Source organism: Saccostrea cucullata, unplaced genomic scaffold (assembly GCF_032062105.1).
Source record: "Saccostrea cucullata isolate Sc308-1 unplaced genomic scaffold, CSIRO_AGI_Scuc_v1 ctg200, whole genome shotgun sequence".
In the NCBI taxonomy this organism is placed as follows: domain Eukaryota; kingdom Metazoa; phylum Mollusca; class Bivalvia; order Ostreida; family Ostreidae; genus Saccostrea; species Saccostrea cuccullata.
Genome location: NW_026928357.1, coordinates 286,666 through 338,087, shown reverse-complemented (window position 1 = coordinate 338,087; position 51,422 = coordinate 286,666). Strand labels below are relative to the sequence as shown.

The window sequence follows — 51,422 nt, the reverse complement described above, 5'->3', positions numbered from 1 at the left end:
GGACACGAATCATGACCGATTTTTTGAGACATTTTGCATCATATCTTTTAAAGTATCATTATTTTGTTAAAACTTAATGAACAGAATTTGTTCTTTAATATGATATCAAGAAAAAAGTGCTGACTCATCACATTAGGAGCCAAAAGGGGCTTAAAATCTTTTTTCGATAACTCTTTAACAGTCTATATTTTGTTATACATTACTGAGGCAAAAATGTTTATCTCAACAATCTACAACTGTATATTATGATTTTAATGTCGTACATTACATAATTAGGGGCCACCAGGGGCCAGAATGCTAATACTTTGACGCTTTATATCTCGAAAGTGAGAAATATTCTGATAAGTAATATTGAACAAAAGATGTTCAAAATCATGTTCTGAACAATATGCAACCTTTCATTTTTCGCTAAACGTCCCCATTAGGGAGTTGAAGGTATGGTCCCTAAAAATTTCTTTTGCGAATAACTCGAAAACGAAAAAGAATCTCTGAATATTTGTTGAACAAAAAGTGTTCAAAATCCTAAGAGCTTCAAGATGAAATCAAGAAAAAAGGGCTGGGAACTCAAATTAGGGGCCGAAAGGGGCTAAAAGTCTTTTTTCGATAACTCTTTAACAGTCAATATTTTGTTATACATTACTGAAGCAAAATTGTTTATCTCAAGAATCTACAACTGTATATTATGATTTTAATGTCGTACATTACATAATTAGGGGCCACAAGGGGCCAGAATGCTAAATCTTTGATGCTTTATATCTCGAAAATGAGAAATATTCTGATAAGTAATATTGAACAAAAGATGTTCAAAATCATGTTCTGAACAATATGCAGCCTTTCATTTTTCGATAAACGTCCTCATTAAGGAGCTGAATGGTTGGCCCCTAAATATTTCTTATGCAAATAACTCGAAAACGAATAGGAATATTTGAATAGTTGTACAAAAAGTGTTAATTATCCTGAGAGCTTTAAAATGATATGAAGAAAAAAAGGCTGATCGCCAATACTTGGGGCCGTGTGAGGCCAAAAGTCGATTTTTGAAGTCTTTATTGTTCAATGTCTTTTTACAGATTATGGAAAATCATAAAGTTCGAATGAAAATATCAATCAAAATCTTACTTCATCTCATCAAGAATCGAACGGAAGACCCACTCGTTGCTCGCAACGAGATCGTATCTAGTTATTATTCTTTTTTTTTCTTTACATTTTTTTTTTGCAGAAGATTTCTCGAAGACGGCTCGATCGATCTTGTTCAAATTTTCAGAGATTATGTGTTTCTATCTGAAGTTTGTACCCCCGACTCAATTTTGAAAAAATCACTTCCGGTCGTGCGTTATCGCCCTTTCAGTGATTTTTAGAGGGTTATCATTGTCTTTAAGTTAACTCAAAAACGACATTAGCTAGAGAGCTGAAATTTTCAGCTATGATAGACGACACATTGCTGAATTGCACATTGGATATAACATTTTTCAGAAAAGTCCAATATGGAAGCTCGGTAGGGGTCAAAACCTAGTACACGAATCATGAGTGAATTTTCAAGACATTTTGTATCATATCTTTTAAAGTATAATTATTTTGTTAAGGCATACTGAACACAATTTGTGCAGATTGAGAAGATCTTTAATATGATATCAAGAAAAAAGTGCTGACTCATCACATTAAGGGCCAAAAAGGGCTAAAATCTTTTTTCGATAACTCTTTAACAGTCAATATTTTGTTATACATTACTGAAGCAAAGATGTTCATCTCAACAATCTACAACTGTATATTATAATTTTAATGTCGTATATTACATAATTAGGGGCCACAATGGGCCAAAATGCTAAATCTTTGACGCTTTATATATCAAAAGTGAGAAATATTTTGATAAGTAATATTGAAAAAAAGATGTTCAAAATAATGTTCTGAACAATATGCAGTCTTTCATTTTTCGCTAAACGTCCCCATTAAGGAGTTGAAGGGCTGGCCCCTAAATAATTCTTTTGCAAATAACTCGAAAACAAAACAGAATCTCTGAATAGTTGTAGATAAAATCCAGAAAAAGGGGCTGGACGCTCAAATTAAGGGCCGAGAGGGGCCAAAAGTCTTTAATAAATACCTGTTTAGCAAGCAATATTTTGATATATACATGTATTACTGAAGCAAAAAAGTTAATCTCAACAATCTACAACTATGTATGATGGTTTTAATGTCGTATGGTACATAATTAGGGGCCATAAGGGGCCAAAATGTTAAATCTTTGACGCTTTATATCTCAAAATTTTAAAAGATGTTCAAAATCATGTTCTGAACAATATGCATTCTTTCATTTTTCGTTAAACGTCCCCATTAAGGATTTAAAGGGTTGGCCCCTAAATATACTTTTGCAAATAACTCGAAAACGAAAAAGAATCTCTGAATGGTTGTTGAACAAAATATGTTCAAAATCCTTAGAGCTTTAAGATGATATGAATAACAAGAGGCCCAGGGGCCACAGCGCTCACCTGAGCACATCAGCTTGGAAAAACCACATATCGTGATTTGGACGAACTAGAATCTACACTACCTGACGATAATTCTGCATAAATATTACTAATCATGGCTTTGAAGTACTTGAAAAGAAGATTTTAAAAGGTTTCCCTTTATATTCCTATGAAAATTAATTTTTGGTTGGCCATTTTGGCCCCATCCTACCCCCTGGGGTCATGATTTAAACAAACTTCAGTCTACACTACCTGAGGATAATTTCACATGAGTTTCATCTTTCCTGTCTCAATGGTCCTTGAGAAGAATTTTAAAAAAGATTTTTCCTGTATACTCTTAGGTAAAGCTTTGATCAGCCATTTTGGCCCCACCCTCGCCCTGGGGGTCATAATTTGAACAAACTTGAATCTACACTATCTGAGGATGAATCCATATGAGTTTCATCTTTCCTGGCCCAGTGGTTCTTGAGAAGAAGATTTTTAAATATTTTTCCTATATATTCCTATGTAAAAATTGGATCGGCCATTTTGGCCCCACCCTACCCCCGGGGGTCATGATTTGTACAAATTTGAATCTACACTATCTGAGGATGAATCCATATGAGTTTCATCCTTCCTGGCCCAGTGGTTCTTAAGAAGAAGATTTTTAAAGATTTTTCCTATATATTCCTATGTAAAACTTTGATCCGCCATTTTGGCCCCACCCTACCCCCGGGGGTCATGATTTGTACAAACTTGAATCTACACTATCTGAGGATGATTCCACATGAGTTTCATCTTTCCTGGCCAGTGGTTCTTGAGAAGAAGATTTTTAAAGATTTTTCCTATATATTCCTATGTAAATCTTTGATTGGCCAATTTGGCCCCACCCTACCCCCGGGAGTCATGATATGAACAAGCTTTAATCTACACTACCTGAGGATGATTCCACAAAAGTTTCATCTTTCCTGGTACAGTCATTCTTGAGAAGAAGATTTTTTTAAAATGGCATTAATTTTTTCTCAAATTCATAATTATCTCCCCTTGGAAAATGGCGTGGCCCTTCATTTGAACAAACTTGAATCCCCTTTACCCAAGGATACTTTGTAGCAAGTTTGGTTGAAATTGGCCCAGTGGTTCTTGAGAAGAAGATGAAAATGTGAAAAGTTTACGACGACGACGACAACGACAACAACGACTACAACAACGACAACGACAGACAACGGACAAATTTTGATCAAAAAAGCTCACTTGAGCCTTCGGCTCAGGTGAGCTAAAAAGGGCTGATTCCTAGAATTAGGGGCCGTGAGGGGCCAAAAGCCGACTTTTAAGTCTTTAATGTTCAATGTCTTTTTACAGATTAATGAGATTATGGAAAATTATTATTTTAGAATGAAAATCTCAATCAAAATCTTATCGCATCTCATCAAGAATCGGACGGAAGACCCACTCGTTGCTCGCAACGAGATCGTATCTATTTATTATTATTTTTTTTCGTGTTACCGATTTTGTGCAGGCGATTTCTCGAGAACGCCTCAACAGATCTTTATGAAACTTTCAGCAATGATGGCAAATCGTATGAACTTAGGGCTGTTTTTTTTTTAATTTGCCGTCGTCACTTCCGGTCGCGAGATACGGCCAATTTTCTTTTTTTAAAGTGTCATTTTGTCCGGAAGTGTTCTCAAAAACGGTTAGAAATTGAGTCTTGAAGCTTTCAGGGATGATAGATTGTGACAGGCTCTACTGAATTTTGTATAAAGTTTTTGTTGCCGTCGCGTCCGTTGTCCACCGGAAGTAGTTTAAAAATATGCAAAATTTTATTTTTTCTTTTTAAAATGTTTCTTATGGAGACAAATAGAGTGTCTCGAGTTATATTATGTCCACTGGAAATTATTTTTTCCAAACCGGAAGTAGTCCAAAAAATAAGCATTTTTCATCGAAATTATCAGGGATAATTTCTTCACACTCAGAGAGGAGTTATAGGTCATTTTAAGTACTTCCGGTCACACCGGAAGTGAATTATAAAGACGGGAAGTTGTCCGAAATTTACAGATTTCACTCTTAAATGCGTTCTCACGTATTTTGAGGAATTGATACGAACATTTTTTTTTTCATTTAAAGCTGTTTTATGATCGTATCAAAAATCGAACGGAAGACCTACTCGTTGCTCGCAACGAGATCTCCTCTAGTTATTATTATTATTATTATTATAACGTAAGGATAATTTTCCAGTGATAAGGTCCTTTGTATATTGTTCTAGGAATGGAGAATAAATTTAAATACAAAAATTCAAACAGAAAATCCATTTAATACAAACTGTATGGTTGCAAATCAGCAAAATTTTAAATTTACCTATGTCTCTCTCTACCATTAAATCCTCTGTTTCTTGAATACGCTCTACTGCCCTCTTCTCTAAATTGTTCAGGGAAAAGATTTCCTTTAGAACATCGTAATTCCCGGGAGACAATAAACAAACAGACTCGAGGTCATTGAAATCTTCCAAAACTGATCGATTTTTAATTTTTTCCATTGTCATTCCGTTTTTTATGCGTTTGCTGACATGAAATTTCCATTTTGTAAAGGTTTGGGTCCCCTCTATTAAATAGTCACTCAAATCAGCCAACAGTGCCTCGTGCAGTCTCTCCATTTCCTTCTTCAATTTTCTCCTATCGATAAATATTTTAATGCATATCATAGAAAGGGAATTTCTCAATTTATTTCATGACAAGAACTGAATAAACAGATAAAGTTTACTCATGACATTGTCCTTATTTTAAATTTCTTGAAAGTATAACAAAGATTGACATTGTCCACCAAATTTTCGAACAACCGTTGTATTTCCTCATCTTCTAATTCATTCACTTGGATCAAATGAAATTGAAGATAACATACCTTTAGTTTATGACTGGTTGGCTCCCCCACCCCACTCTCTCCTCCACCCTTTCTTTTAAGGCATACTTGAAATTTATCAAAACATTAAAAAAAACTCACATCGGCCTTCTTCATGGTGTATACAGTACAGTAGCGACAACGGACTGAATTTTCGTATCTTGTCATGAAAACAGACAAAAATTAGAATAAAGCAAAAATTTCAGGTTTAATCAGTTCGATTTTTTTCTTTAAAGGCTGATAACATGCTTTGATACTTTTTGCACCCACTGGTATAAACAACGAGATTTTCTGATGTATTTACTTGTAAATTCGGACATTATTATTTAACCTGTGCTTTTTCTAGTATTGTTATAAATAGGATGACCCTCAATGAGAGTACATTTAATTGGTTGATTGTGAAAGGTAAGTTAAGAACCCTCTCTACACTGCACACTAAAGAGTTCTGATTCTAAGGCATTTTTCTGCAATAAGAGTGATCTGCCCTTAGATCTAAATTCTAAAAAATAGACTTTACACAATATTACTCAATTTGTAATCAATTCAAGTATTCTTAACATTTTGAAAGGCCAAGATAATTTAACTGAAAGTGTTATTTACATGTATTTTCTCTGTTAAAGTAATTAACAGCGATTTCTATTCACTGACACTGTGTTATCGTTGAACATTTTTCCCGGGGTAAATGCCACGCACCATACATTAAAAATTAAATAAATCAGCTCAATATTAACTCCTTTATACAATAAATTTTTCTCAATTTTTCACTTGTGTAGAGAGGGTCCCTAAGACTTGTATTAAGGTCAGACGAGACGTTCCTCAAAATCTGTTTTGTATATCTTCGTAATGCATGAAAAATATTCAAAATTTTAATAACATTCTGATTTCTAAACCAGTTTTCAAACGTTTTAAAAAAATCCAAACACTTAAAACATTTGAAATTCGAAAATTATTTTTCCTCCCCAAAGGATTACATAAGAAAAACTACTCCTGGTATCTTGCAGAAATGCCTGGTAAGGTACCTCAATTTTTTTGTGAGTAAACATGATTAAGTAGTAACACTTCAATGACAAACTCTTAGAAAAATTTATCTATTATTAAGGAACGTCTCGTCTGTCCTTAAGAAATAGAGCATATTGCCCTATTCTTAATACAGTTTTACAAATTAAGATTCGAAAAATTGTATGACACACTTTATTTAAGAGTGTATAAACAGTAAGACTTTGTATTTTAATACAAATCTCATAATACAAATCTTACCGTGTATACCGGCCTTAAGAACTTAACGTGTTCCTGGCCGTGTAAAAGGATTTAAGTATTTTATATTTAAAATACAGTAAAACTTCTCTAAACCGTCCAGCTGCCGGACTGAATAAAATGGCCGGACTAGAGGGGTGGCCGGTTTCCCGAGAACCTAACATACTGAAGAAATGCAGAACTATGTGACAGATGCTAGGAAAAATATATGATTAATGTCTACATGTTATTAATTATCGGCAGACACGTAATGTATTCTTAAGGTCTGAAAAAATGAACATAATTATTAGTGAGAATAAAGTCTAAATACATGTTGATTTTTATGATAAGAACTTAAAAAATAAGATCAGAAAAAACATGGAAATTTACTTTATTAACCATATGCAAAGAAATAAACCAGACCCTTTACCTTAACTGAACCCTATACGGTATACTGCATGTGTATCTGTGTATCGCTTACGTCATTTAAAAAATTGCTTGTACTTCAGTTAAAAGTAAATTATTAAAACATTTCTGAGCAAAACTTCTGTATTACCTCAAATTCCAACTTAATTAAGTTTCTTTTAATACCAAATCTGTTCTCTAAACAACAAGAAAGCGTATTTCTTAGGTGGTGGTGAGGAGGTGTATGGGCAGCGGAAAGGGCAAATATTACCATAATGAGAAAACAAACAATTATTTCAATTTCAATGACCATAAAAACTTAACAAGTGATATACAATTCGTAATCAACAGACCTTTTCGCAGAACAAATATACATTAAAGCAAACCCAACGATCACGTACGTAACAAACATATATGAATGCAAAACCAACGATCATCTTTGCAGAACAAGCGTACATAAAAACACGCCAAACGAAATAAACTTAACAAACGTGCACGCGGTAAATCTAGTCTTCCCGGCTCTCGACGGTCTCGGATTTTTTTTTGCGATTTCTTTTTTGTCGGTGCACAGAATTTTTTTTTACTCTTCACACTTCTTAGTCACATTTCTGGGTTCAAAAAAAATTATCAGTATATAAAAACGTTAACAAATTTGCGTATTTATTACTGAATCAGCAGTATCATCTGCCAAAGAGCGGCATATCTAGTACTCAGCTATAAATGCGAAAACCACTGAAAAAGGATACCAATGTTTTTGTAGAATCGCGATTAAAAAAAAACTGAGGTAAATGAAAACCCTCATTTACATGCCAGACAATTTGTATGCACAAAAATTCCCAACACATTTTTTTTCGTATAGATCTCTTTGCCAAATCATGTTTATATTCCCAGGCTCTACAACATGGACGTGGTTCTACCTCGGATCCCCGTTTATTTATTAAGGTCTTCCATTTCCAACGGAAGACCTTCTACTGATTCTGATGATTAAGATTATTAAGGTCTTCCGGAAGACCTTCTTGTTAAGGTCTTCCGTCTTCAGCGGAAGACCTTCTTGTTATTCTTAGGTTTCTTTTCCACTATTTTTATTAGGGTCTTCCGTCTTCAGCGGAAGACCCTTCTATAATTCTATTGTTTCCCTTTCACTTTTCTTATTATTATTAGGGTCTTCCGTCTCCAACGGAAGACCCTTCTATTATCCTATTGTTTCTTTTTCACTTTTATTATTATTTTTTTTTTCTTTACAATTTTTGTGCAGAAGATTTCTCGGAGATGGCTCGACCGATTTACTTGAAATTTTCGGAGAAGGTGTATCTTTATCTAAACCTTATAATTTTTTTTCATTTTTTTGAAATTCACTTCCGGTCGGAAGTTATCGCCCTTTGGTCGAAATTTTGAGGACCTTCTTGTCTGTGATGGAACTCAAAAACGGCTTGAGCTAGAACGCTGAAATTTTCAGTGATGATAGAGGACATATTGCCATGTTGCAACATGGTCAGGACATTTCCTGGAAGTGCCTAGTATGGAAGCTCGGTAGGGGTCAACATTTATGACACGAATCTTGACTGATTTTTTGAGACATTTTGCATCATATCTTTTAAAGTATAATTATTTTGTTAAAACATACTGAGCAATATTTGTGCAAAATGACAAGATCTTTAATATGATATCAAGAAAAAAGTGCTGACTCATCATATTAGGGGCTGAGAGGGGCCAAAAATATTTATTCGATAACTCTTTAACAGTCAATATTTTGTTATTAAAAACTGAAGCAAAAATGTTTATCTCAACAATCTACAACTATATATTACAATTTAAATGTCGTATGGTACATAATTAGGGGCCAAAAGGGGCCAGAATGCTAAATATTTGACGCTTTATATCCCGAAAGTGAGAAATATTTTGATAAGTAATATTGAACAAAAAATGTTCAAAATAATGTTCTAAACAATATGCAACCTTTCATTTTTCGCTAAACGCATTAAGGAGTTGAAGGGTTGGCCCCTAAATATTTCTTTTACAAATAACTCGAAAACGAAAGAGAATCTCTGAATAGTTGTTGAACAAAAAGTGTTCAAAATCCTAAGAGCTTTAAGATGAGATCAAGAAAAAGGGGCTGGGCACTCAAATTAAGGGCTGAGAGGGGCCAAAAGTCTTTAATCGATAACTCTTTAGCAGTCAATATTTTGTAAGCAAAAATGTTTATCTCAACAATCTACAACTATATATTATGATTTGAATGTCCTATGGTGCATAACAAGGGGCCATAAGGGGCCAGAATGCTAAATCTTTGACGCTTTATATCTCAAAAGTGGGAAATAATTTGATAAGTAATATTGAACTTAAGATGTTCAAAATAATGTTCTGAACAATATGCAACCTTTCATTTTTTCGCTATACGTCCCCTTTAAGTAGTTGAAGGGTTGGCCCCTTAATATTTCTTTTGCAAATAACTCGAAAACGAAAGAGAATCTCTGAATAGTTGTTGAACAAAAAGTGTTCAAAAACATGAGAGCATTAAGATAAAATCCAGAAAAAGGGGCTGGGTACTCAAATTAGGGGCCAAGAGGGGCCAAGTCTTTAATCGATAACTCTTTATCAGTAAATATTTTGTTATACAATACTGGAGCAAAAATGTTTGATGGAATTCTAGAATATTCTTTTCGCATTTGATGGAATTGAGTTATGTTAAGTAATATTAGTGTGTTATATGAAATGTTTTGTTTAGTATTAGAAGTTCCGTAGAATGTCTCCTTAATATGTATATATATGAAAATGGGACTTAAGTGTGTGTTGAGATGTGCCATGAAAGTGGTATGTTGGAAATAGTGCTGCTTAGAAATACACTGTTCTGATTTGTGAGTTGTTGTCATGGTAATAATGACGTCACTTCCGGTGCGGGAGAATTTGAATCTAGTAAATGTGTAATATTCGGTGTGTTTAGTGTGTTGTAGATTGATTTTTTTGTATGTTTGAGTTGAATTTGTTGTTATTGATTGTTATATGATTTTAGAAAGTGTTTTGGTGTTTCAGAAATGTCGTGAGAGCATTAAGATGATATGAAGAAAAAAAGGGCTGATCCCTAATATTAAGGTCCAGAAGGGGTCAAAAGTCGAATTTTTAAGTCTTAATGTTCAATGTCTGTTTACAGATTATGTAGGCAAAATCGTTCTTCTTCACAATCTTTATCATTATTTTAGAATGAAATTCTAAATCAAAATCTTATCTTATCTTATCAAGAATCGGACGGAAGACCCACTCGTTGCTCGCAACGAGATCGTATCTAGTTCTTCCTTTTTCTTTTCTTTACAAAATTTGTGCAGAAGATTTTTCAGAGAAGTCTCGTCCGATTTGCTTCAAATTTTCATGGTAGATGTGTTGGTATCTGAAGTTAATTCCGGCAAATTATTTTAGGGATATTCTCTTCCGGTCGGAAGTTATCGCCCTTTGATCGAAATTTAGAGGACCTCCTTGTCTGTGATGGAACTCAAAAACGAATCAAGCTAGAAAGCTGAAATTTTCAGTGATAATAGAGGACATGTTGCCATGTTGCACCTGGGTCAGGATATTTTCCGGAAGTGCCTAGTATGGAAGCTAGGTAGGGGTCGAAATTTAGGACACGAATCATGACCGATTTTTTGAGACATTTTGCATCATATCTTTTAAAGTATCATTATTTTGTTAAAACATAATAAACAGAATTTGTGCAGAATGACAAGATCTTTAATATGTTATCAAGAAAAAAGTACTGACTCATCACATTAGGGGCCAAAAGGGGCTTAAAATCTTTTTTCGATAACTCTTTAACAGTCAATATTTTGTTATACATTACTGAAGCAAAAATGTTTATCTCAACAATCTACAACTGTATATTATGATTTTAATGTCGTACATTACATAATTAGGGGCCACAAGGGGCCAGAATGCTAAAACTTTGACGCTTTATATCTCGAAACTGAGAATTATTTTGATAAGTAATATTGAACAAAAGATGTTCAAAATCATGTTCTGAACAATATGCAACCTTTCATTTTTCGCTAAACGTCCCCATTAGGGAGTTGAAGGGATGGCCCCTAAATATTTCTTTTGCGAATAACTGGAAAACGAAAAAGAATCTCTGAATATTTGTTGAACAAAAAGTGTTCAAAATCCTAAGAGCTTCAAGATGAAATCAAGAAAAAAGGGCTGGGAACTCAAATTAGGAGCCAAGATCAGCTAGAGGGGCTAAAAGTCTTTTTTGATAATTCTTTAACAGTCAATATTTTGTTATACATTACTGAAGCAAAAATGTTTATCTCAACAATCTACAACTGTATATAATGATTTTAATGTCGTACATTACATAATTAGGGGCCACAAGGGGCCAGAATGCTAAATCTTTGACGCTTTATATCTCGAAAGTGAGAAATATTTTGATAAGTAATATTGAACAAAAGATGTTCAAAATAACGTTCTGAACAATATGCAACCTTTCATTTTTCGCTAAACGTCCCCATTAGGGAGTTGAAGGGATGGTCCCTAAATATTTTTTTGCGAATAACTCGAAAACGAAAAAGAATCTCTGAATATTTGTTGAACAAAATGTGTTCAAAATCCTAAGAGCTTCAAGATGAAATCAAGAAAAAAGGGAACTCAAATAAGGGGTCGAAAGGGGCTAAAAGTCTTTTTTGATAACTCTTTAACAGTCATTATTTTGTTATACATTACTGAAGCAAAAATGTTTATCTCAACAATCTACAACTGTATATTATGATTTTAATGTCGTACATTACATAAATTAGGGGCCACAAGGGGCCAGAATGCTAAAACTTTGACGCTTTATATCTTGAAAGTGAGAATTATTTTGATAAGTAATATTGAACAAAAGATGTTCAAAATCATGTTCTGAACAATATGCAACCTTTCATTTTTCGCTAAACGTCCCCATTAGGGAGTTGAAGGGTTGGCCCCTAAATATTTCTTTTGCGAATTACTTGAAAACAAAAAAGAATCTCTGAATATTTGTTGAACAAAAAGTGTTCAAAATCCTAAGAGCTTCAAGATGAAATCAAGAAAAAAGGGCTGGGAACTCAAATTAGGGGCCAAAAGGGGCTAAAAGTCTTTTTTCGATAACTCTTTAACAGTCAATATTTTGTTATACATTACTGAAGCAAAAATGTTTATCTCAACAATCTACAACTGTATATTATGATTTTAATGTCGTACATTACATAATTAGGGGGCCACAAGGGGCCAGCATGCTAAATCTTTGATGCTTTATATCTCGAAAATGAGAAACATTCTGATAAGTAATATTGAACAAAAGATGTTCAAAATCATGTTCTGAAGAATATGCAACCGTTCATTTTTCGATAAACGTCCTCATTAAGGAGCTGAATGGTTGGCCCCTAAATATTTCTTATGCAAATAACTCAAAAACGAATAGGAATATTTGAATAGATGTTGAACAAAAAGTGTTCATTATCCTGAGAGCTTTAAAATGATATGAAGAAAAAAAGGCTGATCCCCAATATTTGGGGCTGTGAGAGGCCAAAAGTCGATTTTTGAAGTCTTTATTGTTCAATGTCTTTTTACAGATTATGGAAAATCATGAAGTTCGAATGAAAATATCAATCAAAATCTTATTTCATCTCATCAAGAATCGAACGGAAGACACACTCGTTGCTCGCAACGAGATCGTATCTAGTTAAGGTCTTCCGTCTTCAGCGGAAGACCTTCTTGTTATTCTTTGGTTTCTTTTCCACTATTTTTATTATTATTGTTTTTTTTTCTTACCGATTTTGTGCACGCGATTTCTCGGAAACCGCTCGATCGATTTTCTTAAAACCTTCAGGACTGATAGAACATCAATCTAACCTGATATATAATTTTTTGTTTTGATGACGTCACTTCCGGTTTTGAGATTTTCGCGAATTAGTGATTTTCAGAGGGTCACTTTGTCCAGCAGTTTTCTCAAAAAGTACTCAACATAGAAGCATGACATTTTCAACGATGATATAGCAACATGTGCTGATGTGACATACACCTATCATTTTTTCCGGAAGTGCAGCACGTCGGCGCTCGCTATGGCTCGAAAAAAGTCCTATCGAGGATTTAGAAATTTTTGACACCTATTCTGCAATATCGTTTTACATGTTAACATTTTGTAAAGACATTTAGAACAAAAGTTGTAGAGAATGTCACGATCTTTCATATGATATCAACAATGAAGGGCTGGCCCTTATAATTAAGGGCCAAACGGGGCCGAAAGTTTTTCCTTTATATCTCAAAAAGTATTGAGAATTTGTAATACGTCAAAGAAGCAAAGTTGTTCAAAATGTAAAGCTATTTCTAGTGAACATCAACATACGTCTGGTGACGTCACTTCCGGTCAAACCGGATGTAGTCAAAAATTGCAAATTTTTGCTGTTCTTGGCAGGGTTTTGGGTAACATATGTCACTGGAAGCTTAAATCTGAATTTTCCGTCCATCGACGTCACTTCCGGTCAAACCGGAAGTAGCCAAAAATGGCTTGATATTGCAATAATGAATATAGATTTGGAGGATTAAAACATTTTTGAACTTCATTACTCATTTTTTTAAAAAATGAAAGTTACAGATGCACTTCCGGTCAAACAGGACGGAAGACGTACTCGTTGCTTTGCAACGAGCTCGGCTCTAGTTATTTTTATTATTGTTTTTTTTCTTACCGATTTTGTGCACGCAATTTCTCGGAAACGGCTTGATCGATTTTTATGAAACTTTCAGGACTGATTGAACATCAATCTAACCTGATATATAATTTTTTGTTTTGATGACGTCACTTCCGGTTTTGAGATTTCCGCGATTTAGTGATTTTCAGAGGGTCACATTGTCCAACATTTTTCTAAAAAGTGCTTTAAGATAGAAACGTAAGATTTTCAGCGATGATAGAGCAACATGTGCTGATGTGACACACACCTTTCTTATTCTCCGGAAGTGCAGCACGTCAGCGCTCGCTATGGCTCGAAAAAAGTCCTATCGCGAATTTTGAAATTTTTCACAAATATTTTGAAATATCTTTTTACACGTTAATATTTTGTTAAGATATATAGAACAAAAGTTGTGAATAATGCCACGATCTTTCAAAATATATCTACAATAAGGTGCTGGCCCCTATATTTAAGGGCTAAAAGTTTTTCATTGATATCTCCAAACGTATTGAGAATTTGTTATACGTCAAAGAAGCAAAGTTGTTCAAAATTTCAAGCATTATCTAATGGTGTCGTTGAAATTCGTCCGGCGACGTCACTTCCGGTCAAACCGGAAGTAATCGGAAACTGCGTATTTTTGCAGTTCTTGACAAGTTTTTGGGTAACATATGTCACTGGAAGCATAAAATTTAATTTTCCGTCCATCTACATCACTTCCGGTCAAACCGGAAGTAGCCAAAAATGGCTTATTTTTCAGGTTTTGACGAAAAATTGAATATAAAGTCACTTGAGACGACTAAGCTCATTGTTTTCTTTTGTTGACGTCACTTCCGGTCAAAACAGGACGGAAGACCTACTCGTTGCTTTGCAACGAGCTTTGCTCTAGTTATTCTTAGGTTTCTTTTCCACTATTTTTAGTGTTTTTTTTCTGAGCGATATTGTGCATGCGATTTCTCGGGAACGGCTCGATCAATTTTCATGAAACTTTCAGGACTGATGGAACATCAATCAAACCTGATATATAATTTCTCATTTTTATGACGTCACTTCCGGTTTCGAGATATTCGCGATTTAGTGATTTTCAGAGGGTCACATTGTCCAGCATTTTTCTGAAAAGTGCTTTTAGATAGAAACGTAAGATTTTCAGCGATGATAGAGCAACATGTGCTGATGTGACACACACCTTTCTTATTCTCTGGAAGTGCAGCACGTTGGCGCTCGCTATGGCTCATAAAAAGACCTATCGGGAATTTAGAGATTTTTCACACATTTTTGGCAATATCTTTGTACACGTTAATATTTTGTAAAGACATATAGAACAAAAGTTGTGAAGAATGTCACGATCTTTCGAAAGATATCAAGGATAAGGGGCTGGCCCCTATAATAAAGGGCCAAAAGGGGCTGATAGTTTTTTCTTTATATCTTAAAAAGTATTGAGAATTTGTAATACGTCAAAGAAGCAAAGTTGTTCAAAATTTCAAGCTTTATATAATGGCATTGTCAAAATACGTCCAGCGACGTCTATTCCGGTCAAACCGGAAGTAGTCAGAAAATGCATATTTTTGCTGTTCTTGACAATTTTTTTAGGTATCATATATCACAAGAAGCACAAAACTTAATTTTCTGTCCGACATCACTTCCGGTCAAACCGGAAGTAGCCAAAAATAGCTTATTATTTAAGGTTTTGATGCAAAATTGAAATTATAAAGTGACTGGAGACGACTAAGCTCATTGCTTTCTTTTTGCTGACGTCACTTCCGGTCAAAACAGGACGGAAGACCTAGTTGCTTTGCAACGAGCTTTGCTCAAGTTTTTTTTATATTTTTTATTTATTTTTGTTAATTGTTAATTTATCTTAAAAAATTCATATGAAAGAAAAGAATTTACATAAAATGAAGAAAAAAAAATCTCATTCTCCTGAAGGCCGTTTCGTCATTTATTTTTCGTTGTTGTTACATAAATTGGTTTTCCCCAATTCTTTAAAATATCTCTAGAATCTATGTGATTTTTTAATTACAGTGACATATCATATGACTGACACGCAGCTATAATTCCCAAATTTAAGAAAAAGGTCAATAAAGGGTTATGTAGTACATGTATTTAGGAAAAAAATTGGTACTGAAAGAAGTTGAACCTAACAGCCCCCAGTAACACACACACACCCTCACACACACACACACGAAATAGGATTTTCGAGTTTGGGGCTATATCATTTTAGTTTCCTTTTTGTTTTTGCTTGTCAAGTTTTTAAAATCTTTTTTCAGCTAGATTGAATTTTTTTCTCTGGTTGACCCCTCCTTTCAAAAATGATACTATGTCAATGTATAACAATGCAATACTTTCATTTTGCATGGTTTTACCATAAGTACAATGTAAGATTTAGCTATTTTTTCATGAAAATATTGATAAAAATCTATTTTGAAATCAAATTATTTTGATGATATGAATTTTTATACAATTCAAATGTTCATTTTTTTTATTAACACCACCGATTTCTACTGAATTACTAATTCCATCTTTTTTTAGAAGAAATATCTTCTCAATATCAATATTTTTGGTATTGATAAATATAATAAACATACATGGACACAAATCTGAAGTTAATTTTATTTCATATTAAAGTTATTGAAACATTGAAACAAGATTGCCACTTTTATTAAGTATTAAGAATAAAATCAAAATTTGTGAGAGTGCAAGGATGTGTCAATCAAACCCGTCTAAAAATTTGAAGTTTTAATAACTTTTAGATGAAATAAGATTTTAAATATATTTTTGTGTGAAATGCTATTAAAATATATAAGTCGTAATACTGTACAGAAAATGTTAACTTTAAATCTGTGTCCATGCACCTTTAATATCTACGACACCTTACGTCTCTCTATATTGATGTCCGTTTTTGGTTTTCATATTTATAACGGAGTACTACATTTAGCGCTTTTTGACAGGTACATTGTAATACTGATGATTCAGTAATAATTACGCAAATGTGTTGAAGTTTTTACATATCATTGAATTCATTTAAAAAGAAAATGTTCCTGAGAAGTTTGAAGAGTTTCTGTGCACCGACAAAAAAAAAATTGAAAAAAAAAAAAAAAAAAAAAATCTGGGACCGTCGGGAGCCGGGTGTCGGGAAGACTAGATTAACCGCGTGCACGTTTGTTAAGTTTTTTTCGTTTGTCAAGTTTTTGTCGTGTTTTGCATTCATATATATGTTTGTTACTATGTGGTCGTGGGTTTTGCTTTAATGTATATTTGTTCTGCGAAAAGGTCTGTTGATTACGAATTGTATATCATTTGTTATGTTTTTATGGTCATTGAAATTAAAATGATTGTTTGTTTTCTCATTATGGTAATTTTTGCCCTTTCCGCTGCCCATAGAGGTGGGGGCGTATTGGCAAACATTAATTGTATAAAGTCATTGAAAAAGAGGGTGAATTAACTAGCGTTAAATATTAGGGATATAAGTACATGCCACTGATTGTTTCTATTAAAAATCTTCAAAGTATGTTAAAAGGTCTTTTTTACCGTTCTTTAAATTCTGAAATGACGTCCATGATGACTATGGAAATTCCGATTTAGAAACGAAAGTACATTGATTTGACATGCTAAATACGAAAACACAGAAAGATCATAAAGATTTTTAAATTTAATTGAGGTCAATTTAGATCAATAAATATGTCTTAAAATGAAGATATACCGTGCGTATTAGATCACAATACCAACTTTTGAGTATGCCCGTCAATTATGTAAATTAATTGTCATCTCCAAAGAAAATAGAGGGGTATTCAACTCATGGTCAACTCATTTGAATGCAAACTAGAGATACTGTAAGCAATGAGCTCACTAAATGATACCCCGCCTCCCATATGCATATAATATACTGACACGCAAAAGAAACGCAACAAGCAGTAATCTACAAATGTTTGATTTTTTTATCTAATGATTTTTAAAAAAGAATACAGTAAGGCTAAACTCACTTTTCAGAACATCAGAGATTTGATAAAAATGTTAAATGTTTATCTTTTAACTTTGCTAAGTAACATGTGACTTTTAAAACACCCCCTCCCAGCCACTCAATTAATATTACAACGTGCAAGACTGTCCTAAAAAATATTAGCAGCTTAATTTCTAGGATACAATAGGTTAATCAATATCGAGATCTGAGCAAAGGAATTATTCTTTACTATTTATAAATGCCTGTTTTTCAGATGATTAGGTCGAATTTTCTCTAACTTAGCGCATTGTAGTAACCCTTGGACTTCCGGTCCAAAGACTATCATTTATGAATAAAATACGTAAGACCCTGTTGAGACGTAATGTAGTGTATTTTTGCATCATCAACTCTCCATCGCCTTTACTATATATAATGGCAGTGGCTACAAGAAACCCAAGATATGTGTGGATCAAAAAGAAAAATAAGAGGTGTACAATGGCATTGTGTAATAAAGATTCTGTGAAAGTTTCATCGAATTTCATTCAGTCGTATAAGATGAGTTGCGGATAAGAGATAGGTACCCCAAATCGTAACAAACGAACATACAGCTAGACAGACGGACAGACAGACAGCCTGACGGACGGACATAACGATTAATATATACTTTTCGAGCGGGGGTATAATAAATAGAAAAGTATTCAACTAATGGTCAACTGTATAGAATATATGAAGGATAATTCAACAGTGGTCCACTCTATGCAAATAAGTTGAACGCTCCCTCATTTGCTTGATTGAAATTCCACTAATGATCCTCAATTAACGGTCATTCGATCGTCAACTAGAAGTCAACTGAAAACTCCGATTATATAATAATAGAATTTTTCGTATGGGAATGTCTTTCAACGTCTAAGAAACTTTAAAAGGAAATTAATGGTTCAAACAAAAATGTTCCTAATAAATAAACATCGAAAGGTAACAGTGCGTTAAGACAGTATCAGTGCCTCTCTCCCTAGTACGTAATGGCAAGATAGTCGAAATGATTACAGTCAGGTTTTGGTGTTGGCAATATGATACAAACAGATTATTTAATTTGGGAATAAGTATAATTTGAAAATGGGTAACACGAACAATGATCGAAAGTTAGCATTCTTCGTTTCCAATGCCGTAGTATTGCTTTGGTTTTGGATACTATACTACAATGGTTAATTTCATTTTCTTTATCAATTTCAACAGAAAAATTTATTCCCATGCAGTGAATTTTATTTGTGCATCCCCCATCAAGTTTTCATCAAGTTTCTAGAATGATGAAACACTTCATCCTGGTTATCCATGACATTGTTTCTAGTCTTTGTGAAAAGAAAGCTCTTTTTAGATAAAATATACAGTAACTGCAAAATGAAGACAAAGATCACTCCAAATATATTCGAAGAATTATGTCACTTACAGGAGATTTGTCATTCTTCATACATATATTTTTTGAAAATTGTAATATTTCACTTTCGTTGATTTTCATTTCTAAGTCAGTAGATGTACTTCAATTTAATTTTTTAGTTATTTAAAATTGCAGTTAATGAAGAATATCTTCTACATCAATATCAATTATTTCAGAGTCTGTTTGGAATATAGACATTGATAAAACGTTTTCACTTGATTAAAAATATCTTATTGATTATTTACATTTATACTTTTTTTGTCAATTAGTTCAATCCTTTTTATAACTTTATTCAAATCATTTCGTATTTCAAGATTGCAAAAAAATTGTAGGTTTTTCTCCTTCCTCAACCCATCTTGCTCTAGATCTTATGATATGTCATTGTAATTTTTCTCTCTTATTAGGTCACCTGAGTAAACTCAGGATTAAAAGGTTAGGGTAAGGGTTTGAAAGTCTCTCTGCTCCTAGGTATTAAATAAACTATCGAAGTGCATAGTTATTATGAGCAAGAGTGCCTCTACTAAAATTCTGAATTTTATCGCCCCAGGATCAGGGGTTCCTGTGTTGTGGGGGTTCTATTGATTATATAGTGAAAAAACATTAATTCTTTGAAAGTCTTCTTCTCTGCTCCTAGATATTAAATAAACTAACTTAGTGCATAGTTATAATGAGCAAGAGTGCCTCTACTAAAATTGTGAATTTCAAAGCCCGAGGGTCAATTTTCAAGCAATTTTCAAAGTCTTGGTGTCATTGGAAAGCTCTTGGCAAGTTCTGTCCACTACCCGAAGATGGTTGTTAAAGATCAAAAACGGGAAAAGTTGCGAGAGATGAAAGATGTCTATGTAAGCTGCGTGTGAATACCTAGGCAATAATTGCTCTAAAAAGCCTAAAAAAATGGTTTGATCTTTCTACACTTTACGGCATTCGATAGACTCTGACAAGCCCGAAAACTTGAAAATCGGTCAAGAAATAAGGATTTTCTGCCATTTGCAAGCCTTTTGAGCATATCGCTTGTTATTCGACTTTCTGTTAATTTTTATTGAGATGTTATTTTTTGCAATTTCAAAATGCATATTAATTACAAAGAAAACGTAATTAATTTTAAGCGACAATCAATTCATGCAATCTCGGCAGCACCCTCGCTTAAAATGCCAAAATTGAATCCGCGCTTACAATTCTACCAATATGGTTTTTAGAACACTAATGGTTAATATACAAGTAGTTGCTCATTTGCTTGAAGTCTTTTAACTTTATCAAATAAGAACTAAAAAAAGAAATCTAAGCTATAAGAATTCATTTTCCAACCAATTGAATTTATTTATCTAAATGTTAATTACTTAGATTATATCTTAACAGATAAATGTGAAGTATTTTGTCTACCTTTTTCACGTCTTCTCTCTGCGATGACTTTCTGCGAATCTTTGTCCAAGTCTGCATGCGCTATAAGAATTCATTTACCAACAGTATTTGAATTGAATTATCTAAATGTTAAATTCTTACATTACATCTTAATAACATAACAATGAAGTATTTTGCCTACCTTTTTCACGTCTTCTCTCCCCGATGACTTCTTGCGAACTTATGCCCAAGTCTGCACGCGCTCAGTGTTGACACAGCATTTCACACCTCTTTCTGATGTCATCCTATACACAAAGCTAGCGATCGCTCTTTGATGATGGAAGACTTTCACATTTACTGTGAACGTTGTATCTGATGAGTTTAAGATTAAGGTTAGGTTTAAGATACCAGGTTAGGTTCAAGATACCAGGTTAAGGTTAAGGTTAGGTTTAAGTTTAAGGTTAGGGTTGGGTATAGGGTATAAGGGGTTTTACGAAGATTGCTCCCGAGCATTCTCGTCAATGTCACTTTCTGTCACGTGTTTTTGGTAGGCGTGGTTATAATACGAATGGGAAATACTGTAGTTTTCCAAAGCTCATATTCTTTTTTATTTCTCATCGGATTTAGACAAGTTTGGTGTCGTTGGAAAGCTAAAAAGACGGACAACATGACTATGGCCGGGACATCCAAGCCAGATGTCATGTAAGAGGAGAAAAGTTGGCTTTTTATTTACACGAAAGATTGACTTAGAAGTCGACAAATGGGGTATTTTTGACCATTTTCAACCTCCCAGTTCTGGAGAATGGTTCGCAATTGACACACAGCACTTATGTTAATGATACACCCCGATATGGACTCCTATAAACTGCAAAGAGTTAGCCAAAATACTTTCTCTCTCAAAAGATATTAATGACGAAAAATGTGGAAAGTGTACTAAAGTCTTTGAAAATTTGAAGAACTGTTGGACAGGGTTAGGGTTAGGGGTTAGGATTTGGGTTAGGGTCAGGGTCAGGGTTAGGGTTAGGGTCAGGGTTAAGGGTTAGGGTTAGGGTTAGGAATAGGGCTAAAAACGAAGATGGCCAATCTAGGTCATGGCCAATCTAGGTCAAATGAAAGTTAAAGTGAAAGTCTTGGACAGAAAGGGTTAGGGCTAGGGTTAGTATTGGGGTTAGGGTTAAAGCATAGGGTATAGGGATAAAAGCAAAAATGTGATCAAGTAGGTCAACTGAGATTAAAGGATTAAAAGGTTAGGGTTAGGGTTAGGGTTAGGGTTTGAAAGTCTCTCTGCTCCTATATATAAAATAAACTATCGAGGTGCATAGTTATAATGAGCAAGAGTGCCTCTACTAAAATTCTGAATTTTATGCCCCAGGATCAGGGGTTCTTGTGTTGGGGGGGCTCTATTGATTATATAGTGAAAATATAAGATTTTTTAAAAAGTCTTCTTCTCTGCTCCTAGGTATTAAATAAACTAACTAAATGCATAGTTATGATGAGCAAGAGTGCCTCTACCGAAATTATGGATTTTAGGACCCCAGGGTCAGGGTTCTGGTGTTAGGGCGGGGGGCTCTATTAAATATAGTGAAAATGCATAAAATCTTTGAAAATTTTCATCTCTGCTCCTGGGTTTTAAGCAGTTGAATTACCTATATAGTTATGAACAAGGACCCTAATCTTCCAGAATTGTAAATTTCAAGGCCCCAGGGTCAGGGGTACCATAGAGAGGGTCTGTACTTAATATAGACTGAAAATGAATGAATTGTTTGAAATCTGCTCCTTGATATAAATCAAATATTTTTGAAAAGCAAGGATGCCTTTTCAAAAATTGTGCAATGTGTGGATCTAGGCCTAAGCGTCTACTGATTATTGCTGAATATTAGTGATTAGTTAAAATGCATTTTTTGTTCCTCTGCCTTGCCTATGGGTATTAAGTAACCAAACTAAGCAACTGCTAAGTGTTTTGTTATGTTGATCAATGATGCCTCTTTCAAAATTGTGAATGCCATAGCATCTGGCTAAAAACATGAATCAAATTCAATCACTGGAAAGTTGTTGCATAATGCTCAGGTGACCTATAAGGCCCATGGGCTTCTTGTATTTTTTTGGATTGCTCATGATAATTTTTGTAGTAAAATTTACATGATATGGACCGCTCTCTGGGAAAAGGTGTTTTAATGACAAAATTTTGAAATTGACTATTTCAAATATTTCAAATCAACATCAAAATTAGAACATACAGTCAAAATTTGAGTATTTAATTTGCTATAGTTTTAAAGTTATACGTATTTGAACACATGACTGTTGCAATGAAACAAGAACGTCAATGACAATATTCAATAACGTCATCTTTTTTTTTTTTAAAAAATGACGTATAAGAAACAAAGACTTTCAAAAACTTCATCTTTGTAAATGTAACTGACATCTTTGAAATACAGACTAAGATTTAAATAGAATAATCTAATTTTAATTCTAATTAATATAAATTATTTTTTCCTAACACATATTTGAATAAATATCAGTAAGTACATGTACATTTATTGAATCATAAAGTGTGTGTATGTGTACATGTTGCACAGCGAATGAGATTGTGTATATGTACATTGTATATAATTTCATAAAGGTAGACTGCACATGTTTCTTAACAATAAATATTTTAAAAAGGAGTAATAAAATAATCATGATTAAAAAAAAAAACAAAAAACAAGATGTGTTTGTGAAACACTATGCGCCCGGCGTCAACAAAGTTCGAAAAAGCTATTTTTAGTATATAGGTCACAGTCAAGGTCACAAGGTCATTGACCTTGGTGTTGTTTGTAAGAATTTAATTAGTGGGGTATGCATACTAAAAATGAAGTCCCTATCTCCTATGGTTCAAAAGTTACGGCAAAAAGTGGAAAAAGCTATTTTAATATATAGGTCACAGTCAAGGTCACAGGGTCATTGACCTTGGTGTTGTTTGAAAGAACTTTATTAGTGAAGTATGCATACTAAATATGAAATCCCTATCTCCTATGGTTCAAAAGTTATGGCAAAAAGTGGAAAAAGCTATTTTTAGCATATAGGTCACAGTCAAGGTCACAAGGTCATTGACCTTGATGTCATTTGAAGGAACTTTATTAGTGGAGTATGCATACCAAATATGAAGTCTCTATCTCTTAATCCCCCCTAAATTTAATCTTTCTCTTTTTTCCTATGAACTAAAAAGTGAAGATTCATATGGTAAAACTGAATTGTTAAAGTATTCAGAATCTTTATCCAGTCAATTTTTTTCCAAACCAAAATGCTTTAAAACATTCAAAGAAAGGCCACGGAATTACGTCGAATTCTTTCTCAAAGTCAAAGGACATCAAGATACCATTGAATATTGTTTGACTTTGTTTACAAGACATTAAGATAGAAATAAATCTGGTATTTCCCCCTATATATCGTGAAATAATTTAAATTAATGAAGCAATTTGGCGCCAATTCTTTAAAGACTGTCTTGGTCTATCACCTTTTGGTATACAGGTAAAAGTTGCATTTAATGATATATAACGTTTCAAATCCATCTAAAAGAATTTGAATAACTCAGCAGTCAAATCATTACTTCCTGGTGACTTATTATTTTTTCATATTCATTTTAATATTTAAATACAATCGTCTAAAATTTCTCTTTCCCCAAATTGCATTCTCAAGACTATTAGCAGTCGTCTCGTCATGTTTTTAACTTCAAATGGGTCAATAATATCATTTAAATCAGTAGGAATACATTGGAACTGTATTAAAATACATTTCCCCATAAAATAATTAAACTTTGAAACATTACTTTAAACAAATAAATGTCTGGCAGGGGCCTCCCATTAAGGCAGTCTTTACAAACTAATAAATCTGTAACTCAAGGATCACTAAACATAGGCGTCGGAACCGGGGGGGGGGGGGGGGGGGGGGGGTAGGGGGGCTAAGCCCCCACACTTTTTTTCCAAATATATATAGTATGTATAGACATTGAACATATCGTCGTAAGTTTAGACCCCCCACTTTCCACAGATAGTCTTAGTATAGGTTAAAATTGGGAAAAGTGTTGGTGTTTGGAAGAAAATGTTTGGTACTGGAGTTCGAACCTACCCCCCCCCCCCCCCCCCCGAAATAGGATTTTCGTGTTTGTGAATTTGTGAAATAGACATTTCCTTTTTTTTTTTTTTTTTTTTTTTTGCTTGTCAGGTGTTTTGGAGGTACAAAAAAAATTTTCTGACACTTAGCCCCCCCACTTTCAATTTGCTTCCGACGCCAATGCTAAAGTAATAAAGGAATGAAGGAGAATAGATTACAGCTAAATGATAAAATTAAGTTGATGCGTTCAGTTATTTATCATGTATTTATTTAACTTCTGTTTTAAAACTGAAATACCAAAAAGGCCATGGAATAAGATTCAACATGCATTTTTAGCTAGTTACAAAGAAGCATGAAACACAGTGCCTACAGTGTACAGAGATTTAGGATTGCAAAGTACGCACTTATCATTCAATTTATTTTTGAATTTCATATTTTCACATGATCTATTATTGATAGATTATTCATAGATGTTATTTGTGGTTATATCAGTCGAGATTACTAAGGTATAATAAAATATTCATTGTTGGTTTTAAAAAGATACGGGTTACAAAATTCTTTTTAAAATAATTCATTGTTTGTAAAACGGTGTCACTGATATTCTTGTCATTACCGAAACGGTGAGATAAAACTGCAAAATATAAGAGACAAGAAAGATAATCCAAAAGAAGTAGCCACGTGATTAAAAGTTTCAGAAACCTTCATCTTTGATACAAGCCATAACGCTCTCCTATGATTAAGTAAGCAGATATTGCATTGTAAATGGTCTTACTTTCAAGCATATGTTTATTCAGTGTCATTAACGAATGCTTGCTACAATAAAAAGTACGATCACTTAGGAAAAATGCAATTGTTCAGAAAGAAATATAGATTGGTTTTGAATTGTGTTGTACATTATTTAACCCCTTGTGCCCTCTATATTCTGTTTCACATTTCAGAATGTCATTACCGAAATGTGTCATTACCGAAACAAATCCCTTGAATCAAATCGTTTAGGTAATGAAATCAGTGTTACGGTAATGACAAATCATCTTTAGGTTGTCTTGTGCATGGATTATACAACACTATTTTACTAGTGTTTTATGCATAAGAGGTTGTTACAAATAACTCCTATATGTGGGTCCAGTCCTGGGAGGTAGGCGAGACTAACCTCTATCTAATACACAGTGTTTTGAGCAATTGTTTTCAAATGCTGATGAATTGCCTGTTTAAAAATTAATTTTGCTCAAGCCATGACTGTTTCTAAATAAATTTGGAAAATATAAGGCATGATAACGGGGGGAGGGGGTTGTATAACTATTTACCGGAACGCACTGTCACCACCGCAACGCATTGTCATTACCATAAGGAAGAGAAAATAGGTCAATTAATATACATGTAATAAAGTGTTTAATCAAAATGCATGAGTCCGTGAAATCTCGAGCCGTAGAAAAATGGAAGTAAAATAATCATTTACACTCCTCAAGTGGTTTATTGACCAATGGGTTTTTTTTTTTTTGCTTTTTAAAAACGTAAATTTAACACCAAAGTACGAAAAATAATGTGCGAATCTTTCACTCAAATAATCATGAAGGAAAGATATTACTAAGATTTATTACTTCAAACTTTGAAAAAATTGGTTTAATACTGCAACAATATTTTATGACGATTTAGTCGTCTGTTGCGGTAATGAAATTTTTTTTTTTCATGTATGTATGTGTCTAAAAATAAGCAATAAAATATTTTAAACATTGCTGCTGCATGTTGAAATGGTTTTCTCTAAGTTAGAATTAGTAAATAACGGAGAAAAATTGAATAAAATAGGGTATAAAATAGGGTATATGAATTCTGACTTTTGGAAAGTTCGTTTGGGCCTCTATCCGTAGAATGACTCTACTATAAGGTACAGTTTGCTCTATGATAAGTATTTTATTATGAGTTCTATTATAACGTTTTTCCTTTGAGATATACATGGTTCATATTGACTTTCCAACATTTCCATTGGATGCTTAAAAAATCAATAGAAGGTGCCAGGAAATCTGATTGATTTATAATCATTTATGTCATATTTACCAGTACTTCCCAAATAAAGCAATTTAGACTATAAGCATACATGTATATTCATGAGAAATAAATGTTTATGTCCTCCTAAACAACCCGTGGTTGTCGAAGTTTAATGTGGATAAGTTTTCGGAGTGGGAATACGTGTAAAAATGTATAGGATAGTGATTTTATTAAGTATTATAAGCAAGATGGATAGATGAGGGTGAAAAGAATACAGCATACTTTTTAAGGCTCGAAAATAAACATCAATCACATAACGTTATAAACAGAATCAGAGTCAATGAAAAAATCCTTACCAAGACCGACGATATACTTAATCAACTATGTGTATTTTATGAAAACTTGTATTCATCTCAGAAAATTACAGTTGAAAGAATAAATAATTACCTACGCGATATTAAAATGCAAACTAAGCTTACTGATGACGAGAAAGATTTTTTTGACAAATTTCCTACATTAAAAGAATGTTCCGAGGCAGTATTTGAAATGAAAAACAACAAATCCCCTGGACTCGACGGCTTACCGGTTGAGTTTTACAAAATGTTTTGGAAACATTTAAAACAATACATGTATGATGCGCTTATCAAATCTTACGAAGAACAAGAATTAACAAATACACAAAAATGTTCCGTTTTGTCTTTAATTCACAAGAAAGGTGATCTTGATAAACCTCAAAATTACCGTCAGATAAGTTTAACAAACTGCGATTACAAAATTATAGCCTGCGTCTTTTCTCGGCGTTTAAAAAAAATAATAAATTAATTAATTAACCCGGATCAGTCTGGGTATATAAAAGGACGATATATAGGTAGTAATGCAAGACTTATTTTAGATATCTTTGAATATTGGGAAAGAAATAATGAATGTATACTGTTATTTGCATATCTAATGGTAAAGACCGCCTTAAAGAAACACTATTCACGCATAAACATGCAAACTATAAACTTCGTAAACACAAACGCTAATCAACAATTCTATTTTGACGGAAAATTTGAAGATATTTCTAATAAAAAATCTTGTTTTTTCTACAACATTTTAATAAAAAAGAAATCGCACAAGCCAATCATGGAAAATATCTGTTGTAGAGAATTCCAAATAGATAAGAGTCATTTCGATACTATATATGAAAATAAAGTTCGCTCATTATTTGATAAATCTGTATCAGAATTTAGTTATAAGCTACTACATAATCTGTTGACTACAAATCTATCCGTTAGTAAGTGGGATAAAAACAACAGTGGCAACTGTGATTTCTGTGATACACAAGAAAATATCAAACATTTTATCTTCGAATGTGACTTGAAAAAGCCAATCTGGAGTAAAATTTCTCAACTAATAGATAGATATAACATGGAAAATGATTGTTATAGGCTTTATTATTTTCAACAACAAATACACTCTTATTTTGGATAATACATTGTCATTCTTGGCGTGCAAGATTTACAAATACAAAATGAAATGTAGAATTGTTAAAGACCAGGTTACATATGAAGGAGTGTGTCACTTTTTAAAAAGCGCGCTGATGCAATTGTATTTTACTATTAAAAAGACAAAATGTATAAATTCAGATTTTAAAATTCTTGAACTGTTGTCACAAAACTTATAATAATATGTATATTAATTGCATCAATTTTATATGTACTAGAGGGTGAGCTGGCCCTCTGCATGTACATCCATGTGGCGGGACAAATTGGACTGTGAAGGTGAACTGTAAAAGGAAGTCCTGCCGCATGATATTACTGTCAACTATTCTGTTTGTAAAATTTATGTATATTCTACTATAACCATATATTGGTTTTATTAACATGATGTCACTGCTGCATATTTTTGAAGCAGCTAATTATCGTCTATTGAATTGTATAATCATGATGTCATTGTTACCAACTATATTATAATAGAGCTACTTTTTACTAAAAACATACACTATATTATATAAGTTTATGCTTGATATATTTACTTAACAAAATTACTCTTGACTTACCTATTATACATGTATAAATTTTGTTACCGATCCAGGGAGCCCCTGGCACCCCGGGTGAGGTATAGGATGAGGGCCTTTGCGGAGGTGATGCCTCAAATATGAAACTATGTATGTATTTGAAATAAAATCTTTTACTCTAATAAAAAAAAAAGTATTTTCGAATTTACTGAAGGTAATCCTTTTCATTTTTTTATGATGAATAAAGGTAACTTTTAAAATCATTTATTCGCAAATATAAAAAGAATTTTAGAGACAGATCGAAATGTTTAAACCATTTTGTAGTATAAAATATTATTTTAAATAGGAGTATCCTGGCGTATTGTATTTTCGACCTACTAAGACACTTTTAGGAATTTAAATAAAACTACATAGAAAACGCAAATAATTCACAGAGTTCAAGTCTAAACCAAATGTTGTCAATTGAACAGTATCGGTCAAATTATACCATTTTGTTCTATTTCTTTGAAACACCCCCACATCCAAAGAGTCGATTTCTGATCCTCCAAAATCAAGCGTCTTGTGTTTTCGACCTATATAATATTTAGACGCGAAGTCGGTATCAGAGACGTAAAATCTGGAATAATTTATATATTTTTTTAAAAAGTGCGTATTATGATATGAAATAAATCAAGCAAAAAATATGGCATGGTTTCAAATATTATTTATTCATCATTATTTAATATCATTTCTGTTTTACATTTGTTTTACAGACATGAAGATTTTTTTTTTTACTCTTCATCTTGCAGACATGGAAGTCCGTGACACGGACAATAAAATACACTGTGTCGTCTTAAAACATTTACATCACAACAAAATCGTAAATGTGTCCAGTGATTGCAGTTTTCATACATACATTCACCCCATTTTACAAAAACTAGGGAAACGCAATTCCTTAATGCATCTGGAAATCGTTTATTACAGACGCAACAAGGGATTTCGTCCCCATCCGATTCATCACTCTCGGCGGACAAATCATGATCAGAAATTGTTTTCTGTAAACCTGATGGGCCAGGTTCTTGTGATAAATTCACAAAATTGGTTTTACGTGCCTTCTTATTTTTGCTTACCTTTCTTGAACTGTCAGTGGATTTCGTTTCAGTACTTTTTCTTTTCTTACTACAAACCTCATTGTTTTTTGAAGCTCCTGATTTCTTACAATGCTCAACAATTTCATTCATGATTTCACTCTCAGTAACAGCTTTACCAGAGGTGATGCTTGATAAATATTTTCTATTTTGGGTTGATTGCTTTTTCTCAATTTTCAAATTCTGCTCACATTTATCAAAGAAACGTGTAGTATTATTCTCCATGTCCGTCTGTGCCCTGTCAGAGTTCACGTCAATTTCAGGGCCACAATCTTTGTCCGTACCTTTGTCTTGTCGACCAATCTCATCATCTAATGGTATTGAATCATGGTCATTGTCAGTCGGTGCGTCAGAATTAAACAAGGTTGATGGAAGTAAAGTGACGGCAGACACACAATTTTGATCAAAAGGATAAATTCCTGCTTTAGCAAAAGAATTTTGCAAGTTGTTTGGAGACAGTGCCTTGACATAAGCATCTGATGCAAGCTTTCCGATATTATATCGGTTGATGGGTTCTCTGTGTTCACGAATATATTCATGACACGCATTGTTCAGAATGTTGTTAAGAGGCCCAAAACAACCTACATCTAACGGCTGCAGAATATGACTGCAAAGCGCAGGTAACACTAAAATGATGATATTGTGGGCCTTTGCCCATTCAATAATGAGACTTATGACCATCATACATAAGTAAAACAGGTTGGTTATTTGTTAAGCCTTGCACGTACTTCATAAAATGCTCACTCAAATACTTCTGAAATATGTTAGTGTTGGACCAACCAGAAGCACTCACAGTACCCGCGGTCCCCTCAGAACAGTTTTGAAGAGGATCGGGATTCATGCGAGCGCCCAGGAAAATAAGATATGGGGGAATTTGTGTACCAAGTGCATTGCCCGCACCAATGATTGTTAGAGTTGGGGAATTTTCTGACACTATACCAGGGGGTTTAGATTGTTTTGAACTGACGACATTTGGTGGTTTATGTTGGAAATTAATTCCTTTTTCATCTACATTATATATACAATACGGCTTGTCTTGAAGGTTGTACTTTGAAATGATTTTTTCAAGTTCTTGAAAATATTTATCTATGTTTTCTTGAGATGCCGACTTGGCACGGGTCATGGCTAGCCCCCTGGCTTTTATGGTCTTCAGCTCTGGCCATCTTGACAAAAAGGAGTAAAACCAATTCAGCGTAAATGGCTTGTCTTTCTCTCTGAGGCCAAGATGTATAGCCAGTGATGTTGCTAAATCTACAACTTCAGACCGTGTATATCTGTGGAAAAAGCAACGAACTTCAAAACAAATTTGATTCCTAGATCCGCCCACCTTAGATCGATACAAACGGATCGTAAGTAGACGGACCCTAATTTAAATTTTTTAAAAATATTGATTAATATATTCCACGCGGATTAAAATAATATATATCACACCACACATTTTATTTTGTTAGAATTACCCATAGCCGTAGTTGGCCATTAATTTTATATGTTCAACCAATCGTGCCTCCTGGTCAATATCTAGAGTAGGTGCTGGACCAGATTTTACAGCATCGGCGCTGATGGTACCAGACACCCTGTCTAAAAGAGTTGTTTTTGGAACTCCATATACTTTTGCTGCCTTATACACAGTCATGTTTTTGTTTAGAACCTTGTGAAGAGCATTTTGTAGAGAAGTGGGGGAATATTGCCTATATTCTCCCCTCACTTGATGGACCTCCTGTAAATTTCAAGCATTAAATTTCAGAGCATTTTCTTAAATTTTATAAAATATATCTAAGAAAAGGGTAATTTTGACAGAGTGAAATAAAATGATTGATCCGCTCCAATCTATCTGAAATCCTTGCATCCTGATGACATCTATGTATATTTCAATAGGAATAAAGATTATTTATTTTACATGTAAAATTATAAAATTAGAACTATAATTAATCAATTGAAAAATAAGCATTAGAGAAAAGTGGAATTTTCCGACATCGGACCAACAAAACAAAAGACCTACCTCTGATAACTTTACTTTGAACATTTTACTACACGTGTGTTGTGTTTACATTTGGTGCTAAGTATAGCAGCCGAAAATGACGTCATGGCGCGCGCGCTGTATACAGGAAGTAAGTTTATAAACATAGATCGAAAACACAAGACGGTCGAAAACAAGATACGAGACGATAAATACTTTTTCTCAATTCAAACTTCGGGGAAAAAGCTAAATGAAATCCATAGTACATAATTTGCCTTCCGAAAAAGCATTAATATTGATGTATCAATACTGTAGAAGTACTTTTTTCCCCGTGGTATTAATTTACGCTATGTACACGGTAACAAATTTTCCGCGGAAATTCGTCCAAGCGTATTTAAGGGACTCCGACTCTCAGCCAGGAAGGACAACTCTTTAATTTATAATTTAATTCAAAAAGTCTTTAAATAAATCTTGAAAATTAAAATATTTTCATGCAACAATTTTCATTATCTGCCTCTCAATGTGCTTCAAGGATCTTTGCAAAGCTCCATAAATTACTTCTAATTTCATATCATGTTAATAAACATTGGTATCTAAAAATACTTTTTTCGGGATAAAAATTTCTACTTTTAATTAGACCTTTCTGAGAAGTTCAATGAACCTTGAAGCACATTGATATGTATATAATGAGGGTCGGAGTCCCTTAATATAAATGTAAGGCATATAGTGACTGCTTAAGAAGTCCGCGTAATTTTCTACCCGCGGATTAAACAGAACTTAAGATTCCGCGGAATTATGACCCCGTGGAAAAAAGTACGTCTACAGTATTTAAGTTATGAAAATATTGGAAAACTAGTATTGCCATGAATTCGAAACATGAATAACGCAATTAACATAATTCATGTTCATGTAGTTATAAAATAATCATAAAAGACATCAACTACAGAATAATTTTTGAGATATAGGAAATTATATAAGCAACCATCGTCGCAAACCACGGCCTAAATGTACAATCCTCTCCCATTCTGGCCGTGGTTGAACGAGGAGAGAATTCTTCGTAGCTCATTAAAATATTGACCAATGCGAGTAAAGCATAGTCGGAAGGTGAACTTTCTCGCGACCTTTCAGTATCCAATCGCAGTAAAGGAAATATTTCTTGTATACTGTTGACATCAGTTGTTGATTTCAATTGCGATCGAAACAAAACTTGCCACTGACTGAATATGAGGTCAAAAAAGAGAGGCGTAAATATTTAAGGAATAACTGTCTTATTTTAAGAATTCATGAAGTGATCAATGGATTGGCTTGTGTGATAATTTGCATAAACGCCAAAGGCGTTTATGCTTAAAATTATCACACAAGCCAATCCATTGATCATCTTCATGAATTCGAAAAATCTGACAGTTATTCCTTATATTTACATGCTTTGATTCCGCCAATCCACGGGCTCCAAGCCTGCTTCTCTCTAGGTGTTGTCCCGCCCTGCACGTGGTTTTTTTTTTTGGAACCGCGCCAAATCATTCATGAGGAAATAAATTGCATTTACAATTGGTAATTTTATCTCGGACAAAGACATTGGAAATGTAAATATTCACTATTACGACACTTTTTGTGATCAAGCAGCCACGGGTAGGAGAGCTATATGCGGACTCCGGACCGTGGCTTGAGACGATGATAAACAACATGTATATATAATAACTGCAAGAAAAGTATTCCATATTAAAGTATACTATCACAGTGATCTAAAGCAGGCACTTACTTTAGGTCTATGTCTATCACGGCATTCAGTTGAAGATACATTTACCCCAATGGTTCGTGGCGTTCATAATAAAGGATTTCTTATTTCCAGCAAATTCAACAGGCCTGTCGGAGGATCGTACATGTCCAATGTAGACGCGTACGACGACTGGTCCCACGTTTGAAATAAAAAAAAAAAATTCTGTTTTGCTGATCTTATGCTTAGAGTATAATCTAATGATGATATCATATTTTTGTACAAATTCAGGAAAACAAGAATATATTATTTCGGTGCCCCTCCAGCATGTAATACTGTGTATTTCATTAATATATGAACTAAAGGCAACATCAAGTCCAAGAAACATTTAAAAGCAAAAAATGGTTTCATACGTAGAGATGTAGGGATTTTAATTTTTAATTTCTTTTTTAATCAACTCGGAAAGAGTTTAAAACCTTAAGAGATCTCAGAAAAACATTAATTTAGTATCTGTACACAATACCTTTCTTTTTTATATAAATTTTATAGCAATGAATCTAATACATGTATCTTGTTTTGCATAGTTAGTTTTGGGTTTCAAGTTAGTGTGGAGGGGAGTACAACTACTGCCGCCATAGAGGATAGAAATGCAACAATGATTCTTAACTGTACATGCAAGGAGGAAGCAGGTGAAGTACTTCTCGATGGTCATGCTATCTTATGGAGAACTAGCTAGGTTGAAAATTTAGTGGGTTTTACAAAACCAGGAGGTCCAGACCCTGTTTATTATCCAGATGGAGAGTATCTTCGAGACAAATCTGAGCTCCTAAAGCCAACTGCTAATTCAACAAATGCTTTGATTATTATTAACAAAGTGGCATGTGACGATGAGAAGCCGTCACTGCAATGCTGCATTTTATACAACCAAAATGGCGTAAAAACCGCAGTTTCTAGAGAAATATCGTTGTCACTTCAAAGTAAGACTTTAACATTTGTTTAATATGCACGATAAAAGGGCACTTTTTGTATATAATTTATATATGTATGCCATACATATTAAAATTTAGATTTTTTTACAAAACCTGGTCCAACCACTGTATCAAGTGATAGAGCATTTCAAGCTGCTAATCAATGATTCGATCTTCTGTAGAATCATCCAAACGACCTTCCGATATTCCATTGATATCAGCCTCAGAATTAAAAGAAAACCAGAATGTGGACTTGTGTCTTGTGTTGCTGATGTAGGGTAACCTCCTGGAGTTGTGAAATGGGGACGATTCCGTACCGATAACAAGTTTGTTCCCATCAAAAAATCTGATCCAATACCCGATGAGGCCAGGAATTGTGAATTTATTGCCAGGGTGAACACAACATACAAGGTCACAAGGGATGATAATGGAGCCTTCTTTCGATGCACTTCACATAACAACATAACTAAGAATGAAGATCCTGAAGACACATTACAGTATAGAGATACCATAAAAATAAATGTTCTGTGTAAGTAAAATCTATACGTCAGTGTTCGAATATGGGTACAATAATACTTTACATACTATGGTAAATTTATTTAACATTTCGCAGATCTTTCAAAGGACACAATTAAATTTTAAGTTTTCACAAGGCTAATATTTTGAGATTTCATCCTTGAAAAGACGTTAATGGTAATCTAACAACCAAGCTATATGATAAACGTGATGGCTTTAACTTTTCTATCGTCAACTTCCATTTCTTACAGTGAAATAACAATATACCTTCATCACCTGCATACGGAGTGTATATATCTCAGTTGATTCGATACGCAAGAGCATGCTTTACGTATGAAAAATTCTAAAACGAGTAAATTATTGACAAGCAAGTTGATGATACAAGAATATAACCTGTCTCGTTTAAAGTTATCATTAAGTTCTATGCCAATATGGTCGATAAATAACCTTGTCAGCAAATACAATTTATCACTGAAACAACCGTTTTTCATACTAATTGTTAGTCCATTATGTATACACTGAATTGACGACGGATTTTCCCATTATTTCCCGATCATGACAATTTAAGGAGCACACGGCGGGTGTGACCGGTCGGCAGATGATGCTCACTCCTCTTTGACACTTTATCCCACCTCTGATATTTCGAAGGTCCGTGTTTGCTCTGCTTCTATTTTGTATTGTTTAATGAATTTTCATATTGAATACAAATTGTTATAACCATATCCTTCTTGAAAGGGGCTGAGATGCTAATGCATATTGAAAATAATATGCATAAATGTCTTAACAAAGCTGTAAGTTTTGTAAGCGATTGGAGATGTTTAGGAATGAAGGGAAGAAAACGAACAATTTAATGAATCCCAAAACATGTAGCTTTAGTTTATTATTGACGTTTACTGAAATTGTAGAGGGACCGAGTTTAACAAAACAAAATACATTATAAGCACGTGACATCAAAAAATCAATTTATCATAAAAATGTAATGTTTCTAAACGTTTCTTAGATGAAGCTAAAATCGTCAACATCATTAGAGTCCCTGAGTTGAATGTTTAACCAGTATCAACTCCAAGTCTCACCATGATCTGTATAGCTGATGGAAACCCTAAACCAACTGATGACGACTACACGTGGGCCTTTCAATCTTTCCATCCTAACACAACTGAGGAAAAGCATTCTGACGGGAAATTCCTTATTCTGCAAAATCTTAGGGAAACAGACTCTGGAACATATACATGTTTCGTCTCAAATTCATTAAATTCTAACAATTCTTGGAGCGTTACAATCATAGTAAATGGAACAGATCCAGAACCATGACCTGTTTCAGAATGTGATTCCAGTCCATGTGGGGCTCTGGAGAATTGTGCTCATCTGGGACAAGAGTACAAATGTGAAATTAATGTACTGGGTGTTGTTGCCGGAAACTGCACAATCTCTCCAACGAAGTTACCCGAAATGGAAAAAAAAGAGTATAATACAATTTTATGTTTATACTATTTCATTATAAATGTCTATTTTATAGTTTTGAACGCACGCTGATTTGCTGTGATTTTCATCTTTTTAAAATCGTGGGCATTCTTGGATTTTTGGGGTCATTATAGGACCGGAGTAATATACTCGTTATAAAGTCAAACATTATTATAGATTTTCAATATGAAGATTTACATATTGATATAACTTTAAGCATTAATTTTCAAAATGTTAACAAAAAAGAAACATTTTTGTCACGGATTTACACTTTGTTTGAAGAAGTATAAACTTCTTACAAGAATTATTATAGTATTTATCATTTGCTTTTAAATTTGCAAACAGAAAAATGTAACTAAGTCAGCCTGTATTAACCTTTATAAATCTTACTTTGATAGTTTTCATTCAAGGAGAGTGGATTCGACAATGGAGCAGGATTGCTATGTGTACGTATTCTAATAATATCCCTTTTTAGTCCTACTAATCTTTACTTATGTGTTGTAATTGTTTGGGTTTTTCTTTTTACAGCAATGGTGATGTCATTAAATACCAAACAGAAAGGGAAGGCTACCTTACTCTTCATAATACAAGTGTTCAAGGACATGGGACGGAAAATAATATTTACGATCAAATCCAATTTTCGTAAAGTTTTGATCAGAAATTAACCTACATATACTTTTATTTTTCAAATACTAATATTTCAGACTTTCATCTCTCATGTTTTTGTAATTAAAACTTATTTAAGACCAAATAGTTTTCTGAATAATTAAACATTTTTTCATAGTTTGAATTAAATATAACCCTTAGTACGTAAAATTGTTTTCCTCATAATATTTCTTTTTTAATTAAGATTTGTTAATCAAGCTTCATTGTATAGCATTTAGAACTAGTATACTATTTTTTTTTAAATCCAAGAACGAATAAACAATCAATCAGTAAAATTAGAATTGCCTTGTTTCTTCTTTTCATTAAATGGATTGTTGTTCTTAAAGTTTGTAATTTGAAAAGAATATCACTTGATAATAAAATCTTCGGATATCTATCTCCTATCTTCAGGTTAGATATTTTATTCTACAAGTTAGAGTTATAGTAAAACCCAAATACCATTGACTAATCGAAAGGATAAGAGAAGCTGTGTTAAGTAGGTTGAGCCTCTCTTTAAATGAATTTGAGTGGACACGAGGGTTGATCAAAAGTTTGCGAACTACCTTTATATATGCAAAACTAAAATTCAGATTTCAAATTTTGCACATATAGATGAAGTCAAACACGTTTCTATAAATAGCAAACTTAACGTTTTTTTTTTTCACATGATTGTGACTTCACAATATTAAAATGACGTCAATATGTACATGTAGATCACTTGTGTCGTACTCGAGCAATGAACGGGTGTAAAGTTAATGTATATTTTAAAATTTACTTTTCAGAAGTATTAAATAACTTGTACAAGATTTTTAAAGATAAAAGACTTGCCATAAATTCCATCATTAGATGGAGGATTGATTGTTTTATGTGGGATATGGTTAAAATTATATTTGTTCGATTACCCAGTGGAAGAAAACGGGGGAAAAGATGTGTCTTTGTCCTTACTTGTGCAACCTCTTATGAAAGATTGCCAAGTTACAGATAGAAACTTATTTGAATATCTGAACAATAATATGATGACTAAAACCCTAAAAATCGTTTACTTTTCAACATTACAGATGTGATAAAAAGATGACCCCAATACTTTATCCACATTGGATGAACGAAGCTCCAGTCGTGCAAGAAGCGGGATATAATCCATGGTCACCATGCCCATTCTGGGAAAGAATATCCTTATCCACCTCACTCCCTTGCCGAGATTTGGCCATTTCTGACAAATAAAACGTTACTGTTACGAAAAATAACTTGCATAGTAAAAATATTACACTTGGAAACTCTTTTAGACTCTGTCAAAAGAACGTTATGGTGGCATACGTGTATTAAAATCGGAGATGATTTCTTTAAAAAGATGAACTCTGAAACTTAATTTTATTTCATTTAACGTAGTAATACAATAAGCTCGAAAATGTTTAAATTAACCCCCCCCCCCCTGTAAGTCAAAGTTAATTGGCAGTGAAAGCATTTTGTGTATTTGAGTCTCTACTTCGATATCCCTGACGCATAGGTATGTGGTAAAGTGTAAATATTTAAAAAAGAGTATATAGTTTTATTATTTTAGTATTTTGAGTTTATTTGACATGCGTATAAGTATTATTGTCTATTTAATATTTTTGATATTATTATTTCCAGGAATTTATTTCATTTAACTTATTTATATTTCAGCAGTTTATTATTTATTTTTGATATATTATACTTAGAACCTTTAGAATTATTTAGAAATTAATTAAGAATTATTAGATATAAGTTTCCCTTATAATTACTTTAGCTATAAACTTTTAGAGGTCAGTGACCTATGAAGTGACCCGACAATGAGATTTCAATGGTCGAGATTTTGGAGGGAAATCTCTTTGTGGGCAGTGAGTTATTTTTGGGTAGAACTGGTCATACCAGTTGTGTATTTTTGGTGATTCCCCGAGTTTACTATTTTGGGTGTTCAGTTGTTTACAACATCTTTATTGAGGGTGAAATTCCAAGATTTCAGGTCTGTTCTTTATATTATTTTGTATGATTGTGATTTTGATTTTGTGTGAAAGTGAATGAAAAAGGTGTTAGAATGGTGAATGAAAGTTTGAGAGTTTGCGTACTTGTGTAAATGAGAAACATAAATATTTTATCTGACATTTCACTCTAATTCAGTTTTGAAATTGTATATATGTAGGACTGAGTGAAATGAATAAATAAGTGTAAAGTTGTAAAATTAGTTTTATAAATAACTTGTATAATTGTAATGTTATTTATCGTAAAATTAGGAATTTTAGCTTTTATTTCATATAATTTAAATAATCCTTTCCAATTAAAAGCATAGGTTTTTTTTCATTAAATTAATCAGTTATCGTTTTTAAAGATTTTTATATCAGCTAAGGGAGGTTACTCATTTTTATGCATTCTTTATAGGACTGAAACAGCTACATGTATTAGCTACTAGTATGTATTTAATGTCAGTTAATGATTATGATAAATTATTATGATTTTCTTTTTTCTAAATTACTAAATTGTCAAAGAAATTATTTTTATGATGAATTGATCTGTGATAAAGAAGTGGTAATTATTTTTATATACATTTAATACAAAGAGAATTTGAACTATAAAGTATGAATTTATAATGATAACAAATACTATTTTGCAGTTGAATGTATATTTTTTTATCTTGTCTAATAATTGTTATTGCTATTACAGGGTCTACTTATACTTGTACTACTAATAAAATCAACTAAACCAGAAACGATGTTGTCATTACAAGAACCCTATTACAGGTATCTCAGAGTTTTAATTCTACCTAGATCGAACTTCTATGAATGACTCTTGTCCTTTACCAAACTGAGTGCAGATTAGAGATTCTTTCAGCCAGTTGGAATAAAGTTTAGAATTTTTAAGTTGTCAAAATACTTTAGACCTTGTGATGAACTACTAATAATTTTCTAAAACTCAATGACATTGTTATTTCTGATAGAACATCATTTACACCATGTAGTTCAACATAGCATAGCGAATAAAGTGATGTTTAATAATTAGTATGACATCATGGCAACAATCATTGCTCTAGATAGGGAATTGGGAATGCCAAAAACAATCAACAGCAGGTTAAAAAAAGGACTTTAACAATTCACCAACTTTAAAACAAAGAATTATCAATATATAGGACCATGACGGGTGTGGCGAGTCACCGGGGGATGTTTACTCCTCCTAGCCACCTGATCAGACCTTTGGTGTTCACGATTCATTTTGTTTACTGGGTTTATATGATCGATGTCTGTTCGTGATCTTACATTTTATATGTAGATCTTTAAAAGTTTTTTGGTCTTATTTGGTCTTACAAAATTAATATTTAATATCTAATTTAAGGATCCCTTTCGTTATTTTAGAATCAGGAAGATATTAACAAAAAAAATTAGATAAGGTGGATTCGTTCAGTTGGTTATGACATATTTATTTAATAACTGTTATAAAACTGGAAAACCAATATAAATCGGGGTTTAAAAAGTTATAACTTTAAATCTAAGTAGTGAACATAAAATTTGTTATTTAAGTAAATAAATGTATATACTACAGATTCAACATTCTTCAGAAATTAAAAATTCAAAGTAGCAATTCCCAAACAGTTTTTGAAATAACCGTGCGCATGACCGCCCGAGACGCACAAATCTTGCCGCGGGCTTACAAATTTGCACGTATCGACACCCGGCTGGACTTGTTCAAAGTTTTCATTAATTAAAATTTATTAATTTGATTAATCGCTCCCAAGTCAACTGATGCTATTGGTAGCAAAATGTTACAAGGAAAAATAAAAATTCGTCAGACAAAAGATTCGAGATCATTTTTTTTTATAATCTGACCCCCGTTCACATTATTTAAAAAAAATTATAAAAGACAATTATTTTCTCGGGCTAGTAAATTTTTAGCGGGGCTGATAACCATCAATATTTCTTAACTTGCCCCCTTAAGCTTTTCATTTGAAAAATAGTCAATAGTGTTTTTGTTTAGACATTAGCCTGAGTTATTTATGCATAAATCACCTGATCTAGACTAAATATGACATCCATAGAGGCAACGAGACATAGAAAAAATTATGCTCCTTCCAATCTCTTCTGTACCTTTCATGCTTCTTCATATATGACTTAATGTATTATGAGCAGCAGAACTTCTTCCACTCGACTGTATATCATACATTAATTAATATGAGAGAATATTCATTTGATGGAAAGGAGAGATACTATCATTCCAATAACAACAGCGTGTCACTTTGCTTAAGTTGATTACCATATTATTATCATTTTACAAACAGCGTGACAGTTTGCTTGATGGGGCGTGCTAAAATTTTGTGTGCTGGTTATCATTTTGCTCATCGCTTGGATCAATGAAATCAATACTAATTTGCATATGAAACTCGGAATACAACAATAGCCTGATAATACTTTAGTACTGACCAATCACACTGAATGATTGTTTACCAGTACAGCATTTGTAGGCAGCAGCAACACGTGGTCAGTCAAAGCCCGTTTTCTGTCCTCAAAAAAGCATGTATTATATTGTGATTTGACCGGACGGGTTTTTGAATACGTATAAGAAAATTTAAAGAATGGAATTAGTAAGGTTACTCTACTTCTGTTGTACTATATATGTACGTTGCTCTATCAATATTATCATTATAGGAAGTAAAACTTGCTTTGTCCGTTCACGTGTTATTGTTGTTATTCAGTGCGATTGGTCAGTATTGTCAGTGGTATTGCTGTGTTCTGTGTTTCATATGCAAAGTATTATTGATTCCATTGTAATCAAACATCCAATCGATGAGTAAAATGATAATCAGGCATACGAAATTTTAGCACGCCCTATCAAGCAAACTGTCACGTTGTTAGTAAAACGATAATACTTATCGATTGGATGTTTGATTTCAATGAAAGCAATACTACTTTTGCATATGAAATACAGAACCCAGCAATACCACTTACAATACTGACCAATCGTATCTTATGATTGTTCACGAGAATGTAGTAAACGATAATCGCATGTGGATAGGCAAGGCAAGTTTTTTATCCTTATAATGATGTAATTGATCGCTATATACAATATAATATATATATATATATTATAATAGTTTCAAAGTATAACCTTACTTATTTCATGCTTTACGTATCAATATTAACTCCATTCAGTCAAATCACAAGAAATAATGAAATATGGCACGCGCTTTTTGCTGAACAGTAAATGGGCTTTGACTGACCACGTGTTGTCGGTGACTACAAATGCCGCGCTGGAAAACAATCATTCAATACGATTGGTCAGTGTTGTCGGGGTATTGTTGGATTCTGTTTTTTATATGCAAAGTAGTATTGATTTCATTCAAATCAAACATCCAATCGATGAATGATATGGTAATCAATTTGTGAAATTGTTACCACGGTCGATCAAGCAAAGTGACACGCTGTTATTGGAATGATAGTACTCATCATAATGTAATCCCCAGCTAGTGTTCAAATTCAAGTACAAAATCAAATGTTTTTCCCCAAAATAAACTGAATTTATGTAGTTTTTGATGTTATTGTTATACAAGTTAGCCTCTTCAAAACACCAAACTCTGTCCTCATAAATTAGAAAATAAAATAAAATTTTGTTTTTGTCTGATAAAATTAAGCAATTGCAGGCAAAGTTATTATTTTTATTGCAGGCTTACATTTTTCTAATAAAGATTTAACTTACATGTCCCCTGGTTGTATTAAAATCAACAAAAATTCAAAAAGGAAGATGAAATCACACACATTTTTTAATCCTCACCTTCTAAACTGAATATGCACTCTTTCCAACCCCTTTACTGAAGAGTTCCAAGGGAGATAACTAGAATTTTATGTTTTTACATGTTTTCAAAATGTTATAATTCACATTCTAGAAGAGTGTGGGCCTTCTTAAAAAATCACCTGCACGTACAGACTCTTTTCAATGGATTTTTTTACTGTTTCAGTACAATTGGGTATATATTGAATTTTTTTTTAATTAACTATGCATGAAATCCAAATATAAATGTGATTAAGTATTTATTTTGATGTACACATGTATATGTATACACATGTACATGTATCTCAATGTAAATATGATAGTTTTTGAAAAATTTGTCACTACCATGAATCACTTATTTTCATTTTTGCATGGTTCTTATAAATAGCTGTATTGAAAGTTGTGGGAATGATATTCCATTTTGGATAATTTTTTTTTTCAACTGATGCTTAAAGAACTCGATCGTAATATCTGGACATGATACATGTACTGATGTAGATATGCTAAAAAAATGAACATTTAAGACTTTTTTATTAAGACAAAATATATTTTTATTATATTACAAGATTTCTCACACAATATCGTTATAAGAAAGAAAGTCATGATTTCTCAATGTTTTTGTTGGATCCGGATTGGCCTAAAATGTACTTTTATAATCATCACCTTCTTTCTGTAAGACCAATAAAATTTAAAGGGGAAGTTTGTCGTGCAAGTGAAAAGGTAATTATGGTTCTTGAATCGATTTGAAATCACATGATTTCGCGAACAGTGTATAAAAAGGAGAGTATACATGCATGAATTTAAATAAATGAGCTATTTGCTGCAGAATTGATATAAAAATGGATTTTATCTTGATTCTGTTCAGTTTTTTCTGCCTTGTTGAAGGTATTTTTTCCGTTATTATCCCCCTTCTTGGAACATTTTCCAATCAAGTTTATATTAAGTAATTTAATTTGCTTTATTCATATAATATGCTGTTTTTCTTTAAACTGAAATTGTGAATGATTTTTGTACAAGACAGATTTTTAAAAGTCTTTTCAGTGATTTTTTTTTCAAATCTTAACAAACACCATTTTAAAAAAAATATTTCACACCATGGCATCTCAAATATTTGCAAATTTCATATAAAAATTGTCGAAGCAACAGATTTAAAAAAAACTTTGCACAGTAACATATCCTATAAAATACGGATATCATGATAAAGATATTAAATTTTGATAGAAAGCGTTGGACTTAAAATCAGTGTGGAAGGGAGTAAAACTGTTGCTGACATGGAGGATATAAATGCAACACTAGTACTAAACTGCTCATTCACAGAAGAAAGTGAAGAATCCATTGAGCCTGGTTTTGCAATTAAGTGGAAATCAGGAAACGGTGACAATATTGCTGGATTTTCAAAGCCAGGTGGTGACAATCCTAAATATTATTCACCCGGAGAGTATCTTCGTAATAGATCCGAACTTATAAATCCCACTGAAAATTCATCGAGCGCTTTGATATTTATCAATGAAATAGTATGTGATGATGAAAAACCGTCATACAAATGTACCGTTAGATTTGATCATGCACTTAATGGCGATGATGAAGAACCCTCCTCAGAAATATCCATTTCCTTACGAAGTAAGCCTCTTTTTCAACTTTATCAATACGTCTAATTAATTAACGTTTTCTTCTTTTACTAGTAATTTTACATCATGTTTTCTTTTTGCCAAGTCAAGGCGTGATAGAATATTCAAAACTTTTGATATGAAATTCAATTTTCACAGAGTCAGCCAGAAGACCTTTAGATATTCAATTGATTTCAAACTCAGAACTAAAAGAAAACCAAGATCTGCAATTAAATTGTGTAGCTGATGTAGGAAAACCACCTGGAATTGCAAAATGGTGGAAAATCCCCACTGAAAACAACTTTATTTTGATAAAAGAGTCTGATCAAATGTTTGATGAAGCCGGAAACTGTGAATTTTTAACCAATGTTAATATCACATACAAGGTAACAAGAGAAGATAATGGGGCGTTCTTTCGGTGCACCTCGCATAGCAACAAAAGCAAAGATGAAGGTCCAGAGGACACTTTACTGTATAGAGATACGATAAAAATAAATGTTCTATGTAAGTAACGAATATATAAAGAACAATGCATGATAATTTGTTTTTCAAGTAGATATGCACACTGAAATTTACGAACTAATTGTAAGATCAAATAAGATCCATTTTTCTCTCACTTTCCTGAAGAAGTTAGTTCAGCAAGTTTTATTTATAGATATTATCAATGAGTCCCATAGTTATATTTCAATATTCTGAAATTGTCAAATTTACTTAAAATAATTTAACAAAGGAGGAATTCTTTATTTCACTAAAAATTGATCAATTCTTATAAAATAAACGTTAAGGATGATTTATTTTCATGTAAGACAGAAAAGGTGAATGGATGAAGGCTAACTGAAATTTTTTAATTTTACGTATTAATTGACCAATGTAAGAAAAATTTGAAACTCTTTAACCAGTTGTTTAGCCGACAGAGATTGTCTAAATTTTAACCAGTACATGTAGTTTAGCCTAGAGAGATTGTCTTAATTTAAGTTTTATTTATAGATTGAAATAGAAACACAGAAATTTTAAACAAATATATTTTTCTGCCAGATTATATCTAATGTTACGTCAATGTATTTTATGATCATGAGAAAAATCCCGGCTTATTAAATTATCAATGATCTCTTTAGATGAAGCTATAGTTCGCAGCATCATTCGAGTTCCTGAATTGGATGTTTACCCAATATCCACTTCAAAGCTCAACATAACATGTGTAGCTGATGGAAACCCTGCACCAACTGACGATGATTGTAACTGGATCTCTCAAGCTGCAAACTCCAACACAACGGAGAAAATTACTTCTAATGGAAAGTTTCTTATTCTGCAAAATCTTCAAGAATCTGACTCAGGAACTTACACCTGTTCTGTCTCAAATTCTTTGAATTCAACTCATTCTTCAAATATTACAATTATTGTTAATGGAACGATTCCAGAACCACTGCCTGTTTTACATTGTCGTTCGAATCCATGTGGTGTTCTTGAAAATTGTGTAGATCTTGGACAAGTGTACAGCTGTGAAACCAATGCTCTTTCTGTCGTTGGCGTTCTTTTCCTTATCCTAACAATAGCATCCCTTGCTGTATCGTTTGGACTCGCATACTACATACGGAAACTTCATAAAATTTCGAAAATTGGTGTGCAAAATGGATCTTTCAGGTATCTCTTCTTGATTTCTTTATAAGACAAAACGGACATGTACACTGTCAACAAACCAGTAAAACATAGATATCATACTTGCTTAGTTAATCAATAATATTGAAAAAACCCTCATTTGTATGTAAATACCATTTATTTTGACCTATATTAATGTAAGTCATAAATACGCTAATAAGAGTTTAAGTATTGATTTTACCTTAGACCAATATTTGTTTAGAAAATTCCATTCGTCGAGAGTTCTACTTCTAGGAAATTTTTATCATGAACTTCAATGTGTTTAATTTATTTTAATTTTCATTTTTAAATATATATTTTTTACAGCAATGGTAAAGCTACGGCATACCCAACGATAGAAAATAAGAGCGACGTGAAAACATGTAATACAACTGTTTCCCAGGAAGAAACCAACGATGCAATTTATGCTCAAATCAACAACTCAGAAAGTTCACAACCATGTTCACAACCATAAATATGCCTGTTTCTTGAATGATGTAATTACATACCTTTGATTTTTCTTTACTGTAAACAGTTCATGGGTACGATGAACTGCTAAGATTAATTTTTTTTAAAATTATATTTAAATCTCACATATTTCGAAATGTACATATGATTATATTCATCATTTTTTCAAGATCCATTTTTAAGTGTTGAAGACAGCTGTGCTTATTGAGTGGGTATATTTTAATTTTAGTGAAACAAAAAGCCAAGAATAAATTTTTTGAACTATTGTTTTCTTTCAGTCATTGCTCATTTTTAGCTGTCCTTATATATATATATATATATATATATATATATATATATATATATATATATATATATATATATATATATATATATATATATATATATATATATATATATATATAATATATTTTTATTTAATTCAGAAAATGAATATTATTTTTCTTTTAAAATGACACCCATTAAAGAGTTTCAAAAAGGTCTAATATTAAACCTTAGGTCTTTTTATCTGTTTTGACCTTGCATATAATGTTTTCAAAAATGCTTCACAATTGCATATATATAGAGCATATGCATGTATTAAACATTGTATATATACATTTATTAACATATTATATTTATTTATCGGAAAGCCCATCATTGTTTGATGATGTATAGAAAACCTTTTTTAAACAATTATTCAAAGTGTTCATATACTAGAAGGAAAATAAACTTTGATGTCGATCACCGATATTTTTTCAAACGTTTTTTCCAATAATTTAATCTTACAATTGACTTTAGATTATTCTTTAATCAGCAAGTAACCAAGTCTCACTTGATTGTACTGGATAATACATGAGTTTATGAACGGTATACCTCAAAAGTTAAAATCACTTTTCTTCCCTCGCACATCTTTCGCTGTCTTGATTTGCCTCTGTATGGCATTCACCAGTGCATTTATCTTTCTCATACGAATATTATTCAACCATTTCGACGATGTTTATATAACACATCCCGGTAGCTGCTCCTGTCCTACTGTCTTGTTAGTCCAATAAATGTTCAATTGGAGAAAAAGATGAACTTAACGAAAGACAGTACTAGAGTTGGTCAATGTGATTAACAGAAAGTCTTGAAAAACTTTGGCTACATTGGGTCAAAGGAATCGATGTAGACATACAACGCTTGTGCGCATGAGTATAAAAGAACACTGGCGTAAAGCTGTCGAGCTTAAAAACCAAAATGCAGAATTGGTCTCATCCAGACAATGGAGGAATGTAATGATAATCATTGTCTGGTGTTATGATGGCAATTTCAGTGGTATATTCCAATGCAGGTAATAAGATGTCAATAACGTATGGGATGCAGGATAAATAGCCGAAACTTGACGTGATGTTGTTACGCGCCAACGTCATCGTCAAGGTTGAATATACCTTCAAGTTCCTCTCTCAATTTTCTATAAACTGACAGTAGCCTGATTTTGCCTTTGCTTGACTTATGTTATGCGCAACAGGCATACCCCATGGAACTTCTGTCGGTCGTACCACGATAAAAAAAGCTTCAAAATGTCTGTAAGTACCAAGAACAATGTACATACTCTTGGTACATCAATTGGTATTACAAAATGTCTTGAAAAACTTTTCATCATTAATACGCTCTTATTTATGGTTTTCTACCTTTTTCCTAACATGACGTCATACATTTCATGGTTGAGTAATTCTGAACACCGATTTAAGTGCACAGAATATAAAATACTCCTCCGACCTATCTTCATATGTGAACATGTATACTTTTTGACCAGACCCTAAATCATTTGGGCATACTACCCTGCGTTTCTTCCTTTCAATATATGATAATATACCATAATTCCATGTACCTTTGAGTTCAAGGTTTTGAGGACACTTTTTCAAAATAAAATCTAAATTTTTTTTCTATCTACGAGCGCATCACTGGATTTTGAAATGTTAAAAAATACACCATAGACTTTGCCACTTTTGCAGAAACTAAGCTGTTATGTCATGCAGTGAAAGAGTTTTTAGTCTGGGTCCATGCGATATAAAATAAGGCAACCGAACTTAAAGAATATTTTTCTGTAAAACAAAGTGGTGGTTTATTATATAATTTTTAACCCATTATCTTAAAAAGTCAAGATGCATAATAAATCTTATCTTGTTTTAGGTAGTTAAACTTTAAGTTTTTTTTTACGATTCGCGGTTAAATATTTGATAAAACATACAGGAGAGAGAAAAATGAGAAGTGCAATTGGGCAGGTGGTTAGAACTGTTTATGAAATCGAAAGATTGGTACTTGTTTTCTTGAAATTGCATACTAAAACAATCGGGAAGAGATTTTGCTGGCGCCATCAAAGCAATGAAATTTGGAGATAACAACAATAATTTAGTTCAAATGTCTGTTGCAGAAATACAAATCAAGAGCAGAGAAAACACGGACGTCTTAAACATAAGCGGTGGGATCTTGTGTCATCCCCTGTCGAACGTTTACACCCACCGTGTGATCCTTAACCAGATCGGGCAACAGAAAAATATGTAGACAACATGACCAGACAGTTTATAGGAAGAGGCAGCATTCGACTTAATTGTATATTGTTCTGCTGAAAAGGTCATTAATCATAGAACTTGAAATGCTGACTTCAAACAAGGTTGTTGATAATCTTGTTTCATCAACTTGTTTCTCAAAAGCTTGTTTCGTTTTAGAAATTTCTCTTTCGTAGGACATGCTATTGCGTATTAAATCAACAAGCAAACAAAAATTCTATTTGCAGATGATAAGAAAATACTGTTAATCACTCTTAATTCGCTATAGTTTTATTTTTGCAAAATTACGCCAGACAATGTGCTGGCGAAAATATCATCCTCACGTAAATTAGTTTTCCTCAAGGCTATTCAAAGCACTTACCACGATTCGAGGAAACTTTATCTAGCTAATGAAAAGTAGATATCTATCTCGCGAAATGAAGGTGTCGCGAAAAAGTTGTGATCTACAGTATTGTTAGGGAAGTTAGCAACAGAACAGTAGCATCATTTATAAAAATTTAGTACTGTAGAAAAATGTCATTTGTTTAGGGAATTTATATAAATACATGCACGTGTTTACATTTAATTTACAAGTGCTATTTTCCCTATATTTTTAATCAAATAGAAAAAAAATAAATATATAATGTGCTAATTTAAAGTCGACTTTAAAGTTCATGCAAATCCAATGAACACATGCTATACTTTCAATAAAAGAAATTTATATTAAGGCTAAATAATTTGTTCTTGACAGTTATATTAAGGATACATCACAAATGATGATGATGATGATGTGCGAAATTTGATTCAAATACAAAAAAAAGAAGAAGAACAGCAACAATGCAAAATATCGCTATGAAAAATCCTCGATTTATTCTGACAACAACCAGTGGAAGATTACTGTTTCATTTTCAAGTAACTCTCTAATATAAATATAATTATATTCCATGATTTTTAATGTTAGTTATACAAACTGGCATTTCCTTTCTAAAATCTAAATAGTTCTTATATTTAAGAAAAATACTTTGAATACCACACCTCTGATGCTTTGGAGGCCCGTGTTTGCTCCGCTCCTATTTTGTATTGTTTAATAGACTTTTGAGTTAAATACTGTTTGTTACCTCCATATATTTTATGTATCAAACATATATGCCTTCATATATAACTTTATCATGCCTACTTCAGAATTATTGAATCAAGACTATTTTTTGTCCTTTCTTAAAAGAAATGTCTGGACAGTGGTACTACGGCCCGTATAAAATACCTTGTTGACTAACCCTGAAAAGTTTTAAAATATTGACTAGAACGACTTTTGCGATTGACTATCGATTAAAATGATATATTATTCATAAGGAAACTAAGAGAATCCTGAGGTGCACACCTTACTTGCTATGAATATTTACACCTTTTTAAAACTACATGTATAACTAATAACAAAAACAAAAAAGATATCTCAATGATATCGTTGTGTTTCAAATGTAGAAAGGAAGTTTCAATTCAATATACTGAATTTTTTAACTAATAGTTCTTTATATAAAAAAAATAATTATTTCATTTTAAGGAAATTCAATTTAAAGCTGATCAATCACTTTTAAGTTACATCACTTTAACTTTGCTTTAAATAACTGTATAATGTTGTGTATTTGGTTTTTTTAAAAGTATTATTTATTTGTATGCCTCTCTGGGATATACTGGTAGGGCAAAATTGTATTTATCAATGACTGTTAAAGATTAAAAAGATATTTTATTAGCAGACCTATCTTTGCATTCATATAAAGCAGAATTTCTTAAATGTGAAAAGAAGAAAACACTTGTTGTGGCCCTCAACTCGTCATTTAGATAAATCGACGACGAATTGTCAATTTCCAATGGTAATTTCCATTCTCATGTCAATACGATAAATCCTGGTGAGCTCGAAATAAAAGATAACACAGAGTGTGACACATCTGTTTCATATTTGATAATTTACTTGGGAAAAAAACGATAAAGTTTATCTAACAACCAAGCTCTGTGATAAACGTGATGTCTTTAATTTTTCAATCGTCAACCTCCTTTACTTATGCAGCAGTATACCTTCATCACCTGCGTACGTAATTTATATCTAGCAGTTTATTCGACATGCAAGAGCATACTCTACGTATGAACAATTTCTAAAATGAGGTAAATTATTGACAAACAGGTTGATGAAACAAGAATTTCAGCAGTCTCGTTTAAAGTCATCATTTCATAAGTTCTATGGTCGATACAATGACCTTGTCAGAAAATACGATTTGTCATTGAGTAAAATGTTGATTGATGTTTTCCATACTAATTGTTAGACCATTATTTACACACTGAATTGACGACGGATTTTCACGTTATTACCCGATCATGTCAAGGAGCACAAGGCGGGTGTGACCGGTCTGCAGGGGATGCTAACTCCTCCATGGCACCTAATCCCACCTCTGATCCGTCCGTGTCCGTGTTCGCTCTGCTCCTATTTTGTATTTTTTTGTGGACTTTTGATCTTGAATACTGTTCGTTATCTCCATATATTTCATGATGACATGTAAAATCAGAAGGTATTATTTTACAAAATACTTTTAAGTTAATAAGTAATCATTTCAGCCTAGTGGAATAAATATTTAATTTGTTTCGTGA

The 51,422-nt window shown here is 32.8% G+C and overlaps 2 protein-coding genes across 2 annotated transcripts; one reads left to right on the top strand and one right to left on the bottom strand.

The window, feature by feature from the left end:
• Positions 1 to 28,760: 28,760 nt before the first annotated feature.
• Positions 28,761 to 31,697, bottom strand: LOC134277310 (uncharacterized). Its single transcript, XM_062759629.1, has 2 exons — positions 30,993 to 31,697; positions 28,761 to 30,809 (listed from the first exon to the last, which is right to left on the bottom strand). Exons 1-2 carry the CDS (start codon positions 31,166 to 31,168, stop codon positions 30,194 to 30,196), a joined length of 792 nt encoding a protein of 263 aa, XP_062615613.1. The 5' UTR covers positions 31,169 to 31,697; the 3' UTR covers positions 28,761 to 30,193.
• Positions 31,698 to 43,836: 12,139 nt separating this feature from the next.
• LOC134277312 (cell adhesion molecule 3-like) lies at positions 43,837 to 46,282 on the top strand. Its single transcript, XM_062759631.1, has 4 exons — positions 43,837 to 44,185; positions 44,332 to 44,676; positions 45,288 to 45,813; positions 46,135 to 46,282. Exons 1-4 carry the CDS (start codon positions 43,837 to 43,839, stop codon positions 46,280 to 46,282), a joined length of 1,368 nt encoding a protein of 455 aa, XP_062615615.1.
• The last annotated feature ends 5,140 nt before the right edge of the window (positions 46,283 to 51,422 follow it).

Coding starts and splice junctions, on each gene's coding strand:
- LOC134277310 (XM_062759629.1), bottom strand. CDS start 31,168: ATGACTGTGTATAAGGCAGCAAAAGTATATGGAGTTCCAAAAACAACT. Junction 30,810..30,992: donor ATGGCCAACTACGGCTATGG/GTAATTCTAACA, acceptor CTTTTTCCACAG/ATATACACGGTCTGAAGTTG.
- LOC134277312 (XM_062759631.1), top strand. CDS start 43,837: ATGGAGGATATAAATGCAACACTAGTACTAAACTGCTCATTCACAGAA. Junction 44,186..44,331: donor AATATCCATTTCCTTACGAA/GTAAGCCTCTTT, acceptor CAATTTTCACAG/AGTCAGCCAGAAGACCTTTA. Junction 45,814..46,134: donor GTGCAAAATGGATCTTTCAG/GTATCTCTTCTT, acceptor TATTTTTTACAG/CAATGGTAAAGCTACGGCAT.